The sequence below is a fragment of the Loxodonta africana genome, chromosome 2 (assembly GCF_030014295.1).
Source record: "Loxodonta africana isolate mLoxAfr1 chromosome 2, mLoxAfr1.hap2, whole genome shotgun sequence".
In the NCBI taxonomy this organism is placed as follows: Eukaryota; Metazoa; Chordata; class Mammalia; order Proboscidea; family Elephantidae; genus Loxodonta; species Loxodonta africana.
The window spans coordinates 93,997,086-94,069,174 of record NC_087343.1 but is presented as its reverse complement, the minus strand read 5'-3'; positions in this window follow the sequence as shown (position 1 = coordinate 94,069,174).

Sequence of the window (72,089 nt, the reverse complement as noted above, 5' to 3'; positions counted from 1 at the left end):
TACTACTTAGAGTCTGCAGTAGTTTAATGAGCATTGTGAATACTCCCATGGAGTGAACGATGTAGTATGTCTCACATATATTTGCCCATGGAACTCTCTTTTTTCTTCACCAAGTAACATTTCACCAGGGTGTTTGTATTTTGAGTTTTACAGCCTAGAGAACGTAGTTCTAACACCTCTTTTTCAGTTCTTCTGAAGCTCAATTTTTTATGTAACTCAAATCTAAATATTTATGCTGATGTTTATGATCTCAATTTAAAATTTTCTAGCATTCTATTTTGCAAAGGATCTTAGGAATATTCTAGTACAAATTCCTCATTTTATGAATGAGAAGAACATAGTCCAGATGGGCTCTGTGACTTGCTAGTTAGCTCCTCGTCCTGTCTACTCCATTACTCTGTCCAAAAAGTCTTCCTGACATCCTGCTTTCCCCAGCCCCTATGGACCAACCGTCTTTCATTTCGCTTACCATTGGGGAATTACCATTGTCTGTATGAGTATAGACCTCCTTCATTGGATTGTGAGCTCTTTGTGATCAGGGATCATGCCATATTCTTTGCATTTTCATTTCTTAGCATAGGACTTGCCTATTGTTTATTAATTTAGCAAATATTTCTTTGGCGCATCAAAAAAGGCACGATCTCAGCCTTTCTAGAGTTTCTGCAGTCTATTGGGGGAGAGAAGGAAGCCATAGCGATAAGATGTGAGACATGCTAAGGTAAAAAGAAATGCAGACCTCTCTTGAGGGCACTCTGGGGAAGGTTTTCTGAGGGAGTGATCCTTATTCTGAGCACTGGAGAACGAGCAGGAGCTAGTGAAAGGGGGCAGGTAGCAGACAGTAGACTTTCACGGAATATGCGTTGGAAGAATAATGTATGCCAGGAAGAAAAAGGACCGCCTTATTTCTAGGCAACTGCTCTTTCTCCTTTTGTTGGGAAACAACTTCATTTTATTTGTCAAAATTACCGAATCCATTTTTTTTTGTGGTTTTATGAAGGTTTTGCAGACATAGTTAAGAGGCTTACTTTCACAAATATTTTATTGCTTTCACATTCTTATTGCTATTATTACTGGGATTGATTTTCAAATTTTATATCAATATGATTTTTTGAGTAAATTCTGTGCAAAATAACTTTTTATAGCATTTAAATTTTAAATTGTAGGCATGGAAATGGTATAAATCAGCAAAATATTTGCACCTGATGCATGTGTCTGCATCAAAGTGATATTTTATAGACAATTTCTTTTGTACTGGTATTAATCATTACTATAATGCTCAAGTTTTCAAAGCCCTTTTGCATATATTATCTCATTTGATATGACAAATTCAAAACATTTCCAAAAAGTGTCAGTCATTAACTTCTCAAACAGCCATGCCAACTAGACAATACTTGCATTGTCTCTTTCTGAGTAGCCCCAAGTCCACAGATGAAGAAGAAAATGAGTCAGAAAGATGACAAATAATTAGCCTTGTCACAAAGTGCTATTATGTAGGGCACTTAGCTGTTTTGGGATTACTAAACATTTATGCGTTTTGTTTCTTAGGTAAATTTGGTAGATTTCTTTATCTACTGTAAAGAGCCTTGTGAATTTCTCAGTCATTTTACATGAGAAATTATTTGTGCTTACAGAAATAATAATTTATGCTTTACATTACTGATCACATAATGCCCAGGAAAGAGGACTACTTGATACCATTTTTAGTTTTGAGTCTCTGGAACTTAGATTTTCAGTTGCAGAGATGGTACAAATGTTTGAGCTACGCGGCTGTTACTATTCTAATGTCACGTGCAGGTGCAGACTCCTTGGAAACACAAAGCTCTGTCATTGGCGGTGTCTTTTACATTAGTTTAGGTACTGATGAATTCTTTATGTCTGTGACCAGCAGGTTAGGACTGATCTCAATCGAAGCTGAATTTTTTTTTTTCCTAATACTGAGATAGTTTCTTTTATTAACCAATGATTGCCTATAAACGTAGCAGGGGGAAAAAAAAGATTAGGATGTGGTTGACTCATTGAGATTAAAAATTATTATGTGGTTAGAATATAGTACATTGGATTTAACTGTCCTTGTTTTCTGTATTACAGGCTCAGTCAGAGGTTTGAATACACTTCTTTTATCTGGAGATCACTCATTCAGCTACTGAAACAAAAAGGGGGAGATGGCTAAGAACAAGAAAGCAAGCAAAGAAACTTCTGAGAAGCAAACACAGATGTCAACATATCTCTGCACTACATTTCACACTTTAAATACGACAGGATGTCTTGGTACCTCACTCAGAGCCTATTTTCTCTCAGTTTTGACATGATTTCGACATCTGAATATCTCATTTTCTAGCCACTTAGAATTTGAATTAGAATATTAGAGAGATTACTATATAGGAATATAAAAAAATAGACAGCAGTAAATAGGGACAGTTGAAAGCCTGAAGAGATATAAATAAATAAGTAAATAAATATCAAATACAAGAAATGAAAAATAGTCATATAAAAGAATTTCTTTTCAGAGCAATAAACTCTCTATAAAGAGCCAACAAGGATCTTACTGCACAATAACTGATGTTTATTATAATGACCCCAAGTCATCAATAAAATGACAAATACATCAGTGTAATCAATTTGAGAGGACAAGGAAGTGTGATGTACATTTCAGAATGAGCTGGGTAAAAAGAGTCGATGCCAATAAAAAGTTTTGGAATTAAGTCTCACTTCTGTGAAGTTTATTCTCTAGCAATGCCAGATAAATGAGGGGCCATTGTGCTTTGAAAAACAAACAAACAAATAAAAAACAACAAACAAACTTGTTACAGTTGAGTCGATTCCAACTGTTCACGAAGGGGGTTGAAATTTCTCCCAGGCATTTAAAGTTTTAAAAATAATACTGGAGAGCCTCAAATCCAGAGGCATTATTTTCTGCGCGATCCTATGAAAGGAAAGCAAGATCATAATAACTATCCCTTTTTAACATTTGCCTTTTAACTTGTTTTGTTTTATTTTTCATGAAAATTTTGGTTTCTCCTGTCTCCTTGCCCTCTTCTTTTCAGAAAGCCATTTAATGTCTGTCAAATGTCATGTTACATGTTATAGTAACACCACGTAGTTATGTATAATGCCATAAAGTATATGTACGTGACAGCTAGTCATAACTATGCCAGTGAAGATGATCAGATTCTATTACACATTTTAAAGTGTCTATATGGCATTTACATCATAGGCTACTTCTATGCTTATCTCTCTGGTACTAATTTTTAAAATCATCTTTTTTTTCAAATTAACCACAGCATGGGAAAAGATAATGCAAAACAAAAATTGTTTGATAAGCCTAAAGACACATTTTTAAAAAATCCGCAATGTTTCCTGTTAAACACTGGTGCTTAATACATAAATCCTAGGCCATCTGAAAGAAACTATCTGTGAGCATAAAGTGATGCTTCCCAATCATGTCATTTTAGCAAAACAGCAAGAAAAAATTTACAAAAGCAGTGCAAATCTCACTCTACTATGGAAATGTAATATCAGAACAAGACTACGTATATTAAAATAGGAAATTTATTGCATAAAAAAAAACTAGAAAGTATGGAATAAAAGAAAAAGTTGTACCTAGAAAAAATGGGAAACTTAGAGTAATTTAAAAAGCTTTCCATTTTAACGACCTGGTGTCAGAGGGGTAGGTGAAGTCAAGTGAGAGGTCCCATGAGGACCACACCCAGTGTCTGAACTGCTGCATCTGGGTTTGTGAGAGACCTTAGGAACAACCTTCTTGTCATGAGTAAATTCTGTGCCACGGCCAGCGTGAGCACTTTCAGATGAAGCCCCTTTCTTTCTTTCTGGATGCTCGCGTCATGTTTTTAGAAACCTTTAAATTTCTTCAGGTGTTCATTTGTAAAAGTCTCCTGGTAAAGATTTCAACAAATTGCAGCAGAAAGCCTCTACACAGAGCTGAAGTACTCCAATCATTTTCTTTTGAAGTCTCTCAGAAATTAGCTAAATTAAAGTCACTTCATAACGTTACACTATCAGAACTTAAAATGAAGGAGACAAAATGTTTAATATTCTAAGCATGACCTAAATATATGATACAAAGAGATCTGAAACAGAAAAAGGCTTTTACCAAATTCCCTATAGAGGGCTATAATGAAAAGAAAAACCCACCAAAAAAAAAATAAATAAATAAAGTAAAATAAAAAACAAACCTCAAACCAAGCCAACTATACAAAAACTCATGCTTCATGCCATTTTGTTTTATACTAACAGAATGACTAGCTAATTAGGATTTTTGAATAAACTGTGTGACTTTTTTTTTTTTTTTACTTTGCATCCTCTTAGGTATCTGCAAATACTATTCGTGCCAATTGTCTCAGAGAAAAATATAGACTAATTAAAATGCTAATCTTTAGTAAACACATAAGTACTTGCATGAAAATTAAACACTTGGGCTGCTAATTTATGAATACGTGCCCAGACATCAGGAACACTGCAACTAGTGTGGACTTCACAATCTTGGGCTTAACAGCCTCGTCTACATGTCAAATCCACTTCAGGGCTGAGAGTATCTACCATTGAAATCACCCAGTGTGCCTTTTCTCAAGTGCGTCTAAGCAGAAAAGAAAAGTGATGTGCACTTTGAGAAGATTATTTAAAGCCTACAGATTCATTAGGGGAGAACTTAATTGTTATCGAATCTATAATCCTTTCAGTTCATCCCATAAATAATAACAGTCTGAACTCTATTGAATCCCATGGCCTCTTCTGCACAAACCTATAGAAGAGAGTCCTTAAAATTGAATAGATGGAATTGAATGGACCTGGGAAGTGGGAACTGGAATTTGATGGACAGCCTTTCACCTCTAGGTTATTGGTTTGTATCTGACCCAGGTGATGAAAAGTCGTTGTTCTACAATGGCTGTTTAGTAGTTTTCTGTGTAATGAGCTGTTGGCTCCAGTCCATTCCTCAGTGGACAGGTGTCTGCTCACATTCCCAAATCACCATTCTACTTGTCAGTCACATTCGAGGTCAAGGGCTAAATAGGAACCGGGGCTGAAATACTTTCTCATTCTGAAGAGTACAGGCCTTCCTTTGTTGGTTGACTTGGTTGAAAAACGAAAACTGCGATAGTCACTGTTCATGCTCTGCTTATTTTCTATGTAAGAAGATCGTATTGTTTAGGACTTCTGTCATCATGAAAAATTATTAGGTCCTCAAATGTGCATGGTTTTATTGTGATGTATTAAGAAAAGAAAAATGCCTAAGTACACTTCCGGTCCCAACAGACATTAAAATTTAAATTTATTTGTCTAACTACAACAGGCATATATCATACTGAGAAAACATTTGCGTCTGGCTTTTCTTCATTGACACAGGAGAATCGTGATATAGATTCCAAATCCTCAGTGATAAAACCGAGAGAAGATATCCGGTGGCTGAACGTTATGTGATTGTGATGTTTTTGAACTGGAAGAACGGTCTTCTTTGAAGTGGGAGATAGAAAAGACATGTAGGGAAGTCTCTAATGCTTCCTGGGGTTTGTAAAGTAGACATAAGCTGTCTTAGTTTAAAAATGGTTTCAACACTCCTGTGTCTCTAATTTCCACCATTCCACAAGTACGGATTTGTATTTGTTTGTATTTTTGAAAAAGTTTGTGTCCTAGAGTGACTGGTCAAGGCCAGAATCCAGGAGCCCCAAATGTTGTAATCCTGAGCTCTGGAGAAGGTTTTCCACATATGTGATGTGGTTTCCTGCATTAATTGGCTGGATATTTCAGCAAAGATGTGTTGCAAGTTAGAATTTTGTAGCTCTTGTTTACTTGCTTCTGTAGATCTGGTATGTATTCACTTAAGAAAGACAGTGTCAAATTAGATTATTTTTCACTCTGATGGAGTTTATTGTGCAATACATTTTTAACTTATTAAAAATGATTGGATTGAATGACAAATTTTAACTCAGCCTTAATCATCTTGGGTCTCCTAGCTCATTTTTAAATCTTCAGTCCCATTTTTTGATTACATATTGTTAGCTAACTCATCACACTGTCTCTTTTACTTATAGATCTGATAGCAAACATTCTATAGCCAAAGCTCTTAGAAATTGAAAAAAAAAAAATCAAGAATCTCAATGTCTGATATGAAGCCAAGAATTCTATCTTTTCTTCAGAGATATATTTTCATACATTTGCCCAGGTTTCTTGTCTTACCTTTACATTTGTTTTTCATAGGCCCATTAAAAAACTGTTGCATTTTTCTAAGTTTTTAGTGGTGAAAATGAATGGCAGAATTCCCAAGAGACCATCTGTAGACAAACATCAATTGGTGTGTTCTCTGTGCGCTCATTATACAAGTGGTTAGTAAATTTTGAAAGATAAAAATTTGACCAGAACACTGATAATACCTGAATAGTTAATTTTCCTTCCTTCAGAAAACAAGCTTTATTAGTTTAGATAACTACTGAGTTTTTTGAAACATCAACAATAATACCACATATATTTATTGAATGATAATTAGGCAAGAACAAGTGAGGACCAAGAGTTTAAAGAAAAAATATGAAAATCTCACTATAACAAGTAGCCAGGATTATTTGTATTATATTCTCCCTCTCTAGTGAGATTTTTTTAGTGAGATTTTAAGAATAGGCTGAGCACCCTTTTGTATGGGGGTGGTTTCTTTTTTTGTTTGTTTTTTAAGTCATTTTTTTTTAATTGTGCTTTACATGAAAGTTTACAGTTAGTTTCTCATACAAAAATTTACACACACACTGTTATGTGACCTAGTTGCTATCCTTACAATGTGACAGCACACTCCCCCTTTCCACTCCAGATTTCCTGTATACATTCAACCAGCTCCTATCCCTTTCTGCCTTCTCATCTTGCCTCTGGACAGGAGCTGTCCATTTAGTCTCATGTATCTGCTTGAACTAAGAGGCATGCTCTTCACGAGTATCGTTTTATGTCTTATAGTCCAGTCTAGTCTTTGCCTGAAGAGTTGGCTTCAGTAATGGTTTTAGTTCTGGATTAACGGAGAGTCTGGGGGCCATGTCTTCACTGTTAGCCCAGTCTCAGTCAGACCATTAAGTCTGGTCTTTTTACTAGAATTTGAGTTCTGCATCCCACCTTTCTTCTGCTCCATCAGGGACTCTCTGTTGTGTTCCTTGTCAGGGCAGTCATTGGTGGTAGCCAGGCAAGGGGGGTGATTTCTTGAAGTAAAGGGTGGACTGGTTTATATTTGATGATTCCTACTGAAATTGAGTGCCTGTGAAAATGCTGCCACACTGACAATCTTACCAAGACCATGCCATCCATGTGTAACCTCTCTGTGTTATTCTTATTTCTCTTGCCTGTATTTAGTCTGATCAATCAACACCCAGCTGGTTTAGAAGTGTTAATTCTTAGTGCTTTTCTGGTACTCGTTTAATGATGCTTGCTGTGATAGACACAGAATTAGGCCCACAATGCAGGATACTGGTGATAGAAGAGTGTGGTAAAGGGGTGGCATTTAACCTTCTGTTGTCACTGTTAGTTGCTGTTGAGTCGATTCCAACTCATGGTGACCCTATATGTGCAGAGTTGAAGTGCTCCATAGGGCTTTCAAGGCAATTCCCTTTTGGAAGCAGATCTCTGGGCTTGTTTTCCGAAGCATCTCTGAGTGGTTTTAAACTGCCTACCTTTTGGCTAGTAGTCGAGTGCTTAATTATTTGCATCACTCAGGGACTCCTTTTAGTGCTCTGTTAATTTTTTGTCTGCACATTCTATACCAGATACCTTACCTGAAGAATTAGTCTATAGAACAATAAGCAAGTTGAGTCCATATTCCTCCAGTTGCACTTAAAAAAATCATGCTGGACCTTTTTACTTTTCGGTATTGTGTAGTTGTATGAAGTGAAAGTTTTGGGCAGGTGGTCGAGGCAGTGTGTAGGCAGCTCCTCCTCAGAGTAAATCATGCTTATTAACAATGGGTGCTGCAGTGGAGGAAGACCTGTACTGGAGCCTACGCCATTGTCAAAGGTGTGGTGCGCCTGCAAGTAAATGCGTGTGTGTGTGTTGTTTTAAACACAAATGTATTCAGCTGATCACGCCTAGTGAGAAACAAGTCTTGTGGTAACATTGTTAGGAGGTTTGTAACAAGTTATTCAATCTGGCAATTATTGCAAATTAGAACTTTATTCAGGAAAGGATAACAATTTAAGAGTAGACGAACACATTTACTATGGTTAATTCAGTCCCTCTTTGAATGGAGTGCATTTTCTTAGAAGCAGCCATAGAGATAAATGTATCACGTGACTGTCGGAACCGAGCTGCTGAATGAAGATATTGGAGGACTGGAGCTATTCATTTCCATTTACAGAGTCCAAATTGCTGAAAAGTCATGGGAAGGCAGGAAAGAGACTTGTTGTTTTTTGAAATGCTCCCTGGCATTTGTCTGCCTGCGTCATCCAGTGCAGTATCTCATTCTGCTGCCACCCGGAGTCCTATTCACTGGTTTGTTTAACCTCAAAGTGGGAAAGTAACTAACACAAATACATTCATTGTCCATGCTGTAATGGAATTAAGATTCCCAATACACTGCCTGCATTTGAATGAGGTTTGTTACACACTAGCTTTTATGGTCACACCCTTTTCCCTTGATGGGTCTTAAGAATGGCAGAAGCGGGAGACCAGAAATTTCGTAAGCTCATAAATATGAAGCACACTGTGTTTAAATAATGCCAGGGTGGTGATACAAATGGACCAATGCCAGGAAGCTCAAAGTTAAAGCTAACAATTCATCCTTACTTCACTGAGAATAAGAAGGGAGGAGAAAGGAGGACTGTGTTAGTTCTAGTTGTGCTGCCAGCAGACTGGGGTAGCTCTGTCTAATGGGCCAGTGTGGCACAAAGCTTTGAATTGCTCAGTGTTTACCCAGAAGACAGGAAGTAGATCTATTATGTTCTAGAAAGGCAAGCTCGATAAATTGGGGGAATTACATAATATTGTATATTTCACACTGGATATTTCCAACTTGAGTGACTGTAACTATTTTTCTTTGAATGAATCTATATCTAGTAAAGACCACTTACAGGGATTTGAAATAGAAGCAGTCCCTCTGTGACTGTATGGGCAAGACCAGTGCAGGCTTTCACCAACTAGTCTTCCTAGCCTGCTGTTTAGCTGGTCTTGCCTTCTATTTCCTCTGCCTGCAATAATAGCAAGAGCCTGAGTGTTGTCTCGGAAATACTACAGTGAAGATGAGGAGAGTGTAAAGTTCCTGTCTTTTAGATGTGAACTCACTGCTCTGAAACAAAGTGCCACATTTCGATGGCATTTGTTTATTTATTTATTTTTGGTGTTAACATCTCGTAGTTTGCCATTTGGTTATTTGGTGACCATATCAGGGATCTGAATTTTATTTTGTCTTTTGTATAAGTGAAACTGGCAGCGTACTTTTAATGATTAATGTGCATTACATTTGTTGTCATGAAGAAGCAAATGTTTGTCTTCTTTTAAAGCTAAGGTGAGGAGACAAACCTCTTTTTTTTTAAAAAAGAAAAGTTATTGAAGGAGTTATTTTCTAAAATACAAACACTTAACAAAAATAAATTGCATGGCATTTTCTGCTTGATATTTGACTTTGTTCTTAATAAATACATTTTACAATCATAATCGTTAACTCCATATTTCACAGAAACTAAATTTCTTGTCACTCCGAATTGCATATGCTCTGCTTTACCTCATTTTTGTTTTTCTTACTATGGATTTTAGTGCTGACCCAGGTTCTCTCAATGCCCGAGGTAAACCAAGGTTGTAGGCAATGCCCCTTTGTCAGCCACACTAATTCTTTCAAGGCACTAGAGTCTCTTCAGAGCCAATTAAGCCTCAGGGATGCATGAATTCCTAAGTATCTTCTACTCTAAATTCATGGCTCTAAAAGCAGCATACATGGAGGTATAGTGTTTTTGCCTATTGTTGTTAGCTGCCATCGAGTTGTCCCATGACTCATGACGACCCCATGGTCAACAGACCTTTGTGATCCACAGGGTTTTCATTGGCTGATTTTTTGGAAGTAGATCTCCAGACTTTTCTTCCTAGTCCATCTTAGTCTGGAAGCTATGCTGAAACCTGTTGAGCAACATATCAACACACACGCCTCCACTGACAGACGGACGGTGGCTGCGCACGGGGTGAATTGCCTGGGAATTGAACCTGGGTATCCTGCATGGAAGGTGAGAATTCAGGTTTAAAAATAAAATGATGATGATACTGTTACTACTACTCTTGCGAGCTAATAATAGTTCACTCACTTATCCCTATGTACTGGGCGCTGTCTAAGTGCTTTATGTGAATTATCTTTATGTGAATTTATTTTACCTTTATGAATAACTCTAGGAGGCAGTACTATTGCTAATCCCATCACAACAGTTAGATATGCTTAAGGTGCAAGTAACTGAGAGCTCAACTCATAATGGTTTAATAATAGGTTTTTATTTTTTTACATAAAAAGAAGTTTGGAGGTAGGCAGTTTTGGATGATAGTTCCATGGCTCAGTGATAACAGGGCCAGTGTCTCTGAAAATTTTAAGGCCTTTCCGTCGAGTTGCAAGGTGGTTGCCACGGTATAAGACATCTCATCTGTGTCTAAGGCAAGACAACCGAAGAAGGGGTGAAGCCAGCTACCATCATCCGTTTTACAGGAAAGCAAATGATTTCCTAGTAATTCTCACTAGACTGTTGCTTATATCTCACTAGCCAGAATGGCACCAAATGACCAGTGTAAGCTTCAAGGTAGGCTGGTAAAGCGAACTCTTAGCTCTTTCACTTTCTATGTACAGAAGAAGGGTGGTTAGAATAGCATTGGTTTAGCCAGACGGGGTGTCTACTACTCCCACCCAGAGATCAGAAAAGCAAGGCTCAGAGGTGTTAAGCAGCTTTTTCAAGGAGCTGGTAAGCGGCAGAGCTAGAGTTTGAATTTGGGCAGTCTGATTCCAGAGCCCCCATTATTCATTTATTTATTTTTAAAATTTATTTATTGTGCTTTAGGTGAAAGTTTACAAAACAAGTCAGTCTCTCGTACAAAAAGTTATACACACCTTGCTAAGCACTCCCAGCTGCTCTCCTCTTAATGAGACAGCACATTCCTCCTCCTCACCCTGTATTCCCCGTGTCCATTCAACCAGCTCCTGGCCCCCTCTTCCTTCTCGTCTCGCCACCAGACAGGAGTTGCCCACATAGACTCAAGTGTCCACTTGAGCCAAGAAGCTCACTCATCACTAGTATCATTGCCTATCTTACAGTCCAGTCCAATCCTGGTCTGTAGAGTTGGCTTCTGGTATGGTTCCAATCTTGACCTAACAAAGCATCTGGGGACCATGACGGTTAGGGTCCCTCCAGTCTCAGTCAGACCATTGAGCCTGGTCTTTTTATGAAAATTTGAGATCTGCATCCCACTGTTCTCCTGTTCCCTCAGGGATTCTCTGTTGTGTTCTCTGTCAGGGCAGTGATCAGTGGTATCTAGGCACCATCTAGTTCTTCTGGTCTTAGGCTGATGGAATCTCTGGTTTATGTGGCCCTTTCTGTCTCTTGGGCTCATCTTTACCATATGTCTTTGGTGTTCTTCATTCTCCTTTGCTCTAGTTAGGTTGAGACCAACTGATGCATCTTAGATGGCCACTTGCTAGTGTTTAAGACCCCAGACACCTCTCACCAAAGGGGGATGCAGAACTTTTTCTTAATATATTTTGTGCCAATTGACCTAGATGTCCCCTGAAACCATGGTTCCCACACCCCTGTTCCTGCTGTTCTGGCCTTTGAAGCATTTGGCTATATTCAGGAAATTTCTTTGCTTTTGGTTTAGTCCAGTTGTACTGACTTCCCCTGTGTGGTGTGTTGCCCTTCCCTTCACCTAAAATAAGTTTGGGTCTACTATTTAGTTAGTGAATATCCGTCTCCCTCCCTCCCCACCCTTGTAACCATCAAAGAATATTTTCTTCTGTGTTTAGACTTTATCTAGAGTTTGTATAATAGTGGTCTCATACAATATTTGTCCTTTTGCAACCGACTAATTTCACTCAGCATAATGTCTTCCAGATTCCCGCATGTTACAAAATGTTTCATTGTTCTTAATCATTGCACTGTATTCCATTGTGTGAATATACCATAATTTATTTACCCATTCTTCTGTTGATGGGCACCTTGGTTGCGTCCACTTTTTGCTATTGTAAACGGTGCTGCAATGAACATGGGTGTGTATATATCTGTTCGTATGAAGTCTCTTGTTTCTTTAGGGTATATTCCAAGGAGTGGAATTGCTGGATCGTATGGTAGTTCTATTTCTAGCTTTTAAAGGAAATTACAAATTGATTTCCAAAGTGGTTGTACCATTTTACATTCCCACGAGCAGTATATAAGTGTTCCAGTCCCAGAGCCCTCATTGTTAATCATGATACCGTTTTGCTTCTATAGGTCTTTAGTTCACTTTATTCCCTTGTAGTGGCTTGGTGAGCAGGAGAGATGCTTAAACTAAATTGTTCTTATCAGATTTGAATTTAGTACTGCAGGATTCTTCCAATGTTAGTTTAATTCGTACAGACTTCTTTTGCCACCATGTTGGTAAAGATGGAAATCTCTGAAGCATATTATCTAACTGTATTTAAACAGGCTATCATCTTGTCAATTTCATGTGTTGTTTAAGGATCACACCATTCATGGAAAAATACTGTTATTTTAAAAGCTTTAGTTTCTTTCTTTTTTTTTTTTTCCCTGCAAAGAGAGCATGCCCAAGTATTCATTGTAGCCTGTAATTAAGATACAGGCTGTCTTATTGCCAAGCAATTTTTCCTTCTTCTCACCACAAACCCAGTAATAGTTTTCCATTGCTACTAATTGTCAGAGATATTCATACATTTTCTCCTAATTAAAAAAAGGAAAAAAAAAAAAAAACAGCATCAGGTATTCCTCTCACTTTTAAGTCCCCTAAATTATAAATTTGTTGGCTTAGGTATTTGACCAGAAAGATGGCATTTTGCCAGTCAGAAGTCAGTTGTAATCATAGACATTTTGGGGATATCTGTGTATGTTGCCAGAATACAAGGGAACAAGAAGATATACAGAGGTTCATTTACTAAAAGTTAAAGCTACAGGGAATGCCTTTCCCCAGTTCTCACTGCCACTCTTTTCCCTTGTAGTTGCTAGTGAATAGAGCAGGTGTAATACCTAGCAATACCACATGTATTATAAAAAAATACGCTGGTTTTATTTGGTTCATAATGAAGGCGATGCATTCCAATTCCAAAATGGATGAGACTTACATAAAGCTTAAAAAAAACCCAACAACTTTACATTGTGAAGGTCCTAGAATACGTAGACATAAAATATATAATCTATCTTTGATTTGTGCCATAATGCTCCCTTGCTTTGAAATCATGGCTGTATTACCAAACTGACAGTTTTAATGGAAAAAGTGGCTTTCAAAAGCTGCTGTTGAAAACACACTGCATAATTCTCCAAGTCGTGAATATTTTACTACCAACATATGCAGGGAGGCAGTGAAAACACACTGGTATTTTATTTTCCTGCAAGCTGGGATGGAGGGAATTCACTGGTGTTAAAACTGCGTGTTTGTAATATGATGCAAATTTATAAATACCTGTGAATGCACACTGTTGTTATCGGCAGGTAGCAACACTTCATAGAGTCATTTGGAAGATGATAAATGTGTGTACTTTCATTTGTAATCTGCTTATTCAACAAATATCTATCAAATGCCCACTATATTTCAGGCACTGCGCTAGGGTCAACACAAAGACGAACAGGAAAAAGGACCTACCATTGCTATAAATTAGTCTAGCGGGGCTGTGTAACCCAGAAGGCTCTGGGTGAATGCTGCAGAGTCACTTGGGGCAGAGTCCACATGTGGGCAGTGAGTCATCAAGTACATAGTCCTTGAGCCTCCTGCACCCTGTGGAGATGTGTTTGGGCTAGGGTACAACTGATATTCCTGTTGGCTGTGCACCAGGAGGCAGATCCTGCCCTTATGAGGTTATCACTTTTTTGAGGGGTGAACATGCAAGTAGCCCAGTCAGTCATGGTTGGGTAATGGGAGGTAAGTATTTTTGGCTAAGGTGCCAAAGATACTGAGCATTAGTGCTAGCTGTTTAGGGGAGTGGTGAGAAATGCCACCTGTCAGCACTTGGAGACTTTGAACCTCTGGTTCTATGGGAAGTTGGGTTGGAATACAGCTCCTCTTTCTGAAAGAAGAGATTGGCCCTGCTTCCTGCTAGTTCACTGACAGTCCACCTAGTATGAAATTTGAATAGCTGCTGGATTAAAAAAAAAAAAGAGAGAGAGAGAGAGATAAGAAGAAAAAGAAGCTATAAATGACATTTTGAGGATAATTGGGATATTTGAATATGAGCTTTATATTAGATGACATTGTTGATTTAATTTTAAATTTCTTGGGTACAATCATTGTTTTGGGGCTCTAAAGGAAAGTGTTAAAGTAGCTAGTGGTATAATGATACAGGCAATAGCTCAGGAGAAAATGTGTAAATGCATGTGTGTGTAGAGGAGGGGAGTACAAGTGTGGCAAAATGATAACAATTGGTAAATTTAGGTGAAAGAAACGTGAATGCTTATTTCACTTTTCTCCCCAAATTCCTGTAGCTTTGAGTATTTTCAAAATAAAAAATCGGGAAACAAAAAAATACAGAAATCATAGCAGATTGTGACTTGCCATAAACTGTATGCCACCTCATTCCATTTCCTTCACCTGGCTAAACACCGCTCCATCAGGAATCCTACCCTGACAATGCAAATCTGAGTTAGGCACCCCTGCACAACTGATGAAGGAACCTGATGGCACAGTGATTAAGGGTTCTGTTGCTAACCAAGATGTCCATGGTTTGAACCCACCAGCAGCTCCACAAGAGAAAGATATGGCAGTCTGCTTCCATAAAGATTAAAAACGAACAAACAAGAAACCCAAATCTGTTGCCTTTGAGTTGACTCCAGTTCATAGTGGCCCTATAGGACAAAGTAGAAATGCCCCATAGGGTTTTCGAGGAGCAGCTGGTAGATTCGAGCTGCCAACCTGGTTAGCAGCTGAGCTCGTAAACACAGTGCCACCAGGGCTGTACTCCGTAAAAGTTACAGCTTTGGAAACCCTATCGGGGCAGTTCTACCTTGTCCTGTAGGGTTGCTATGAGTTGGATTCAACTCCTCGGCAATGGGATGGACACTCCTGATGAGAAGACTTACCACCCAGTGTAATTGCTTGTCTACTTGTCTGCACATATCTCCACATTATGAATTTTTATCTACAGTGTCCAGCCATTCAATAAATATTTGTTAAATGAAAGAATCCATAAATAATGACAGTATATAAGACTGATTAGGAAAGTTCACACAGAAACGGAGTGACTAAGCTTAGCTCACTGTTGCAAAGAACAGGGTTATGAAATTCAAATATGTTTATGAAATTAAAAACCCCTCATGTATGAGTATTATAATTATATTACAGTCTCTTAACTAAATATTTAGTTATCGAACAAAGTAGGTACTCCTACTGTGAAGGTAATTAATGCATTTTCTAATTATTCTCCTAAGCTAGACCTAAAAGTCAATTTCTTATTTTCTATCTTTAGAAAGAGAGGCAAAAATAGATATATACTCAGAGAAAAATATTACAGAATTGGTTTTGGAAAAATTGTCTTCCACTGTCTCTGCAATTCATATCACTGCTTTTTTGAAATTTCTTTTGCTTTGTTACACAACCTGTGTCAATACAGTTAAACTTTGATTAACCAGTAAGATGATCAAAGCTTTTAGCTTTTCCATCTTATTTCAGGAGGAGTACCTAGGTGGTCCAAATGGTTAAAAACTCAACTACTAGCCAGAAGGTTGGCAGTTTGAACCCACCCAGAGGTATCTCAGAAGATAAGCCTGGCAAGCTGCCTCTGGAAGGTTGTTGTTGTTAGGTGCCGTCAAGTCGGTTCTGACTCATAGCGACCCTACGTACAACAAAACGAAACACTGCCCAGTCCTGCACCATCCTCACAATTGTTTTTATGCTCGAACCCATTGCTGCAGCCACTGTGTCAATCCACCTCTTGAGCATCTTCCTCTTTTTCACTGACCCTCTACTTTATCAAGCATGATGTCCTTCTCTAGGAATTTATCCCTCCTGATAACACGTCCAAAGTATGTGAGACACAGTCTCGCCATTCTTGCCTCCAAGGAACATTCTGGGTGTACCTCTTCCAAGACATATTTGTTCATTCTTTTGGCAGTCCATGGTATATTCAACATTCTTTGCCAACATCATAATTCAAAGGCATCAGTTCTTCCCTCCTCCTTATTCATTGTCCAGCTTTCACACCCATATGAGGTGATTGAAAACACCATGGCTTGAGTCAGGTGCACCTTAATCTTTGAGGTGACATCTTTGCTTTTTAACATTTTAAAGAGTTTTTTTGCAGCAGATTTGCCCAGTGTAATGCATCCTTTGATTTCTTGACTGCTGCTTCCATGGGTGTTGTTTGTGGATCCAAGTAAAATGAAATCCTTGACAATGCCAATCTTTTCTCCATTTATCATGATGTTGCTTATTGGTCCAGTTGTGAGGATTCTTGATTTCTTTATGTTAAGGTATAATCCACACCAAAGGCTGTAGTCTTTGATGTCCATCAGTAAGTTCTTCAAGTCCTCTTCATTTTCAGCAAGCAAGGTTGTGTCATCTGCATGTCATAGGCTGCTACTGAGTCTTCTTCAAATTCTCCAAACCGATGCCACTTTCTTCTTCATATAGTTCAGCTTCTCGAATTATTTGCTCAGCACACGGATTGAATAAGTATGGTGAAAGGATACAGCCTTGATGCACACATGTCCTAATTTAAACCACACAGTATCCCCTTGTTCTGTTTGAATGACTGCCTTTTGATCTATCTACAGATTCCTCATGAGCACAATTAAGTGTTCTGAAATTTCCATTCTTTGCAATGTTATCCATAATTTGTTATGATCCACACAGTCAAATGCCTTAGTATAGTCAATAAAACACAGGTAAATATCTTTCTAGTATTCTCTGCTTTTAGCTGGCATCTATCTGACATCAGCAATGATATTCCTTGTTCCAGGTTCTCTTCCGAATCTGGCTTGAATTTCTGGCAGTTTCCTTTTGATACACTGCTGCAACCGCTTTTGAATGATCTTCAGCAAAATTTTACTTGTGTGTGATATTAATGATATTTTTATATAATTTCCGTATTCAGTTGAATCACCTTTCTTGGGAATAGGCATAAATATGAATCTCTTCCAGTCGGTTGACCAGGTAACGGTCTTCCAAATTTCTTGGCATAGATGAGTGAGCACTTCCAGTGTTGCATCCATTTGTTGAAACATCTCAATTGATATTTCATCAATTGTTTTTTGCCAATGCCTTCAGTGTGCTTGAACCTCTTTCGTCAGTACCATCGGTTCATGATCAGATGCAACCTCCTGAAATTGTTGAACTTTGACAAATTCTTTTTGGTATAGTGACTCTGTGTATTCCTTCCACCTGTTTTTGATGCTTCCTGTGTCGTGTAATATTTTCCCTGTAGAATCCACCAATATTGCAACCGAGGCTTGAATTTTTTCTTCAGTTCTTTCAGCTTGAGAAATGCGGAGTGTGTTCTTCCCTTTTGGTTTTCTAACTCCAGATCTTTGCATATGTCATTATAATACTTTGTCTTCTTTAGCCACCCTTTGAAATCTTCTGTTCAGTTCTTTTACTTCGTTTCTTTCATTCACTTTAGCTACTCAACTTGGAGGAGAAAGTTTCAGAGTCTCTTCTGACATCCATTTTGTTCTTTTCTTTCTTTCCTGTCTTGCTTTCTTCAGGTATGATGTGTTTGATGTCATTCCACAACTTGCCTGGTCTTTGGTCATTAGTGTCGAACGTGTCAAGTCTATTCTTGAGATGGTCTCTAAACTCAGGTGGACTCTTGTGGACTTGTTCTAATTTTCTTTAGCTTGAACTTGAACTTCCATATGAGCAACTGATGGTCTCTTCCACAGTTGGCCCCTGGCATTGTTCTAATGATATTGAGCTTTTCCATTGTCTGTTTCTACAGAGGTAGTTGATTTGATTCCTGTCTATCCCATCTGGTGAGGTCCACGTGTATAGTCACTGTTTATGTTGTTGAAAAAAGGTATTTGCAATGAAGAAGACTTTGGTCTTGCAAAATTCTATCATGAGAGCTCTGGCATCATTTCTATCACCAAGATCATATTTTCCAACTACTGATCCTTCTTTGTTTCCAACTTTTGCATTCCAATCACCAGTGATTATCAATGGGTCCTGATTGCATGTTTGATCAATTTCAGACTGCAGAAGTTGGTAAAAATCTTCAATTTCTCCATCTTTGACCTTAGTGGTTGGTGAATGATTTTGAATAATAGCTGTATTAACAGGTCTTCTTTGTAGGTGCATGGATATTATCCTTTTAGTGACAGTGTTGTACTTCAGGATAGATCTTGAAATGTTCTTTTTGATGATGAATGTAACCCCATTCCTCTTCAAATTATCATTCCCAGCATAGTAGATTGTCCAATTCAAAATGTCCAGTACCGGTCCACTTCAGCTCACTAATGCCTAGGATACTGATGTTTATGTGCCCTATTTCATTTTTGATGATTTCTAATTTTCCTAGATTCATACTTCATACTTTTCATGCTCCGATTATTAATAGATGTTTGCAGCTATTTCTTCTCATTTTGAGTTGTGCCACATCAGCAAATGAAGATCCCAAAAGCTTGACATCATCCATGTCATTAAAGTCGACTCTACTTTTAGGAGGCTGCTGTTTTCTAGTTGTCTCTTGAGTGCCTTTCAATCTGAGGGGCTCATTTTCCAGCACTATATCAGACAATGTTCCACTGTTATTCATACGTTTTTCACTGGCTAACTCTTTTCAGAAGTAGACCAACAGTTCCTTCTTCCTAGTCTGTTTTAGTCTGGAAGCTCAGCTGAAACCTGTCCATCATGGGTTACCCTGCCAGTATTTGAATACTGGTTGCATAGCTTCCAGCATCACAGCAACTCTCAAACCCCCAACAGTACAACAAATGGACAGATGCATGGAGTTCTGGAAGGTTACAGCCTTGAAAAGCCTATGGAGCACAGTTCTCCTCTACACATTGGGTCTCCGTGAGTTGGAATTGACTTAAAGTCAGCTAACAGCAACAATGGCATTTCAGTGCCCATTGAGTTTAATTTTTTTTTTTTTACAACAGAGCAAGAGAGAGAAGAATGAGGAGGGAAAGACTAAAATGAGTTAACATACTCATTAATAAACAAATTTTTAAAAAATCTAGACTGAGAAATGAATGCAAGTATTTGTAGTTTTGTCTTATCCATAGTTTAATATTGTGTGGTTTAGTAGAACCTTGGAAGTGATCTAACCAAGCCTGTTAAAATGCTTAGATTTTAGTTTAGCATTCTTGGCAAATGGCCATCTAGTTTTTGCTGAGAATAGCCCTAGTGATGGAGAACGTTTAACTTCCCTAGAAACCTTAGCACTTACCCATTAGAAAGTATTTCCTTATATTGATTTAGCATCCAAGTGGTAGAAATTCTAATTATTCCTAACACGTGTTCTCTTTTTTCTTTTCAAGTAGTTGTTGTTAGCTGCCATCAAGTTGGCCTCTGACTCATATTGACCCCATATACAATGAAATGAAAGGCTACTCTGTTCTGCTCCCATGTTCAGCTAAAGATCTGATCATTGTGATCCACAGGGTTTTCATTGGCTGATTTTTGGAAGTAGACTGCCAGTCCCTTCTTCCTAGTCCATCTTAGAATGGAAGCTCTGTTGAAACCTATTCAGCATCATAGCAAACACCAAGCCTCCACTGACAGACAGCTAGTGGCTGTGCATAAGATACATTGGCTGGGAATCAAACCCAGGTCTTACATGCAGAAGGTGAGAATTCTACCATTGGACCGCTATTACCCTCCTTTTTAAGTGGGAGAACGCTGCTTATTAGCTAGATGCATGGCAGCCTGGAATAAAGATACCATTTCCCAGTCTCTGTTGCAACTGGGTTTAGATATATTACTAAGTTCTGGCTAATGGAATATAAACAGAATTTGCATATACATACCAGGAAATGCTCTTAAATAGAAAGAGTGCAATATTTCCTCCTCTTTTTCCTTTTCTACTGACTGGATTGGAGACATGATGGCTAGAACCTGAGGAGCCATCTTAGACTATAAGGCGGAAGCCACATGCTGAGGATGTCAAGAACCTCTGCTTGTAGAGTCTTCCAAAGAGCCCGGACTGCCTGTTTCCAGACTTTGTTTATTTGAAAGAGAAACAAAATTCTCCCTTGTCTAAGTAGGTTTATTTATAGCTAAATTTACTTCTAATTGTTTCAATCTCTTCCAATGTAACTTCCACTCATACGCCCTTGATCTCTTCCAAAATACACAGCATGGAACGAAATCTAATTCTTTTTCCATATAACAAACATAATACTTGAGGACACATCCTACATAGGTTTGTAGACTAAGCAAAACTGATTCCCTCAATTATCCCTCATAAGACAAGGTTTCAAGATCTTGGACTATCTGAATCACTCTGGGGTCCTGATTTACTTTATTGTTATTGTTAGCTGCCATAGAGTCATGCCCCCACTCATGGTGATTCCACCCACAATGGAATGAAACCTACCCAGCTCTATGCCAGTCCCATGATCAGTTAAGGATCTGACTGTTGTGATCCATAGGGTTTTAACTGGCTGATTTTTTGATGTAGTTTGCCAGGCCTTTCTTCCTAGTCTGCTGAAACCTGAATCATGCAAGCCTCCACTAACAAGAGGGTGGTGATTGCACAAGAGGTGCATTGACCAGGAATCAGGCCTGGGTCTCTGGCATGAAAAGTGAGAATTCTATCACTTATTTACCTAGATTATTATATTTATCTATTTCCATAAATTAAGAGTTACTGCATTTTACATATTTCATAGAACTAGGAATAATACAAGTCAGAAAATAATATTAGTCTTGGATATAGTAAAAGGAAATATTTGGGAAGGAATGACCTGAACTACCTTAGAAATAATTTCTATAATAGTACAGATTTTTCAATTTACTCTCATTCTTTATATCAAAGAACTCTGCTGTACTTATAAATGAGTTGGTTTTTGCAGTTTCTTACCTAATAATGTTTATCAATAGCTTACAATTGGAATCACCAAACAGGAGACAGAATTTTCTATTACTGCTGTGTGGAAGTAGTAATGTTAATAGATAATTTGTTTCTGACAATTCTGCAGCTGTTCTTCTAGTTAACATGGTGAAAGGTGAACTGGAATGACCAACTCATTAATTTGCTACAATCTGCAATGTGGAGAACGTATTTCAAAAGCTGTCTTTTATCTTTGCAAGCCTGAGTACTCAAAGGCTTGAACAAAAGCACCTTTGCAATGTGTGTGTCCTGAATCTGGGTTGGCCAAGCAAAAACATTTATTGAAGACTTAGGTTGTGTATGTAACATATTCACTAGGTTAAAAAAAAATCAACTGACACATTGCATTGGGCAAAACTGCTGCAAAAGGCCTCTTTAAAGTGTCAAAAAGCAAAGATGTCACTCTGAGGACTAAGATGGCCCTGACCCAAGCCATGGTGTTTTTAGTTGCCTCATATGCTTGAGAAAGCTGGGCAATGAATAAGGAAGACCTAAGAAGAGTTGATACCTTTGCTTTGTGGTACTGGTGAAGAATATTGTGTATACCCTGGCCTGTTAAAAGAATGAACAAAACTGTCTTGGAAGAAGTGCAGCCAGAATGCTTCTTAGAATTGAGGATGACAAGACTTCATCTCACATACTTTGTCCATGTTATCAGGCGGGACCAGTCCCTGAAGAAAGAACACCATGTTTGGTAAAGTCTAGGGTCAGCAAAAAAGAGGAAGACCCTCAAGGAGATGGATTGACACAGTGGCTGCAACAATGGGCTCAAAGATAGGAATGATTGTTCTGTTGTACATCGGGTCATTGAGTTGAAACCGACTAGACAGCAGCTAACAACAACAGGTTTAAAAGAAGCCGAAGATAGAGTTCCTGCCCTTAGAAGTTTGAATGTGACTTTTTAATAATTGCCTGAAAGGATATCAAAGAGACCCAAAGAAGTGAATAATTTCCTTGGTAGAATATAAAGTATAAGTGAACAGGGACCAGGTACTTTATCGGAGTACTGAGCACAGTGTCTGCAACATTTTGTGTGCTCGTGGCTTATTTAATTAAATAATATATTTATTTATTTATTGTTTGAATGGAATAGGGATTGTATAGTCTTCTAATTCAATACACTGGTTAATCCAATACCTATATTGGTCAGTATCTATATAATGTAATGTAGAAATGGGGATTTAGCATTATCCTGTTGACTCAACTAACCTGGTAATGTAGTCCAAATATCTATCCACATATTTGACAGTCTTGTTGTAGTTAGGTGCCGTCAAGTTTATTCTGACACATAGTGAACCGATGTACAATAGAACAAAACAGTGCCCGGTCCTGCGCCATCCTCACAATCATTGCTGTGCTTGAGTCCATTGTTGTAGCCACTGTGTCAATCCATCTTGTCAAGGGTCTTCCTCTTTTTCACTGACCCCCTACCTTATCAAGCATGATGTGCTTCTCCAGGGACTGGTCCCTCCTGATAACATGTCTAAAGTATGTGAGAGGAAGTCTCTCCATCTTCCCTTCCAAGGAGCATTCTGGCTGTACTTCTTCCAAGACAGATATGTTTGTTCTTCTGGCAGCCCATGGTATATTTGATATTCTTCACCAACAGCATAATTCAGAGCCGTCAATTCTTCTTCAGTTTTCCATATTCATCGTCCAGTTTTGCATGCATATGAGGCAATTGAAAACACCATGGCTTGGGTCAGGAGTACCTTAGTCCTCAAAGTGACATCTTTGCTTTTCAACACTTGAAAGAAGACTTTTGCAGCAGATTTGCCCAATGCAATAATAGATCAGTTGATTTCTTGACTGCTTCTTCCATGGGCTTTGATTATGAATCCAAGTAAAACGAAATCCTTGACAACTTCGATCTTTCTCTATTTATCGTGATGTTGCTTATTGGTCCAGTTATGTGGATTTTTGTTTTCTTTATGTTGAGGTGTAATACATACTGAAGGCTGTAGTTTTTGATCTTCATCAGTAAGTGCTTAAGTCTCTTCACTTTCAGCAAGCAAGGTTGTGTCGTCTGCATATTGCAGGATGTTTATGAGTCTTCCTTCAATCCTGATGCCCTGTTCTTCATATAGTCCAGTTTCTTGGCTTGTTTGTCCCAGCATACAGATTAAATAAATATGGTGAAAGGGTACAACCCTGACACACATATTTCCTGACTTTAAGACATGCAGTGTCCCCTCGTTCTGTTCGAACGACTGCTTCTTGGTCTATATTCAGGTTCTGCACGAGCACAATAAAGTGTTCTGGAATTTTCTTTCTTCATAAGTTTATCCGTAATTTGTTATGATCCACGCAGTCAAGTGCCTTTGCATAGTCAATAATACACAGGGAAATATCTTTCTGTTATTCTCTGCTTTCAGCCAAAATCCATCTGACACCAGCAATGATATTCCTCGTTCCACATCCTCTACCTTTTTTTATTTTTAACAATAAGGTAGGTATAAGGATATATATATATATTTATTGCGCTTTAGGTGAAAGTTTACAGAGCAGACTAGTTTCTCATTAAACAACTAATATGCAAACTGTTTTGTGACATTGGTTGACAACCTGCAATGTATCAACACTCTCCGCTTCTCAAACTCAGGTTCCCTATTTCCATTTGTCCAGTTTTTCTTTCCCTTGCTGCCTTCTTGTCTTTGCATTTGGGCTGGTGTGCCCATTTTATCTTATATACATGGTTGAACTATGTGTGTTATTGTTTGTTTTATAGGCCTGTTTAATCTTTGGCTGAAGGGTAAACTTCAGGAGTGACTTCAGTACTGAGTTAAAAGGGTATTTGGAGATCCATGTCCTCTTCTGAATACAGCTTGTATTTCTGGCAGTTTCCTGTCGATGCACTGCTGCAACTGTTTTTGAATTACCTTTAGCAAAATTTTACTTTCATGTGATAGTAATGATATTGTGTGATAATTTTTGCATTCTGTTCGACTACCTGTCTTTGAAATGGGCACAAATATGGATCTCTTCCAGTCAGTTGGCCAGGTAGCTGTCTTCTAAATTTCTTACATAGATGAGTGAGCACTTCCAGCATTCCATCTATTTGTTGAAAATTCTCAATTGGTATTCTGTCAATTCTTGGAGCCTTATTTTTTTGCCAATGACTTCAGTGCAACTTGGACTTCTTCCTTCAATACCATTGGTTCTTGATCATATGCTACCTCCGGAAATGGTTGAATGTCATTCAGTATTTTGCTTATAGAATTCTTCAATATTGCAACTCCGAAGCTTGAACTTTTTCTTCAGTTCTTTCGGCTTTAGAAATGCTGATTGTGTTCTTCTCTTTTGGTTTTCTAATTCCAGGTCTTTGTATATTTCGTTATAATACTTTACTTTGTCCTCTTGAGCTGCCCTTTGAAATCTTCATAGAAGTTACTTATGGGTGGATATTTTTAAACTTTTTATTTTGAGATCATTTTAGACTTACAGAAAAGTTGCAAATATTGTACATACTCTTTGCCTAGCTTTCCTTAATTTTAACCAGAATAAATAGCAAAATGAAAACAAAAATCACACCTGTACAATACTATTCACCAAACAAGATACCTTGCTTGGACTTTACCAGTTTTCCACTAACATCCCTTATCTTCCAGGATCTAATTCAGGATCCCAAATTGTATTTAGTTGCCATGTCTCCTTAGTCTTCTCTAACCTGTGACAGTTTCTCAGTCTTTTCTTGTTTTTTATATTCTTTATGAGACTTTTGAAGAGTCTCAAAAATTATGATCTGGTATTTTGTAGAATGCCCTCCAATTTGAGTTTGATGTTTTCTTACGATTAGAGTGAATTTATGTATTATAAGGAAAAATACCACAGAGGTGACATGTCCTTTTCAGTGCATGATGTGGGAATACATTATATAGTTATGTTTTATTACTGGTGATATTAACTTTGATCACTTCACTGAGGCACTGTCTGCTAGGTTTCTCCACTGTGAAGTTTCTGTTTTTCAATTTTTTTTTTAATTTTTATTGAACTTCAAGTGAACATTTACAAATCAAGTCAGTCTGTCACATATAAGTTTACATACACCTTACTCCATACTCCCACTTTCTCTCCCCCTAATGAGTCAGCCCTTCCAGTCTCTCCTTTCGTGACAATTTTGCCAGCTTCCAACCCTCTCTACCCTCCCATCCCCCCTCCAAACAGGAGATGCCAACACAGTCTCAAGTGTCCGCCTGATACAAATAGCTCACTCTTCATCAGCATCTCTCTCCTACCCACTGTCTAGTCCCTTCCATGTCTGATGAGTTGTCTTCGGGAATGGTTCCTGTCCTGGGCCAACAGAAGGTTTGGGGACCATGACCACTGGGATTCCTCTAGTCTCAGTCAGACCATTAAGTATGGTCGTTTTATGAGAATCTGGGGTTTGCATCCCACTGATCTCCTGCTCCCTCAGGGGTTCTCTGTTGTGCTCCCTGTCAGGGCAGTCATCGGTTGTGGCCGGGCACCAACTAGTTCTTCTGGTCTCAGGATGATGTAAGTCTCTGGTTCATGTGGCCCTTTCTGTCTCTTGGGCTCTTAGTTATCGTGTGACCTTGGTGTTCTTCATTCTCCTTTGTTCCAGGTGGGTTGAGACCAATTGATGCATCTTAGATGGCCGCTTGTTAGCATTTAAGACCCCAGATGCCACATTTCACAGTGGGATGCAGAATGTTTTCATAATAGAATTATTTTGCCAATTGACTTAGAAGTCCCCTTAAACCATGGTCCCCAAACCCCCGCCCTTGCTCTACTGACCTTTGAAGCATTCATTTTATCCCGGAAACTTCTTTGCTTTTGGTCTAGTCCAGTTGAGCTGACCTTCCATGTATTGAGTATTGTCCTTCCCTTCACCTAAAGTAGTTCTTATCTACTAACTGATCCCGTTTTTCAATTTTTAATTAATAGATATTTATTTGTGGGGAGGAACTTTGAAACTGTGCAAATATTCTGTTTCTTCTTCACTTTCACCCACTAATTTTAGCATCCATCTGTGGATCTTGCTTGCAGCAATTATTAGTATAATTCTAATGATGGTTTTCTATTTCCCTCATTCCTTCTGCACTTATTAATTGGAAAGAAGAAAGGAAGTAAAAAAAAAAAGTAGAAAATAGTTGTGTCCAACTGTTTTCCAATAGTTTGGCAATAGTTCTGCCCCAACATTTTTAAGTCAATAAATATGCTGAATCATGGGAATTAATTTTGTTCTTTGAATGATAAGCCACTATTATTTTTATTTACTTGGTTGCCCAAATTGTTGATGATTTGGCCATTTGGGATACTTTCAGGTGGGTTCGTGTGCCCTTTCCACATGCCCCATGCTTTTATATATTTATTTATTTTTGAATATTTTCTTAGCTTCTGGTAACACAAAATGCTGCAAACTCATATTGTATTTTACCTGCCTCGGCCCTAAAATCAACCAGTCTTTAAAGGAGCCCTTGTTTTTACTGGAGAATGGCTTTTAGAAACCAAAATCTGGATGCTAAGTCTGCTTATCGCTACTGAGGTGTCACTGCTTTGAAGTCCTCTAAGTGGAAAGAGCTAGGAAACATACGTCTGCATGGTTTTGCATGCATACTGATATCTATATTTATTTTTGTATCTCTCTATCTGTATATACATTTTAAAAAGAAAGAAATGACGTCATACTGATTGAAACCTGGTACTCAATACAATACCACAGGGTTCGTTCTAGGCTCTCCCCTTTTCTTTGCTTATAACCTCTTTCTCGGACAGTGAGAAACATAGCTCTCAATACCTACAATATATTTACTCATTTTTCAACCCTATTTTATATCTGTATAAAGTAGTTTCGTTATTATTAACACACATCCTTGAGAAAAAAAATTTTCAACGACAGCATAGGAGTACAGTTATGTAGGAGCACAGTTTTGTAGTAGTACAGTTAACACACAGTTATTTTTGTCTCTAACGTTATTGTATCAGATCAAATCCTTTCAGTATGGTTATGTGATTTATTTGTTATACTATTAGATTAAGAGATACCATTAGAATAATTTGACACAGTCTGCATTCATTTTTGGGTTTCTTCCACATCCTAGTTGGTTAAAAAAAAACTTACCTATAGTAAGATTCACTTTGAGTTGTACAATTCCACAGGTTTTGACAAATGCATAGAGTTGTGTGTATACCACCGTGGTTTTTTTTTTTTTTTTTTTACAGAATTCCTGTTCTGTTCCTTTGTAGTGAGCCTCCAAATGTCTTATTTTTACTCCTAGAAAGCAAATGTTTTGAGAGTATACCTTCCTGTCTCTATTTTTGTATTCTAAGTGCTTATAGCACTAAGTTGATGCCCAATAAATGTGCTGAATAGTCTCTGTCCTAACAGCTAGCATACAACTGGCACTGAAAAAAACTAAGCGAATGAGTAATTGACTGAGTCATTGAACATACATATGACAAAAGTAACATGAACTGGCATTTTTGTTTGGAGACTAAGCCACTTAGCTGTTATTGCTAACAAATCCTATCAAAACTCAGTAGCTTAAAACAATAGCATTTACTAGTTTTTGTGTCAGTGGGTTTGGACCAGGCTTGACTGATCTTATTTGGGCTTACTCATATATTGGTGGTCAGCTGGTGGGTCTGCTGGGGGATAGTTGTTCTAGGATTACTTCACTCACCTATCTGGTCAAGATAGGCCGAGCTTGTTTCATATGGCGATGGCCAGGTTCCAAGACAGTGAGTGAGTGGGAGCTGCAAGGCTTCTTGAGCCCTAGGTTCAGAATTGGGCAGTGTTACTACTATAGCATCCTAATGGCCAAAGCAAATCACAAGGCAAGCCCAGATTCAAGAGGTGGGAAATAATCTCTACTTCTAGATGGGAGGAGCTTCAAAGTCAAATTGCAGAGAGCTTGCATACAAGGAGGGGTGAAGAATTGCAGCCTTTTTTTGCAATCAATCTGACAGAGTCTTCATAAACGGTCTGAATGTAAATATTAAAAACTATATTGCCCACTATCAGTCACCATCTTGCGTGCTAATTTTTCTTCCCCTTCTTCCTTCCCCATCCCCAACACTCCCAAACCAAAAAACCCATTGCTATTGAGTCGATTTTGACTCATAGCAACCGTATAGGACAGAGCAGGACTGCCCCATAGTTTCCAAGGAGGCCCTGGTGGATTTGAACTGCCAACCTTTTGGTTAGCAGCCACAGCACTTAACCAGTATGCCAGCAGGGTTTCCACACTCAAACATCCTTTTTTTTTTTTTTTAATTTTAAATCTGACTTAGAAAATCCAAACTTTGGCTCTCATAAGGAGTTCATCATGATGAAGAACAGGAATTTCAATTTCTTGATCACACTTTTTTCCCCTTTACTTACCCCATTATTTCTATCACTTTAGGTTGTACTCAAGTTTTGCAAATATAAATTCATAAACTCACTGAAGAGAGCTGGTGAAATGATCCTTGCACATTCACATGTGACAAAAGGAAACTTTCAGAAAATTGGAATGCTAGAACTGAATTATATGTTGAGAATTTAAAGGCTTGATCTTACACCCTTTCCTAGTCGATGGGTGCTTCTAGGCTAGTAGGCTTAATTGCTTGCACACAATTACTTATAAAGATTAGATTATGTTGTGTGATTTTTTTTTTCTGGTATTTTCCTTTTACTTGTTTTCCTCATAGTCACTCCATTCCACTCAGAGTTTTTTGTAATGTTCTCTGAATTGCTTTCCCTTCACAAACCTCACACCACTCGTGGTGACAGCTTTCATTAGAGTGCAGTCAGTTTTGCTTAAATGGTTATCCTAAGCATTGAGCAACGATGGTGGATGTATCAAGGCTGACATGTTCCATCAATCTAGAATACTTGAAAAGGAATGGTTAAACTGATGCCCCAAAGTTTGATTTTTGCTTCAACACTTTTTGTTGGTTTAAGCAAACTGCTGGGAACAGATGTCTCCAAGTCCCCAGACAGCCTCTCTGAAATTTTGCACATCTTGAATAAAAATATGTTGGAGAAAAGAAAATAATATCCAGAGTCCAAGCAGGTGCATCAGGCTAGGCATTTAATGAAGTTGCTAAATTCTGATTGTGCAAAGCAAGGCTTCAGTTGGGAAAAAAAAAAAAAAGGAAAGATGATAACTATATGATTTGCAACAATTGCAATATGTGTGTATTGCTGTCTTTAGGGAACAATGAATTATTCTAATAAATCTCACATCTATCATGGAGAAAGAAATCCTCTTTAACTATATTTAATAGCGTTAGTTTAGAGGCAAATGATATTAAAATGACTGAACATTTGGGAATAAAAACAAAAATACCCTACATTTAAAATCTTTGAGTCATTTGCTAAAGAGGTAATTCTTTCTTATGATAAAACCACTCAGGAATTAAAACCGCCCAGGAATTGTACCTTTAGGAAATGAGAAGGAAGAAAAAGCAAATGAGGCAGCATGGTAGTCAACTGCATGAGGGCAATGAATTTTCAAACTGAACCCTAGGAATCTCTAGGGTGTCATGTCTCCAGGGGCTATCTGGTGGCTCAAGCTGGTGGGAAGCTACCATATTCTTTCCAGTTGCTATCCACTGCCTACTATCCTCAGCCTAGGGGAAAGCTCTAGTTACATTAATTTTGTATATTATATTTGTTTGAAAAATGTTCTGAGGAAAAAAAAAAAAAAACTATGATCCTGGAATATAAAAAATGGGGTAGAAATCACAGTAGGCCCTTCATCTACTGGGTCTAATTATTCCATTGTTACCAAAGTAGGGCTAGAAACATGGGACAATGTCTGGCAAAGGTAAACCAGAACGTGGCAGGCATGTGCATACGTTTATAACACCTTTTACTCACATGGTTGGATCTTCCCACCACTCAAAATAAGGCTGGCCATAAATCATTGCTTATATTTTTCATTTCTACATGATTTATTTGTTTCTTTTACAAATATACTTGATTTTTACTTTGGTACTATTTTGTTCCCTGTTGTATTTTTGATTTCACATTTCTTTTTCTTCAATTTTAAGTTTTTTTTTTCTTATATTCTATGTAAGTTCTACATCCAATCATAATAATTATCTAAGAGTCACAGTGGTCTAATTGTAATGTTTGGTGTTTTTTAAGATTTTCTCTTATGGTAACTTATTTCCATGTGTTTAATTTAGGGTTGTGAGATTATATTTGGCTGGGCTTTATCTGTGGGAATCCTGTATGGCCTGGGGGGAGGTAGCACTTGTTTCTGTCATGTGTCCCAGTGTGCCAAGACGACTATAATTTAATTTTCAGTCTAGGGTTTTCTGGACCACATAGGTAGCATACATTTGAACCTCAAATCTGTATGAGGGAAGACCTGTAGGTACAAATTCTCAGGAAAGATTTCTTTTTTTTTTCCACATGTAGCCTAGGCTGAGACAGATAAACTTCCTCTTTCTTTGTTGGTGGAAAGGCTTTTTTTTTTTCATATTCCACCTTTTCACTAAGGGTGCAGCCTTTCAGATGTCTCAACTTTATGTTGGGATTCTCAATTCTAACGTCCCACTTTTGTAGGTCCAAGATGGGTCTCCTATACCTTATGCAGCTGTTAAAACTCAAGTCTGTTGATTTTCAGGAGCAGCAAAGACTCTTGGAACAGTTGTAACTTCTGGTTTTCAACTTTTTTGTTTTGAACTTTTGGATATATGTATATATATGTATATATATATATTTTTTGGTGAGTTTAGCTGAGCATTTATATATACTTTGTATTGGGAAATTTTTCAGGATGTCTGATCCCTCACTTTTCTATCAAATGGGAGTTAATCAAAATCCAATAAAACTATTTGGATGATGTTTAGAGAAAGCAGGCCATGGTGCATATAAACTATGTATCTTAGAATCAGGCAAAATGTTGCACCACCAAAAAGAAATCTGCTTGAGTCAGTCTTTCTTCCACACAGAGGCAATTTGAGTTGTCTGTTTTTATACAGTCATTAGATGATAGTCCTCAGGGTGTTGAAATTTACGGACAGTAAACTTTAAAAAAAATTATGGGGAACAACATAACAAAGAATAGCTAACTTTATGATTTTTGAGGACCTTAAAAAACGAAAAAAAGCACATAATTATATTTACTGTTAATATCATTTAAAAAAGAAAAGCTATTTTAACAACAAAACTTTAGGAAGGATGAAATTTCAGATAAAATAATACATGCTAGGTATGTCATCTGCCTCTCTGTATATCTCTCTCACTATCTCTTATCTTCCTTTGTCTCTCTCTCTCTTCCTTATCTTTTTCTCCCTTGTCTGTCCCTTAGACAGACTCGTCCAAACAGTGGTGGTGGTGGTGATCTAAATTCTTTGTAGTCTTTTCTACTGAAGAGGCACTAGAACCTTTCCCAAAACATTCTAACAACATAGTTAACTCAGGCAGACAGTGTATTATGGTTGCCTGTAGGACGTCCTGGGAATCCGGATCACATTAATTAGTTTCGTTTTGTACCAGAGAAGGTGTTGACTGAAAGAGGGCCCTAGAATTTATCCTCCTCTCCCTAGATATATCCAGGTTTTTTGTGACTTGACCCTATATTTAATGGCTAGATGAGTTCATCAAAACATAAAACGACCTTGTTACAAACCAAATCTCAGATTTCCCAACACTGTAGAGGTTCTGTGAGGTAGGGAAACACAATAGTTAATGTTTACTGATTACCTCATTTGTTTCAGGAAGGATAGTGAGATTTTTACATATGTATGCTATTTAATCATCAAACACTCATTATTTGGTAGTTATTATCTCCCCTGTCCTAAAGGGTCACTATGAGTCGGAATCGGCTTGATGGCACTGGGTTTGTTTTTTTTTTTTTTGTTTGGATTATCTCCCTTTTTCTGGCAGTGACTAAGTCTAAGATAATGCAATAATTTAAATAACTTGCACTAGAACATGAGAGAGCGAGAAGCTTGCCAGCAGCTTGTGATGACAGTGTGAACAGGTGGGAGGAAACCTTTTAAAACTCTGCACTTGCTACTGCTCTATAGGGCAGTCACTGCTTCCTCTTTTCCTTCTCATGGCATAAATCAGTGGCAATAGCTCTTTTTCCAGTGCAAGAGTTGCCGGTTTAAGCCTTGCTACAGAGGGCAGTGGATGAAGGCAGGTGCTGACTCTCAGCTACTCACAAGCATTAAGTCTTCTGTCTTTCCCCTCCCTAGTGTTCAGCTCTTCCTCTGTAGACATTGTCAGACAGAGGAACTGGTATACTCAGGGAACATGAGCTCACGGGGAAAATGCCTGAGGGGTACAACTACATTAAAAAAAGAAAAGGGGGGTCAATATTCTTGAAGCTACGTGAAGTTAATCTTATCCTAATTAATGTAAAACAAATTGGACAACATAGGTATATTATGGAGCTCTGGTGGCACAGTGGTTAAGAACTTAGTTGCTAACAAAAAGGTTAGGAGTTCAAATTCACCAGCTGCTCCTTGGATACCCTGTGGGGCAATTCTACGCTGTCCTGTAGGGTTGCTTTAAGTTGGAATGGATTCGATGGCAACGGGTTTTTTTTTTTTTTAGTTTAAGTATAATACATTATTTAAAGCCGCTTACTGAAGCAGAATAACCAATAATTTAAAAGAAGCATGATATATACTTATAGAGATTAGGGAAGAGAGTAACAAAAAGAAACAGCAAGAAGAAACCATATGAAAATAAAACCCATGGCCGTCGATTTTGACTCATGGTGACCCCGCTTGTTACTAGAGACTAATTGCTCCATAAGGCTTTCTTGGCTGTTATCTTTACAGAAGCAGATCGTCAGGCCTTTTTTCTGCAGTGCTGCTGAGTGGGCTAAGACTGCAAACTTTTAGGTTAGTAGGCGAGGACAAACCACTTGTGCTACCCAGGGAAATGTTAGGTATCAAGTAAGGAGTACCTGGGCAGCATTAATTTGGCTTGCTTTTCAGTCTTCCCATTTAGCTTTCTCTGTTCTGCAAAGTCTTCCTTAATTCTTTGGCTCCTCTTGTTTGCTGTCATTTCCCCACTCTGTTTATCCTTGTGGGTTTATATCTTTTATATTGCTGTCCTGTCATTTTAGGGGTTTTCAGGAGAAAATAGAGATAAGGTAAATGTGTACATATTCTATGTTTAACAGGAAGGCTCAGGATCTTCTTATAAATCTTATATTTTGGATCTTTGATGCTTCTTGTGTGTTTGCATTTTCCATAGTGTAAATTGTTTTTTTAAAAATGGAAAATTTACAAATGTGTTTGGAAATTAGGGGAAGGCTAAGTAAATTATGGTATCTATGTATTAGAATGTTTTGTGCTCATTAGAAATGATGCTTGTAGTTTTTAAAGTCAAGAAAATATTCATGCTATAGTGGTAATTTTAAAATCCATACAAAATTGTACATATGTTATGTATATCAAGTATGTGTAAAGCAAAACATGCATAAGATAAAGATCAGTAGAAAATCTGGCAAAGTATTTTGTTATATCTAGGAGCTAGAACTAACTTTCTTTGGCGTTTTCCAATTTTTCTTCAAGTATTTATTACTCTTCTAAACAAATAAAAATCAATTGTGTGTTCAATGTATTAAGTCACAGCTTCTTAAAGACCTCCTTAGGTGATTCAATTCTATTAAAAGTTCATGGCTAATCACATATTATTCTTTGACCCTGTACAATGTCTGTAGTTCTATGATATAAAGTAGGGATCGGCAAAACATGGCCTGGAGGTCAAATCTGACTCACTCTCATTTGTGTAAAAAAAGTTTAATTGGAACATGGCTATGCTCATTCATTTTACATGTTGTTCATGGCCACTTTCATGCCACAATGACAGAGTTGAGTAGCTGTGATAGAGACCACATGGCTTCCAAGCTTCCAAATGTTTATTATCTGTCCCTTTACAGAAAAAGTTTGCTGGGGAATGATTGCCTTGCCATGTTTTAAACATAATGTGCACACACGTCTCTTCCAAAGTATCTTGCTAGAGGTCATCTAAGGCATGCTGTGCTTTTTCTTACAATGCTATGACTTAATCTTTTTAATTTTTACTAATTAGAAAGCATTTAAACTTTAGTTTACCTTGGGTTGACTGTGTTGTGATGATTTTTCACATTGTAGCTTGCCTTGTGCAGCTGGCCGACTTCATCTGTCACTTTGATATTCCTGGATGAGCCCAATCTGTAACACACATTAAAAAAAAAAAAAAGAAGGAAGAATGAAATTACAAAGTCAGTGAACAGAAGTTTCTATTAGAATTGAAAGAGATCTGTAAAATTAGCTCATTCAAGTCCTTAGCAGCAAACCCATGATAGGGAATCACCCAAGTTGGATATGATTCAAGTTTACAAACATTTCAGAACCTACTGTATACCAGATGTTTTTATGCACATTATTCCTTTTTTAAAACCAGTGATAAAAAAACTCCTTACTTCTTATGAGATTCTGTTCCATTCTCTGACAGTTCTAATTGTTAGAAAATTATTCTGTATGTTTTATTAATGTATGCCTTCCTGCAAATTTCATTCACTGATCTTAGTTTCGAGAAACTGAATTCTTCTGCTAAACAGTAGCCATTTATATAGTTGAAGACAGCTATCATGTCCTTTTTGAATCTTGAATAATCCCAACCTCTAGGACTCCCTAGAACAATTTGAGAGCCAGTATAGAATGTATATATTGAACTACACGTTTCCATTTTTTCCTTTTCTTTTTTAAAGGAATGCGTTTTTATCAAAAGAATTGAAGATTTAAAATGAAAAGACATTGCTAATATTCTGAAAACAATAATGCTATTATCAAATGTTGAGCCATTTTAAGCATCAATAAGCAGGTTTAGTAGCATATAAACCAGAGATTATATCATTTCTGTCAAATTCTACCTTATGGCCCTCTTTTGTGATTATTCCTCTGGGAAATCTAAGAAATGCCTTGAATTGTTATTGACCCAAATGCTGTTCATTCTCTTTATATATATATATTTGTGTGTATATATATTTTTATATATATATATATATATTTAATACGTCGGAAACCAGTGAGACCAAGTTTCTCCACCATCGTGGATACAAAGAATGATGAAATATGATCACATTTAACCCAGGGGAAGGAAGGAGGGAGAATTTAAACAGGACAGATGATTCTGGTTACTCTTCCAGTCAGTGAGCGTTAGATGTGAGTTTGCTATTTTTTCTGTGGGCCACAGTCGCCCCATCACTCTCATGGCAGGAGCACTTATGCTCTGGGCATAACTTTAGTATTTTCAAATACAATGACTCCTGAACACAAGCCAACTCCATCATCTGACCCCTAACTGAGGAAATGATCATCGGAGTCAGTGTAAGAAGGAAAAATGCCATGTTGGACTTACTGAGAGACATCACTAGAGTCTAATTTGCAGTTAATTTGTTTTTTTTGGCGGGGAGTAATTGTGACTGTATTTCCTTTTAGTTTTTACTTGAAAACTTATGCACAGATCATGTAAGATTTAACTGAAAGGCCAGCCATTTTTCCTTCCATTCAATGAATAGTTAGGGAAGCATATTCCAAAAAGAATTTTATTAGGTGAAAAAAACCAAACCAAACAAAACCAACTTTTGATAGAGATCCTAGGGAAGGATGTGACAATCACTGCATCCAGATTTTGAGAAACTGTTAGCTGGACCAAGAAGTGGAAATGATGTAAGTATCCAGAATCCATTCAAACCAAAGGAAGAATTGTTGACTTTAACATGTTTATTAGAATAACCTGGAAATTTGGCTCTTTCCACAAAGATGCAGGCATATATGGAATGTTGGAAATCTCAGAGTGGTCCTCAGGAAGTTACTCTCAACCAGACCAGTGCTGGTTGACAGAGACTTCAAGAAGCAATATGCCAAGTGGTTGCTCCAGGGAAATTAAAAAAAAAACAGCTGCCATTGAATTGATTTCTACTCCTGGTTACCCTACGCGTGTCAGAGTAAAACCGTGCTCTGTAGGGTTTTTGATGGCTGATTTTTCAGAAGAAGATCACCAGGACATTCTTCCAAGGCACCTCTGGGTAGACTCGAATGTCTAACTTTTTGGTTAGTGATTAGCAAGTTAACTGTTTGCACTACGCAGGGACTGCCCAGGGAAGTTAGAAGGAAGATAATAAAAAGTGAACTCCTTTAGTCCTTTAATGCCACTTTCTTTCGGAAATTGTGTGTTTTCTAGAAACTCTGAGTGCTTCTCTGACCAAGAAATGGAGAGATAGGGTAGTCACTTAACTTGCCATTTATAATTTTTTGCTTACAGGAATTTGAGACACGTGAGTGACAATGTGAATATATAGGATAGAGAAAAGAAATGTTGTTGAGTAAGGAGAACTGAATTAAGTGAATGTTACTGTTCAACTTTAGGTGTGTTAACCTTGTGATATTAAATAAAATACTTTTGAGTAATCTTCCGTTTACACACAGGCACCAGACTTTGAAGCAAAATGGAATTTATTTGTTCTAAGCATACATATTCACCCATGTGTATGTCACTTCGTTGCATGACTCAAAATGGGAAGAAACAGCTGCAAATACCCATTAATAATAGGAATGTGGAATGTATGTGGCATGAATCTAGGAAAATTGAAAGTGTTAAAAATGAAATGGAATGCATAAACATCAATATTCTAGGCCTTAGTGAACTGAAATGGACTGGCATTGGCCATTTTGAATTGGACAATCGTACGGTCTGCTATGCCGGAAACAAAAATTTGGAGAGGAATGGGGTTGGATTCATAGTCAAAAAGAACATTTCGAGATCTATCCTGAAGTACAACACTGTCAGTGATAGGATAATATCCATACACCTACAAGGAAGATCAGTTAATATGACTATTATTTGAATTTATGCACCAATCATTAAGGCCAAAAATGAAGAAATTGAAGATTTTCACCAACTTCTGCAGCCTGAAATTAATCCAACATGTAATCAATCAGGATGATTACTGGTGATTGGAATATGAAAGTTGGAAACAAAGACAAAGGGTCAGTAGTTGGAAAATATGGCCTTGGTGATAGAAACAATAGCAGAGATTACACGATAGAATTTTGCAAGACCAAAGGCTTCTTCATTGCAAATACCTTTTTTCACCAACGTAAATGACAACTATCCACGGACCTCACCAGATGGAATACACAGGTATCAAATCGACTACATCTGTGAAAAAACTCAATATCGTCAGTCAGAACAAGGCCAGGGGCCAACTGCGGAACAGACCATCAATTGCTCATATGCAAATTCAAGTTGAAACTGAAGAAAATTAGAACAAGTCCACGAGAGATGAAGTATGACCTTGAATATAACTCACCTGAATTTAGAGATCATCTCAAGAATAGACTTGATGCATTGAACACTAATGGCTGAAGACCAGAAGAGTTGTGGAATGACATCAAGGACATCATACATGAAGAAAGCAGGAGGTCATTAAAAAGACAGAAAAGAAAAAGAAGATCAAAATGGATGTAGGAAAAGACACTGAAACTTGCTCTTGAACATCGAGTAGCTAAAGCAAAATGAAGAAATGATGAAGTAAAACAGTTGAAGAAGAAGATTTCAAAGGGTGGCTCAAGAAGACACAAAAAAAATATTATCACGACATGTGCAAAGAACTGGAGATAGAAAACCAAAAGGGAAGAATGCACTCTGCATTTCTGAAGCTGAAAAAACAAGAAAAATTCAAGCCTCAAGTTGCAATAGTGAAGGATTCTATGGGGAAAATAGTATATGACAAAGGAAGCATCAAAGGAAGATGGAAGGAATACTCAGAGTCATTATACCAAAAAGAACTGTTTGATGTTCAGCCATTTCAGGAGATAGCAAATGATCAGGAACTGATGGTACTGAAGGAAGAAGTCCAAGCTGCACTGAACGCATTGGCAAAAATCAAAGCTCCAGGAACTGACGGAATATCAATTGAGATATTTCAACGAACAGATGCAGCGCTGGAAGTGCTCACTTGTTTATGCCAAGAAATTCGAAAGACAGCTGCTTGGCCAAAGAGATCCGTATTTATGCCTATTCCAAAGAAAGGTGATCCAACTGAATGTGGAAATCATCTAACAGCATCATTAATATCACATGAAAGTGAAATTTTGCTGAAGATCATTCAAAAGTGGCTGCAGCAGTATATTGACAGGGAACTGCCAGAAATTCAAGCTGGATGCAGGAACCAGGGATATTCTTGTTGATGTCAGATGGATCCTGGCTCAAAGCTGAGAATACCAGAAAGATGTTCACCTGTGTTTTATTGACTATGCAAAGGCATTTGACTGTGTGGATCATAACAAATTATGGATAACATTGTGAAGAATGGGAATTCCAGAACACTTAGTTGTGCTCATGAGGAACCTGTACACAGGTCAAGAGGATGTTTGAACAGAACAAGCGGATACCGTGTGATTTAAAGTCAGGAAAGGTGTGCGTCAAGGTTGTATCCTTTTACCATACCTATTCGATTTGTATGCTGAGTAAATAATCCGGGGAGCTGGACTTTGTGAAGAAGAACAAGGTATCAAGGCAGGAGGAAAACTCATTAACAACCTGCATTATGCAGATGACACAACCTTGCTTGCTGAAAGTGAAGAGGACTTGAAGCACTTACTGATGAATATCAAAGACTACAGCCTTCGGTATGGATTACACCTCAACATAAAGAAACAAAAATCTTCACAACTGGTCCAATAAGCAACATCGTGATAAACAGAAAAGATTGAAGTTATCAAGGATTTCATTTTAGTTGGATCCACAATCAGTACCTGTGGAAGCAGCAGTCAAGAAATCAAAAGATGCATTGCACTGGGCAAATCTGCTGCAAAAGACCTTTTTAAAGTATTAAAAATCAAAGATGTCACTTTCAAGACTAAGGTGCATCTGATCCAAGCCGTGGTGTTTTCAATTGCTTCATATGCATGCGAAAGCTGAACACTGAATAAGAAAGACTGAAGAAGAATTGATACCTTTGAATTGTGGTGTTGGAAAAGAATATTGAGTATACCATTGATTGCCAAAGGAAGGAACAAATCTGTCTTGGAAGAAATACAAATACAACCAGAATGCTCCTTAGAAGCAAGGATGGTGAGACTACATCTCACATACTTTGGACATGTTATCAGGAGGGATCAGTCCCTGGAGAAGAACATCACGCTTGGTAAAGTACAGGGTCAGCAAAAAAGAGGAAGGCCCTTGACAAGGTGGATTGACACACTGGCTGCGAAATGGGTTCAATCAAGCATAGCAATGACTTCGAGGATGGCACAGGACCGGGCAGTGTTTAGTTCTGTGCTATAGTAGGGTTGCTATGAATGGGAATAGACTGTACGGTGCCTAACAACAACAACGAACATACATATTAATGTAATAGATGTACTATTGAAGTGTTCATTATATCAAAAACACTTAAACAGTGTTTACTAAGTGTCAAGCACTGTTCTAAACTCTTGCCAGTTATTAACTTTTTTAATTCTCATAACAACCTTATAAGGCAAGTACTTATTATGCTTGTTTAACAGACAGGGAAACTGAGGTATGAAGAGGTTAAGTAACTAGCCCAAGGTTCATGGCTGGTAAGCAGTAAAGTAAAGCTTAGCCTCTTATATTTAATCCCAGTGTGCCCAATAAATATTATTTTTAAATGTGTGCTCTAATGAAAAAACAGTTGGGAAGTACTGTTCTAGACAGTAAAAACCAAACCAAAGCAAAACACACATACACATAAAACCCACAACAGAAATCCTACATACACATACACCTGAAAAATACCTAACATCCTTTCAAATGTTTAGTTGAGATCATAGGAAAGTAATCGCTAAGTTCTAGACAGGAACTAAGGTGGTAAACCCGATCATTGATGCTGTGGCTGCTGGGAATGGGAGAGGCTAGGTTAAACGGTAGCAATTACGAGTCATGGTAATCTAAGGGATTCATTTTTAATGCTCACACAAAGACACGGATCTATCCAAAGTGGAGTGTTGGAATTGAAATCTTTATTTAATGTCAGGATTCTCAAAAGGCAACTTGTTTTCATATGTACAAATTCTAATGCACAGCTTGCCATATCTCAGAACCCACCCAGTGCCCTCGAGTCGATTCCAACTCATAGCGACCCCATAGGACGGAGTAGAACAGCCCCATAGAGTTTCCAAGGAGTGCCTGGCGGATTCGAACTGCTGACCCTTTGGTTAGCAGCTGTAGCACTTAACCACTACGCCACCAGGGTTTCCATATAGTAGATCTCAATTAATGATTTTTTAAAATAGAAATGGAGAGTTTTTTTTTCCCTGGATCTTGGAGGAACCAAGTTTCGAGTACTGAAGGCACAAGTCTCTGAAGGGGGGAAACAAAATGTCTGGCTGGAGGGTCGGTTCTATCCAACGCCCAGTGAAATTATCCAAGGGAATGGCTCTGAGGCACCCAGGCAGGCAGCTCATGTGAAGGTGGGGATAGCCTGGGCATTACATTGATGAGTGCCCATGTCATATAAGGCCATATCCATCTACCTTCAGTGAACATAGAAATAGAAAAAGTTTGCCATTTTCTTTTGGCTTGGGGTGGAATAAAACACTCTTTGAGAATATTTAATCATGGCCTGTGCCTCGTGCAGGCTTGAGGCTTAAATTCCCAGGTGAAAAATTAACAAATAATTAGTGATACTTTAGGGAACATAGAAGGAGAAAAATGAAACTTCTTTTGAGGAACATTCCATGAATCAGACCCCATTTTCCACATTTAAAGCCCTACTGAAGGTGAACTTATAATTCAAATTTAAGAATCAGTGAAACAAACTGTAGGATTAAATCCCAATATTATTAGGTAATAGAACAATTTGATGCTAGAAAAAAAATCTTTTAAAAATGATTAAATACATAAAGAAGGAATAAAAACGAGAAGAAAAAAAGACACTATGAAAAAGACCAAGCATATTTGAAAAATAACCAAATAGAATTTCTAAAAATCAGATACAAAGTCACTGCAATTAAAAACTAGATAGAGGGCTTAAGTGGCAAATTATATATATCTAATTTTTTTTTTTTTTAAAGAGAACTAAGGGGCTGTAGGATAGGTCTGAGGAAATTACTTCCATTGCAGCAAAAAGAGTAACAGAGTTGGAAAATATAATAGAGGCATAAAGGATAAAATGAGAAGGTACAAGCTATGCTTAATAGACTTACAGGAGTAAAGAACAGAGATAGCCAGGGAAAATTTTCCACTATCATAGTGAGTACCGAAGGTCATAAACGAAAATGATCTCATACCACTGTGCTACTTTTAAGATTTTACTCTTTTTCTTTGGTGTTTCATTTCTCTAGAGTAAACACCTTAGTGCGGGATTGCTGAGTCATATGGTAAGTATACATTAATTTTATAAGAAACTGTCAAACTGTTTTCCAGAGTGATTGTACTATTTTGCCTCCAACCAGCAATGTATCAGAGTTCCAGTTGCTCTGAATCCTCACTAGCACCTGGTATTACCAGTATCTTTTATTTTAGCTTTTTCATTTCTGAAATTCAAAATATCTCCCTGGTAAAATGCTCAGCAGTGCATTTTCATCATATTAAGATCAGAATTTCTTGATTTTTTTGGGTATCACTGATATTTGAAGCAAAAAATGCTACTATTTTTTAAAAGAAGGCCACAAATTTCAAATCAGTTCTCTGGACCCTTATCGTCACTTAATCTTTTCAATTTTAGCTTCTCTTTAATTTAATTCTCCAAATTAAATGTCCTTCTATACTATTTGCAGATTTATTGTATATTTGTAAAAATCACTTTGAAGCAAATTGCATCCTAGCATTATGTGATTTATACTCTATGTATTTCCTGAGAGTAGATTTAAAGCCAACACATATGGAATTCTCTCATGTAGGCCACCAGTCCTCAGAAAAATAATCTACACGTCCTATAAAATTTAGCTGGGCAATAAGTAAGGAAGACTGAAGAAGAATTGATGCATTTGAATTATGGTGTTGTCGAAGAATGCTGAATATACCAGGCACTTCCAGAAGAACAAACAAGTCTGTCTTGGAAGAAGTACAACCAGAATGCTCCTTGGAAATGTGCATGGTGAAACTTTGTCTCATGTACTTTGGACGTGTTATCAGGAGGGACCAGTCACTGGAGAAGGATGTCATGCTTGGTAAAGTGGAGGGTCAGTGAGAAGGAAGAAGACCATTGATGGGATGGATTGACAGCAATGAGCTCAGATATAGCAATGATTGTAAGGATGGTGCAGGACTGGACAGTATTTTGTTCAGTTGCATATAGAGTTACTATGAGTCAGAACCTACTTGACCTCGGAACAACAATATAAAATTAAATCCAGCTACATTTTCACTAAACCCACTTATTTCTCAAAAAGAAGGTATTTTTAGGCCACATCCACATATTCTGAAATCTGAGTTTTTTTTTGTTTGTTTGTTTTGTTTTTTTACTTCTCTGTCTTTTCTTGCTAGCACCCTTATAACCTCCTCAGTATGAGGCTAAAACTGGCCTCATGCTAACTTTAATCTTTAAATCAACTTCCTAGTTATTTCTCTACTTCATGCACATCTCTTTTTTGTCACCGGGATGTCTTCTTCAGTTGTCGTCTGACTCTCCTTGGTAGATTAGGTGCCTCCTGGTATGCCCCATTGATAGCACTCTCTATTCGTATGTATCATGGAATGCTTAAAATTACTTGGTGGCAGCTGCTCCTCTGCCAAACTGTAAGTCCATTCTGGCAAGTTTAGAGTATGCCTGCTCCTGCGTGATCCTCTGACCTAGCTCAGTGCCTAGTCGCCACACATTTAGTCCTAATGTATAGCAGCAGGCACTCTATAAATATGTCTTTAATGAATGAATAAATGAAAATAGCTAAGTTGAATAATTTTCCCATAAAATTCCAATTTTGTAACATTTAATGTGGACAGTTGTTTTTGACATTAGTTATCTATCTTACTGAAAGGCTAAGAAATCCAGTGTATTCAGCTTTATAGACATAAATAAACTGATTATACTTCACTACAAAATTTGCTTTCAACACTTCATTCCATTCTCATAATACCAGCCTCAGGTAAATGTTGACATCCAATGGTCAAATAAAATGTAAGCAGCCTGAACTTTATTAGCGAATTTAAACTTGAACATGTCAAGAGTTGCAAGGTCAGGGATTCTCCTTTCTATCTTCAGGAAGCCTGCTTTAGCAGTAAATGAGCTGAGGCACAAGAAGGAGATCTATGTTTTCCTGAGCTGATAACTCGATTAAGGTCTCTAGGAGTCAGAATCGACTCTAAGGCAATGGATATATTAGGTTGTAGCCTGGTTTTCACATATTGAGAAGCCTAGCTCTCACACAGGAGCTATGGTGGCACAAGTGTTTGGCTGCTAATCAAAAGGTCAGTGGTTCTAACCCACTAGCAGCTCCAAGGAAGAAAAGTCTTGGTGTTCTCCATCCACAAAGATTACCAGCCTAGGAAACCCTATGGGGGCAGTTCTACTTTGTCCTATAGGGTTGCTATGAGTTGGAATGAACTCAACAGCACACAACAGCTCTCACACAGTGAGAGCCAAGAAAGTAGACGTACGTTAGCTAATAGATAAATGTAACAATGATTATAACGTACACATGCAATGCAAAGCATTCCTGTTAGCTGCTGTGTTGTCATTGTTGTTAGCTGCAGTGGAGTTGGCCCGGACTCATGAAGACCCCATGTACAATGGGACAAAATACTGTTGTGTCCTGAGCCATCCCCATCCCCATAATCAGTTGGGAATTAGACTGTTGTGATCCATAGGCTTTTCATTGGCTGATTTTAGGAGGTACATCTCCAGGCTTTCCTCCTAGTCCATCTTAGTCTGGAAGCTCTTCTGAAGCCTGTTCCAACATCATAGAGACACACAATCTATCACTGACAGACAGGTGGTGGCTTCTCACGAGGTGCATTGGCTAGGAATAGAACAGGGTCTCCCTCATGGAAGGAGAGAATTTCATCACTGAAAGTTTTGGTATAAAAGACAGCCTAGCATAGTGAATAAAGTGCTGCCCTAAGGGTCCAGCAAGTGGTTTCTTCTTCTAGTTTTTTTTTTTTTTTTTTTTTCACTTAGAGGAATCATGCTAACATCTCTCTTTGCTTTCATTTTTCCCTCTTTATAAAAGGATCTAATGGTATCCATCTCACAGGGATCAGTGGGAATTAACTGCAGAGAGTACCAGGAAATTCCTAGAAGAGGAAAATACATTCATCCAGAAAATGGTTTTTGTACTGAAAATGAATTAAATGGAGTCCAGGTCAAATTTATTTAGTGTTTATCTCCAAGGACAGTAGCAGCTAGAAGGTTAGGGCTATAATTTGGTTAAGTACTAAGCATACTGGGCTTGTATCCACTCAACTGTGGCACCACAACTAAAGTTTTCTGTTTTTTCTGGATATTTGGTGTTGTTTAAACACAGTCTGTGAGTGCTAAGGAAGTGCTGACTTAAAACATTTCACGAGTGAGTCATTCATCATCATATGTTCCTTCGAGGTAGATATTTTCACCCTCACCTGCCCATTCTTATTTGATAAATGCTAATTGATACTATCTGACTTTCAAATGAATTATAAGAAGGTGGATTGTTACATCCCTGTTTATTAATTTCAGTTGAATAGTTTTAACTTTTACCTAACCCTGATGAATAACTAGCATCTGATTGTCTTGTGTTCACTTCACACCTCAACACCATTGGGAACAATAGAAAGGAAAGCTGCTTTCCCTAAATGGGAAGAGCAAAGAAAACGTGAGGAAGTCAGCATAAAAAAAGGTAAAAGAAGATTGAATGTTATAACAGAGAGACCCACAGATATTTGGATGTAAAAATATTCCCCTGTGAATACAAGCCTTCCCTAAAAAGGAGTCTGAGGTCCTATATAGTTTCTATTAAAAATACATATTAATGACAACTTTGGAGCTTAGTATTTAGTTGTAATTACTGATGTTTTAAAATAAGTATGTAGAAACACATAAGGCAATGAAATCTTTCATTGCCCATATACGGGTTCCCTTAATAATTAATACATTAAAATGTGTTTTAGGAAAACAATTTTCTCCTCTAATTCCTTCCAGTATGTTAATCATTTAACTTAAAACCAGATTTTGGATTTAGGATTCAAACACGTGGTTTGTGGAATAAATAATTGTTGTTTCCATAATGGCAAATACGAGTGTATGTCCTTAGTCTTCCAGAATCTTTTCTCTTAGCAGTGAATCAGTTGAAAATATAGTAAGAGTAGACAATATGGAACCAATTCACCATATATTGTTCGTGATGAAGGAATTGACCTCAAGCCAGGCTACACTCTTATTTGCTTGTGACCTGTGCTCCAGGATACTGATCAAAGAAGGAAATGTAATTATCTTTTGCCTAATGTTTCCTGGTTACACTGTGGTCTTGGCCTGGTTAATGGCTCTGCTACCTAAATTGTTTTAAAAGGAAAAGAACAGGCGTGTGGCCAGTGGAGAAGGTTGCAGAGCACCTAGTGCTCTCTATATAGAATAATTTGGGAATTAGATGGCTGGAAGTCTTGATGTGAAATTTATTTTGGAGGAAAGTCTCAAAAGGCACTGAACTGTCAATCGTACTGTCCCACTGAGTCTGCAGCGATTGTCTTATAGAACCACTGGAGGTATATCTTAAATCTTTTCCAGAAGGTAAGTTAGTGGCTTAAAAAAATTTATAAGAACAGCGTCACTAAAGTAAAATTGTCCTCTGGAGGAGGGTGAAAAAGTGAAAGCTGTGAGGAATGGAAGCAATAGAGAACAGGTCATCGCACTGCCATTTTCTCCTGCATCCTAGGCAGCAATAAGTACCTGATCATAACTGTGTCTCAATTTCTAGCCTCTAAACCAAGTTAGCACCTCCTGGTGTGATCTGAAATGATCCCAAAAGAGCTGGTGATGATTCATGTAAAATTGTGAAAGACATTCTATTTAGCAGATATTCTTCATCTCCAAGTCAAAAAGGTTATTATTTTTCTTCCCAGTTCATTCTACCCCCTTCATTTCTGACATTAACCTAGACCATCTTTGCTTGTCAGAGGATCTGCTTCTGCTTTTTTTCACTTCAGCTCTTGCCTTCAGTTCGGGAGTTAACAATCAAGCTTTTTCTCTGCAAAGAAGATTAGACCAATATACTAAAGACTATTCAGTTCATTACTTTCTCAGGTTGGAGGGGTATTGCAGAAACACTGCTACCGAAGTTCTGTTTCTAAGACTTTAATTTGATGCCTGCCCATACGTTTCATTTTCAGTTCTGACCTTGGATTTTTCAGTGGGCAAATGAGGGGAAGTAAAGAGCAGGCAGGAACAGATTATTGATAGAAATTTATATCAGTGCTATTTCCTAAATACTGTTTATCCAGGGGTAATGTAACTTGCAGAGACAGTAAAGCCCCAGAGCACCATTTTACCCAATGGGTCAGTCTTGCTGATGAGTATGTACTGCTTGCTGGTAGTATTGAAAAATGCCCTCACTTATCCTTGCCCAGTTCTTATACAAGTCAATGGAGGTAGGTTGATACTAGAAAACCCGAGCCAAAAATTTAAAGAAACATCAAGAGAATTGGTTTGGCAAACTCAGTTGCTTTGTCTCTGGACCCAACTGACCGGCATCAGGAGTGCATAGTAGTTCTACCAAAAACCAAATGAAATCACTTGCCATTGAGTTGATTTTGACTTGTGGCAACCTCATGCATTGCAGAAGTAGAACTGTGCCCAAAAGAGATTTCAAGACTGTGGCCTTTTGGGAGCAGATTGCCAGGTCTTTCTTCCAAGGCACCTCTGGGTGGGTTCTAACTGTAAACCTTTTGGTTAGTAGTTGAGTGCTTAACCATTTGTATGCCCAAATGGTTATGATAATCTGCTCTGGAGCCCAGTGTGAGCTCTGATGCCCCCTACAGGGACCAAAATAAGCCCCAATTAAACTAAGACCCACTGAACACCCCCTAAGAAGATATAATAATCTGGTTTATCCATGGCGCCCTTGAGATTGGGAGTTTACACAGGTGTTTTGGGGGACATTGAGACTCATTTATGTCCACTTCAGTCTGGTTCCAAGTTGGTGGTAATTTCTGATGATGCCTCCCTATTCTTTTAGAGGACTTTTGGTTAAAGAGAAAGAAACATCTGCAAACTCCTTTTCTGCTTACCTGTAGAGGGGTGGATTAAGACTCTTCCATGTTTTTTACCTGAAGCTACTGTGAGGCTAAGGGACGTAGTTGGGTACCACCTGGGATTGCCTAGGCCACTCCAGGATGTAATAGATATGGGAATAAAGAGGAAAGAAAGAGTGACCAGAAAGTAAGATATGTTGACTTCTTGTTCCAAATCTATTGTTCATAAAATAATCTAACCTGTTTCCCCAGGTCAATTAGCCCATCTCTCTCTTTTTTTTTTTTTATAGAGAGACGTCATTTCCTATTCATGATTCTTTATGAGAATAGTGTGAGGTTTAATCAATTGCTTATGAGGAAACATAGTGAGTAATGTTATATAAAATAATGCTATTATTTTCTTTATATATCTTTAAGTGGTGAGTGGTTTTATGTCATGCAAAAGGTGGCATTATAAAACATGTTGGCCACATAAATAAAAGGAAAGAAAAGAATCACATGATCATCTCAACTGATGCAGAAACGGCATTTGACAAAGTCCAACATCCATTCCTGATAAGAAATCTCAATAAAATAGGTATAGAAGGAAAATTTCTCAACATAATAAAAGGTATCTATGCAAAACCAATGGCCAACAGCATTCTTAAGGAAGAGAGGCTGAAAACATTCCCAATGAGAACAAGAACAAGACAAGGATGCCCTTTATCAGCACTCCTATTTAACAGTGTGCTGGAAGTCCTTGCTAGAGCAATAAGGCAAGAAAAAAAAAAAAGGACATCCAAATTGGTAATGAAGAAGTTAAACTGTCCCTATTTGCAGATGATATGATACTATACTTAGAAATCCCAAAAGAGTCCACAAGACAATTACTGGAACTAATAGAAAGATTCAGCCCAGTAGCAGGATACAAGATAAACATACAAAAATCAGTTGGATTACTATATACCAGTAAAGAGAATGATGCAAATGAAACCAGGAAAACGATACCATTTACGATAGCCCCTAAAAAAAAAAAAAACTTAGGAATAAATCTAACCAGGGATGTAAAAGACCTACACAAAGAAAACTACAAAACACTACTGCAAGCAACCAAAAGAGATCTACAGAAACGGAACAACATACTCGTGGATAGGTAGACTCAACTTCATAAAAACGACAATTCTACCCAAAGCAATTTACAAATACAATGCAATTTCAATCCAAATACCAATAACATTCTTTAAAGAGATGGAAAAACTAATGATTAACTTTACATGGAAAGGGAAGAAGCCCCAGATAAGTATAGCATTATTGAAGAAGAAGAATAAAGTAGGAAGACTCACACTACCTGATCTCCATACCTACTCTACAGCTATGGTAGTCAAAACAGCCTGGTACTGGTACAACGACAGATACATTGACCAATGGAATAGAATCGAGAACCCAGATGTAAATCCATCCACCTATGGTCACCTGATCTTCAACAAGGGCCCAAAGTCTATCAAATGGGGAAGAGAGCCTTTTTAATAAGTGGTACTGGAAAAACTGGATGTCCATCTGTAAAAAAAGGAAACAGGACTCATACCTCACACCATACACAAAAACTAATTCAAAATGGATCAAAGACCTAAATATAAAGTCCCAAAACTATAAAGTTCATAGAAGAAAAAATAGGATCAATGCTAGAGGCCCTAATACACAGCATTAACAGGATACAAACTGCAACCAACAACACACAAACTCCAGAAGATAAGCTAGATAACTGGGACCTTCTAAAAATTAAACACTTATGCTCATCAAAACCCTTTACCAAAAGAATGACTAGAGAACCTACAGACTGGGAAAAAAATTTTGGCTATTACAATTCAGACAAAGACCTAATCTCTAAAATCTACAAGAAAATCCAATATCTTCACAGCAAAAAGACAAATAATCCAATTAAAAATGGGCAAATGAAATGAACAGACACTTCACCAAAGAAGGCCTTCAAGCGACCAACAGATACTTGAGGAAACGCTCAGGATTGCTAGCTATTAGAGAAATGCAAATTAAAACCACAATGAGATCCCATCTCACCCTGGCGTTACTAGCACAAACCAAAAAACAGGAAGGCTAGAAGTAGAAAACGCCATATGACCCAGCAATCCCAATCCTAGGAATATATCCTAGAGAACCGAGTCATCACATGAATAGACATATGCACACCCATGTTCACTGCAGCATTGTTCACAATAGCAAACCGATGGAAACAGCCTAGATAACTATCAACAGATGAATTGATAAGCAAACTATGGTACATATACACAATGGAGTATTAGGCAACAATAAAGAACAATGATGAATCAATCTGTGAAGCATCTCATAACACAGATGAATCTGGAGGCCATTATGCTGAGTGAAATAAGTCAACCACAAAAGGACAAATACTGTATGAGACCACTACTGTAAAAATTCATGAAAAGGTTTACACACAAAAAGAAAGAATCTTTGTTGGTTACGAGGGACAGGAGAGGTTGGGATGGAAAAACACTAAATATACAATAGATAGGTGGTAACTTTGGTGATGGATAAGACAGTATACAATACTGGGGAAGCCAGTACAACTCTTACAAGGAAAGGTCATGGAAGCTCTGTAGACACATCCAAACTCCCTGAGGGACCAAATTGCTGGGCTGAGGGCTGTGGGGACCATGGTCTTGGGGAACATGTAGCTCGATTGTCATAACATGGTTTATGAAGAAAATGTTCTGCATTCTACTTTGGTGAGCAGTGTTTGGAGTCTTAAAAGCTTGTGAGCAGCCATCTAGGATACTCCACTGGTCTCATCCCTTCGGGAACAAAGGAGACTGAAGAGACATAAAGATACAAGGGAAAAATTAGTCCAAAGAACTAATGGACTGTATCTACCATGGCCTCCACCAGACTGAGTCCAGTAAAACTAGATGCTGTCCGTCTACCACCACTGACTGCTCTGACAGGGATCACAATAGATGGTCCTGGACAGAGATGGAGAAAAATGCAGAACAAAATTCTAATTCGCACGAAAAAGACGAGACTTACTGGCCTGGCAGAGACTGGAGAAACCCAGAGAGTATGGGCCCTGGGCACCCTTTAAACTCAGTAATGAAGTCACTCCTGAGGTTCACCCTTCAGCCAAAGATTAGACAGGCCCATAAAACAAAACAAGACTCAAGGGGTGCACCAGCTGAGGGGAAAGGACTAGAAGGCAGGAGGGGACAGGAAAGCTGGTAATAGGGAACCCAGTGTTGAGAATGGAGTGTTGACGTGTCATGGATTTGTTAACCAGTTTCATAAAACAATATGTGTACTAACTGTTTAATGAGAAATAAATTTGCTCTGTAAATCTTCATCTAAAGTACAATTAAAAAAGAAAAAGAAAAAGGCAAAAAAACACACACGTTAAGTCCAGCCCAGATGCCAGATTAAGCTAAACTGAAATAATTTATCTCAGAACGTTCTTCCTCTTTGTACTGGCACATTAATGGAAAAAAGTTCTCTAGGGTTTGAGGAACCCTTTTAATAATAATTAGTTTAGGGGGACTCTCCTGGACAGGTTGGAGTCTTGTAAAGTTGAAATTTAATGGTTTCAGCATGATTGTCTTTAATGCCAACATACCCCAGAGATTAATTATATCTAATCAAGAAAATGGGTTTAATCCATGGCAAAAAGATTGTGGGAACCAATTAATATTTGTAAGCATTCTATGGAAATTCTCAGGTGAAAGGCATTATCTTAGTGCAAGATGTTATTCCTTGCATTATAGTATATTGGATTCAAGTTAAAAAATAATTTTAACTTGTATGGTTCCTGGAGGAAGAGGGAATGAAAAAGAAGAAAGAAGTCTTTAGATGGGGTAATACTTTCTATCCTGAAATATAACTTGAATATAATAAAGAAAAATAAAATACTTAGCAAACAATTGATAAAACTGGTACTGAAAAGACTGACAAAGGGTTTTTATTTTTTTCTCTCCCTCCTCCTAAGGCTAACCTCCAAACAAAATCTTTTAGCCTTAAGTTTTAAGTTGCCTGCTGCAGACAATCGCCACTTACCAAATACAGACTGCTAAGTGCACAAAGAGCAAAGTTTAGTCAAAGTTCATTTTCAGGTCATCCACCCTGGAACCATCAATCTGGGCAACCTCTGGGTAACCCCTTCCAAGCTTGCGGACTGCAGCGGGATCCTTTGCAGCCTCATTAGAGCATGCAACAATTAATTTGTCTTAAATAGGAAATTAAACAGTCGTGTACAGTGTAGAGCCGAGGTCAGAAAGTAGATTTTGAGGTGCATTCACAGCCTCTGTTTAGGAGTCCTCACCAGGCCTGCAGGGAGGTGGGGCAGACTCAGACGAGAAGTAATTGTACAGGGAAAACATGACAAAACCTCCATGACAAAAAGCATACATAAATAGAAGAGAAACTTAACCTGGGAACAAATCACCAGTGTTTTTTAATGGTGGTGCTCAGGCATCCCTTTCTTTCAGAAGACTTAGGGTGAGAACTCGGGCAAAGATGACTTCACAAATCTAGTGTGTATTAACCCAGAAAACTCAACACAGTTGTCCTTGAACTTCTGATTGTGTCCTAGTCTTGTATTCATGAGCTAGAGATTGTCATGAGAAAATGGGAGAAAAGATCTGATGTGGAGTTTTACTGAGTCAATGTTGTCTGTGAATTCATACTGAATTGATCCATTGTCTTCTGAGATACCATTTTGACATAATTAGAGAAGTTTTATGGTTAGCATTACCGATGCACACAGGAATTTTTGAAAAATAGATAAATGCTATTTATTTCCTAGCAGTAGAAGAATATAAATTTCTCAACTACTGTCTGTGTAGTTATCTACCTACACAAAACTAATAATTTTTATTGGTTGAGTTAATTTTTGCATAGTAAAATATGAATTAAAAATCTGTGCCATTATACGTGACATTCAGATGATGTGATCAAATTTACAAAGGTTTTTTGTCACTTAATGTTTTTCATGAACTTACTATAAGTCTGTAGTGATAAAATTATAGTGTTAGTAAGTAAAATAATATGACGTGTGTAATAAGGAGTAGAATTTAAATAATGAAATAAAAGGTAAAGTCGGATAGTTGGATGAGGGGTTGTTCAAAATAACAGGAGTTGGAAAGCAAAAGATTCTGAGAAATTAAAGCACATTACACAAGGAAATGTACTTATTATTATACAGTCAAGAGAAAAATGAAATATCCACAAGTCCATTGAATAGTTGTCACAGATCTACAAAAACACGTCTTTTAACATTAAAAATTCTGACCATTAAATTAGTATTTGGTATTAATCAATCTCTAGTTTTTCTTCCACATTTTGCCCATCTCTAATGCTAATGCTAGCACTTTAATCCTGTAAGACTATAATTTTAATTTTTCCCCAAAATAAGTACTGGTTTTGTAATTTGTCTTGTTTTTTATATCAGGTTCATTGGAGTATAATTTACATTAAGTAAAATTCACCCATTTAGGTGCACAGTTTAATGAGTTTTGATAAATATATGTAGATCTGTAACCACCACCATAACCAGGATATTTATAATTTCCATCATCTTATAAAACTCCTTTGTGCCTCTTTGTAATCAACCCCCCTCTCTCACCCTCTGGCACCACTGATATGATTTCGGTGTCTCCAGTTTTACCTTTCTAGATGACCAAGTAAATGGGATCATTCGTATAATTGTTTTTGTTTTCTTTCACTCAGTATGATGAATGCACTTTGATGTGTGTCTTAGTAGTTTGTTCCTTTTTATTGCTGTTTTCCACTGCATGGATGTACAATTTGTTATTAGTTCATGGTTGATGGATATGTGGGTCGTTTCCAGCTTTTGGTGATTATGAATAAAGTTAATATAAAATTTCACATACTAGTCTTTTGTGAACACGTGTTTTTATTTTTCTTGGGTAAATACCTTGGAGTGGGATTTCTGAGTTGTTTGGCAAGTGTACGTTTTATTTATAAGAAACTTCCAAACTCTTTCCCAAAGTGTTTGGAAGAGAATTTGGCAGTTTAGCCTTCCCATTTAGCATGCCCACTAGCAATACACGAAAATTTTAATTGTTCTATATCATTGCCAGCCCCTGGTCTTGTCAAAGTTTTAATTTCAGTAATTCTAATATGTACATAGTAGTACCTCTTTACGGTATCAACTTTCATTTTCCTAATGGTTAATGCTATGGAACACTTTTCGTGTATTTATTTGCTGTCCTTACCTACTTTCCAGAAATGTCTGTTCAAATTTTGTGACTAAAAAAATTTGTTCGTTTTGTTAATACTGACTTTGAGAGTATTTTATATACTCTATTAAAAGTTCTTCATCAGGTATTGTTTTGCAAATATATTCTCCCAGGCTATGGTTTAAATTTTCATTAATAGTATGTCTTAAAGAGAAGTTTTTAATTGAAAGTTTGATTTATCAGTTTTTCCTTTTATGTTCATATATTTTATATAATAAATCTTTGTATGGCATTTGTGGTCCAGATGTAGGTTAGTGTCTTTCATACAAGGCTTTACATGGCCATTTAGCTATGCAAACCACTGAGAAGACAAATCAAATACATAAATTAACTTTATCTGGTTTACCAGTAACACCAAGACGTGGAAACTGGAGCTGCAAATATTAGAGATGAACAAGAAGTTCAATAGACCAATACACATAATTCACAGCTCTTGTCTGAATTATTGTGATAGCTCTTTCACTGGTCTCCATGCCATCAGTTTTTCCTCCATATTGATATTAGAGTTCCCATTTTAAAATGCAAATGATATACTGAAGTTCTTCTACTTAAAATCTTTAATGGTTTACCATTGCTTATAGGAAAAGATCCGAAAGTCAGCATAGCATACGCAGCCTTTCACAACCTTTTGTCCATTAACCCTCTTAGCTCCATTGTTTGTCTCTGCTCTTTCCTTCCCTCACTCATTAACATCATTTGCTCCAGTGGAACAAGAACCGTTTATCCTTCTCTTTCACAACTCAAGGTCCTTGAGATGTTGTTTGCTCTATCTGGAAAGACCTTTCTTCTTTCTCTCATCTGGACAACCCCTATTCATCTTTCAAGGCAAATGTTATATGTCAGTTCTGCTTTGAAATACTCCCCAATTTTCTAAAGAGTTAACATTTATCCTTTGTGCTTCCATAGAGCGTTTTTCTTTCCTTTATTCTTGTACTTTCTTGTTTATGTGACAGATTTCTTCCACTGTATTTTTGAAGTAGGTGGTGAGTACTTATGATATTTTGGTATCTCTGAAAGACTTTAACATGTTATGAAAAATCTGTGTGATTTTTTTAATTGCTACAGACTCACAGTTACTGTAATACACAGTTTATTATACACACTGATAACTAGAGAGAATACTGAAGTTGAATTAGAGGTTAGTAGAAATAAAGATTTAATTTTTTTACCCAATTTCACACCTGCTCTTAAGAATCCCTATTGTAGAGTATATAAAAAAGGGAAGAAGGCAAGGATAGAATGCTTGGGTGTTCAAACATTTAAGGGTTGAGAAGAAGTGAGATGAAAGAGACTGAGAAGAAATGGTCAGACAGGTAGAAACAGAGTCAGGAAAGTGATCGGTGTTGATTAAGCCAAGGAGCAGGAGCACACTAAACTTAAGGGAAGAGGCCAAGAAAAATTAGTATTAAAAAGAGTTTATGGGATTTGATCAACAGACACCTTTGCCTGAATGATTTCCTACTTTTATGACAGCCATTAGCCTTCTATAGATTTGGGAGGAGTAAGTAATTTTTTTCTTCTGGCTCATGAGACCATCAAACTTTGGATTCGTAGAGCTTAGAGATCAAATCCTTAATACAAAAGACAACCTTGAGGTCCTTTCTGGCCTTAAAAATACCAGTCTCATAAAATGATTAAAAGTGATAATGCTCAGTCTATAAATTAATCAGCGGGAATGGGGACATAAATTTTAGCAACTTTGCATCATTATGAGTTTGTGTAAAGGATTTTCTTAGAATAAAGACTTAAGACCACATGATATGTGAACTACGTTTTCAGATAAGGAGATGGTTGGGCAAATGACTCAGTGTTTAATCACCTGTTCTATTTTTTATGATTTAATATATGAATCTCTTTTACATGATTGCATTTTAGATTTGATTGATTTTGGTTTTTAATTGTTAAATATGAAATTGATTAGACTTAGTTTTATGGGGATTTAATTGCATGTAAATTATACTGTGGTCAAATTTAAATTATACTGTGGTCAAATTTAAATTGAAAATATATTAGGCAAATGCCTTAGCCTTTAAAAATTTTTTTTGCCTCAGTTTCTTCATTTGTAAAATTAAAGAGTTGTGCTAGATGACCCTGAAGGTCTTTATGAAGTCTAATGACTAAAGACTCAACAGTTTTATGTGGAAGAAATAACTCTTTAGTTAATCAAATTCTTCAGTTTTCAAATGTTTATTTTGGGTTCTGAAGTCAGATGTAGAATCCCTTCATTTACAGCTATTTTCATCCATTATCTAGACATTGTCTTTGTATAGATGAGGTGCTAGCGACCACATCAGTCCTAATGGGGGAAAAGGACATGTTTCTTTTTACCGGCTATATTTGCAACATGAAGCATGGGAGGCTCTAAGCAGCAAGTGCTGCCTGTCTGACTTGCCTATATTGAATTACTATAAAACCCCACCAATTTTTAAAAATACTTCAACTCTTGAGAAAATTTAATACTATAGGGCCTGCTGCATTATACAGCCCAAGAGGCTGAGCTGCTTGCTCTACAATCTGGATGTGCTGCAGACCCTTTTCTGTTCTCAGCCACAGTCAAAGCTTTTCATGTCATTTGGTAAGTTGGTTAGGAGAGTGTTTTAGTGTACTAGTGCTGCTGTAACACAAATACCACAAGTGGGTGGATTTAAAGAACACACTTTTCTTGTTGTTTAGGTGGGAAGAAGTCTGAATTCAGGATACCAGTTACAGTGGAAAGCTCTCTCTTTTGGCTCTGGGAGAAAATTCTTGTCTCAACTTCTGTAGTCCTGGCCTTCCTCCATTTCTTGGTGATCTTCACGTGGCAACTATCTTACTTTTGTGTCTATCTTACTTCTATGTTTAATCTGCTCTTTTTATAACTCAGATGTGATTAGGTTTAGGACACACCCTACACTGATATGGCCTCATTAACACAGCAAAAGAAGTCCTATTTCCAAATAGAATTACATCCACAGGTATAAGAGCTAGGATTCCAATACATATTTTGGGTGGACACAATTCAAACCATAACAAGCAGCATTCCCAGGTATGGAATATGCTACCTCCAGAACCTGAAGGGACATACCAAGTGGCATTCTTCTTTCTTAGAGATGGGGATTCCAAGACATAATAATTTATCTTTACATTTGAAGGAATGTTCTGGCACTTGACCCCTTAAAACTTCACTGTTATATTAGGTCCCTGATCTTTGCAGGTTTTATGCTCTACTCTCTGGATCATGTGTCTTACTGAGGCCTCCATCATATTACCAGTTGTTCATCCAGTCTGATTAACATTATGTCATCAATGTGGTGGACCAATGTAATCTTTTGTGGGAAATCCAAATGATCCAGGTTTATTTGAACTGCATTACAACAGAGGATGGTAGAGTTAATATAGTCTTTGAGCAAGACTAAATTTGTGTGGTTGTCCAACCCATGTGACTACAAATTGTATTTAATTATCTTTTCTAATAAGTATGGAAAAGATCATATTTGTGAGATTAATGGTTGCACAGTTTGTATCCAAGGCTGTAATAATCTGCTGTAGTAAATATACCACATCTGACACAGCAACTGTAACTGGTTAAATCTGGGAGTCTAATGCCATCTTCTAGGATTCATCTGGCTTTGTAGAATTCATTAGGACTATGACGGATTTAAGGAGCCCTGGTGGTACAGTGGTCAAGCACTCCGCGGCTAACTGAAAGGTTGGTGGTTCAAACCCATCAGCTGCTCCATGGAAGAAAAATGTGACAGTCAGCTTCTGTAAAAATTTACAGCCTTGGGAGCTCTATGGGGGAACTTCTACTCTGTCCTATAGGGTCGATACGAGTCAGGAGAGACTCCATGGCAATGAGTTATGATGAATTTAAAAAGGGATAGGATGGTGACCCCTACCCATGTATTCTTTAGGTCTATAAGGGGGGAACTAACCTCTTTTCAAAAATGAAATGGACTGGTATTGGCCATTTTGAATCAGACAATCATATAGTCTGTTATGCCAGGAATGACAACTTGAAGAGGAATGGCATTGCATTCATTGCCAAAAAGAACATTTCAAGATCTATCCTGAAGTCCAGTGCTGTCAGTGATAGGATAATATCCATATGCCTACAAGGAAGACAATGTTCTGTTGCTGTTCATAGGCTTTCACTGGTTAATTTTTTTTCAGAAGTAGAATGCCAGGTCTTTCTTCCTTGTCTGTCTTAGTCTGGAAGCTCAGCTGAAACCTCTCCTCCATGAGTGACCCTGCTGGTGTCTGAATACTTGTGGCATAACTTACAGCATCACAGCAACACGAAAGCCCCCACAGTACTACAAACTGACAGATATGTAGAAGAACTGACAGAAGAGGACGTGGAACCAGGGATATCAGTGCTGATGTCAAGTGGATCCTGGCTGAAAGCAGAGAATACCAGAAGAATGTTTACCTGTGTTTCGTTGACTATACAAAGGCATTTGACAGTGTGGAGCATAACAAATTATGGATAATACTGGGAAGAATAGGGATTCCAGAACACTTAATTGTGCTCATGAGGAACTTGTACGTAGATCAAGAGGCAGTTGTTCAGACAGAACAAGGGGATACTGAGTGGTTTAAAGTCAGGAAAGGTGTGCATCAGGGTTTTACCCTTTCACCATACCTATTCAGTCTGTATGCTGAGCAAATAATCTGAGAAGTTGGACTATATGAAGAAGAATGGGACATCAGGATTGGAGAAAGACTCATTAACAACTTGCATTATGCAGATGACACAATCTTGCTTGCTGATAGTGAATAGGACTTGAAGCATTTACTAATGAAAATCAAAGACCACAGCCTTCAGTATTGATTACACCTCAGCATAGAGAAAACAAAAATTCTCGTAACTAGAGCAGTAAGCAACATCATGATAAATGCAGAAAAGATTGAAGTTGTCAAGGATTTCATTTTACTTGGATACACAATCAACACCCATGGGAGAAGCAGTCAAGAAATCAAAAGACACTTGCATTGGGAAAATCTACTGCAAAGGACCCCTGAAAGTGTTGAAAAGCAAAGATGTCACCTTGAAGACTAACATGTGGCTGACCCAAGCCATGGTATTTTCAATTGCATCATATGCATGTTTTCACTGGACAATGAATAAGATAGATGGGAGAAGAATTGACACCTTTGAAGTATGGTGTTGGTGAAGAATATTGAGCATAGCATGGACTGCCAAAAGAAAGAACAAGTCTGTCTCAGAAGGAGTGCAACCAGAATACTCCTTAGAAGCAAGGATGGTGAGACTTTGTCTTGCATACTTTGGACATATTTTTGGGAGGGATCAGTCCCTGGACAAGGACATCATGCTTAGTAAAGTGCAGAGTCAGCAGAAAAGAGGAAAGTCAGTGGAAAAGAGGAAGACCCTCAACCAGGTGGATTGACACAGTGGCTGCAACAATGGGCTCAAGCATAACAATGACTGTAAGGATGGCACAGGGCCAGGCAGTGTTTCATTCTGTTGTGCATAGGGCCATGATAAGTTGGAACTGACTCGATGGCACCTAACAACAACATGAAGGAAGACCAGTTAATATGACTATTATTCAAATTTATGCACCAACCACTAAGGCGAAAGATAAAAAAATTGAAGATTTTTACCAATTTCTGCAGTTTGAAATTGATTGAACATGCAGTCGGGATGCATTGATAAGTACTGGCAATTGGCATACAAAGGCTGGAAACAAAGAAGAAGGACTAGTAGTTGGAAAAATGGCTTTGGTGATAGAAACGATGCCGGAGATCTCATGACAGCATTTTACAAGACTGGTGGCTTCTTCATTGCAAATACCTTTTTCAACAACATAAATGGTCATTATACATGTGAACCTTGCCAGATGGAATACACAAAAATCAAATCCACTACATCTCTGGGAAGAGACAATAGGAAAACTCAATATCATCAGTCACAACAAGGCCAGGGGCCAACTGCGGAACAGACCATCAATTGCTCATATGCAAGTTCAAATTGAAACAGAAGAAAATTAGAACACGTCCATGAGAGCCAAAGTATGACCTTGAGTATAACCCACTTGAAGTTAGAAACCACCTCAACAATAGACTTGACACATTAAACACTAATGACCAAAGACCAGATGAGTAGTGGAATGACATCAAGGACATCATACACGAAGAAAGCAAGAGGTCAGACAGAAAGGCAGTAAGGACCAAAATGGATGTCAGAAGAGACCCTGAAACTAGCTCTTGAACTTCAAGTAGCTAAAGCAAAAGGAAAACAGTATGAAATAAAAGAGTTGAACAGAAGATTTCAAAGGGCATCTCCAGGAGACAAAGTAAAGTAATGTAATGACATGGTCAAAGCGCTGGATAGAGAAAACCAAAAGGGAAGAACACCCTCAGTATTTTTCAAGCTGAAAGAAATGAAGAAAAAAATCAAGGCTCGAGTTGTAATATTAAAGGATTCTAGAGGGAAAATATTAAATGATACAGTAAACATCAAAAAAGATGGAAGGAATACACACAGTCACTCTACCAAAAAGAATTGGTTGATGTTTAACCATTTCGGGAGGTAGCATATGATCAGGAACTAAAGGTACTGAAGGAAGAGGTCCAAGCTGCACTGAAGGCACTAGTGAAAAACAAAGCTCCAGTGATTGAAGGAATACCAGCTGAGACATTTCAACAAACAGATGCATCATTCTAAGTGCTCACTCATCTATGCCAAGAGATTTGGAAGACAGCAACTTGGCCAACCAACGGGAAGAGATCCATATTTATGCCCATTCCAAAGAAAGGTGATCCAGCCAAATGTGGAAATTATCAAACAATATCATTAATATCACATGCAAGCAAAATTTTACTGAAGATCATTCAAAATTGGCTGCAGCAGTATATTGACAGGGAACTGCCAGAAGCTCAAGCTGGATTCAGAAGAGGATGTGCAATCAGGGATGTCAAAGCTGATATCAGGTGGATCCTGGCTGAAAGTAGAGAATACCATACGGATGTTTACCTGTGTTTTATTGACGATGCAGAGGCATTTGACTGTGTGGATCATAACCAATTATGGATAATATTGGGAAGAATGGAAATTCCAGAACACTTAATTGTGCTCATGAGGAACCTGTTCATAGATCAAGAGGCAGTTGTTCTGACAGAACAAGGAGCTACTGAATGGTTTAAAGTCAGAAATGGTGTGTGTAAGGGTTGTATCCTTTCACCATACCTATTTAATCTGTATGCTTAGCAAATAATCAGAGAAGCTGGACTATATGAAGAAAAATAGGCCATCAGGATTGGAGGAAGACTCATTAACAACTTGCGTTATGCAGATGACACAACCTTGCTTGCTGAAAGTGAAGAGAACTTGAAGCACTTACTAATGAAAATCAAAGACCACAGCCTTCAGTATGGTCTACACTTCTAAACAAAGAAAACAAAAATCCTCACAACTGGACCAATGAGCAAGTTCATGATAAATGGAAAAAAGATTGAAGTTGTCAAGGATTTCATTTTACTTGTATCCACAATCAACACCCATGGAAGCAGCAGTCAAGAAATCAAAAGATGCATTGCGTTGGGCAAATCTGCTGCAAGGGACCTCTTTAAAGTGTTGAAAAGCAAAGATGTCACCTTGAAGACTAAAGTGTGCCTGACCAAGCCAAGGTATTTTCAATCGCCTCATAGGCATGTAAGACCTGGACAATGCATAAAGAAGACCGAAGAAGAATTGACGCCTTTGAATTGTGGTGTTGGCAAAGAATATTGAATATACCATGGACTGCCAAAAGAACGAACAAATCTGTCTTGGAAGAAGTACAACCAGAATGCTCCTTAGAAGCAAGGATGTAAGACTGCATTTTTCATTGGACATGTGTCAGGAGGGATCAGTCTCTGGAGTAGGACATCATGCTTGGTAAAGTACAGGGTCAGCAGAAAAGAGGAAGACCCTCAATGAGGTCGAATGACAACAGTGGCTGCAACTGTGGGCTCAAACATGGCAACAATTGACAGCACCTAACAACAACAACAATACCCATTTCAAACTTTTTTTTTTAACACAACAACAATATCCATTTCAAACATTAAAACAAAAACAAAAAAAATCAAACCCATTGCCAACCAGTTGATTCCGACTCAGTGACCCCATAGGGCAGAGTAGAGCTGCTCCATAGGATTTCCATGGAGCAGCTAGTGGGTTCAAACTGCTGACCTTTTGGTTAGAAGCCAAGCTGTTAACCACTGTGCCACCAGGGCTCCAAAATATAAAAAGCTGGATAAAATATAAAAAGCATGTTTCTAAACACATAGCTAAAAACACATAGCTAGTTACTGGAAATTCAAGGAAAATCTTTAGACACCAAATAAGAAAGCATGTATCTAGAGATGTAAGCAAGCACTGCATTTGGGATTTCTCTGGGGGTATCTGCATAGCCCTGTTGTCCTACTTGGATTTGTTTGTTGCATGCATGTAGAAAAGGCAACAAAGCCTGAGGCCTGCATAAGAGGCAAGATCAGATTAGAGAGTCCTGCACAAAGTCTACTCTCCTGTCACAGTCTTTGGAATAGTCTCTCCTCCTCAGATTGTTTAGGCATGACTCTACTATCAGTCCACTGTGCTTCCCACACTTAGGAGACATGTGTTAGTATTGCTGACTGGTCACTAAGTGAGGAGCTTCCCAAGCTTCCCCTTTGGATCTCTTCCTAACGACATATGCAAAAATCAATTCAAGATAAATAAAGGATTTCAGTGTGAAAGGAAAAACTTTACAACTTTTAGAAGTAAAAATGTAATCACCACATGGTAATGGATTCTTAGCCAATACATCAAAATCATAAAACATTAAGAAAAAGTGATAAGTATGACCGCGTTAACAGTAAGAACTTCTGTTTATCAAAAGACTCCCAAAACAGAGGAGGAGTCAGCTCACAAACTGGGAGAAGATATTTGCACTTCACAGAGTCCAAAAAGGACAGTTTCCAGACTATAAAAAGAAACTCTAACCAATGAGAATAGACCATCAATGGAGAAGAAGGCAAAAGACATTAGCAGACATTTCATAGAAGAGAAAATATAAATAGCCAATAAACTTATGAAAAGATGTTCAAACTTCATTAGTAATTAGGGAGATGCCAACTTAAACCACAATGAGATATATTTTATACTCATCATATTAGTAAAACTAAAAAGTATCAGAATACGAAGATTTGTTGAAGAGGTGGAGCAACAGAAATTCTCATAAACTACAAAATCCCTTTAGAAAGTACTTTAATATCTATTGACATTGATGATGCATGTGCTCCTATGAACCATCAATTTCATATATATTTTATATAATACATAAAATATAATATATATAATTATAGTGTCCTATATTTTTTATAACTATATATATATATTTTTATAACAATAAGTCCTGAAGTGCTTGAGACAGTCCTGGTTTATATCACTTTTCCTAGGATAAATTTAAATAGTATCTCTTTGCTTTCTCAGAACTCTTAGACTTGTGATAAATTTTCTGCTTATTTACCATGAGCTTTAAAAAGAAATCAGCGAGGATTAGGATTTTACAATTTATAATTTCTTACTCTATACTTCATATAATCAATTTTTTTTTAAATAAAAATAAATCACCTCAAAACAACTATACTGAACTTCTACTTGACAGGGTACACAGTCAATAGGGTGCACATGGCCCTGCCACATGGCTCTGCTTTGGTCAAGTTTATAATCAAGAAACACCTGAAGGCTGTCATAGGGGATCATCTGACTCAACAATTCTTTTCTACTTCTTTATTCATCTCTTGGTGATCATACAAATATTTTTTCTGTTTCTCTCCACATCCTCAAATAATTTTTGTCCTCGAGTGACAAAGAATTTTTCCAGATTTCCTTTAAAAATATTTTAAAAGAGAAGTACTCGAGAAACTACTAAGTCAACCTCTAAATCACTAAAAAATCCTTCATTTTCTCCTGAAAATTCCCACTTACCTCTTCCCAAAAACAATTATGTTTTTCACCAAAGCATTCTTGAAACAAAAAATTATTGTAATCTTGTTACTTTTCTTATGTTTATATATTTGTTAGTGTTGCAATTATTGTTCTCATATTTTTCACCATAAATACATGATTTTCTCAATCATATTATCATTGATATAGTTTTTTGTGTCTTCTGTTTAAATATAACCTAGTTTACGTGAAGAAATACATCCTTGGTTTGTAAATTGGGGATTGACAATAATTCTAAATAATGCTATCTTGTAATATTTTAGGGAGATGGCAACCACTCTGTCTTAATAATTCATAATGTGTTCAGCTCATCCAAGTAAACCCTGTTCATGCATGATAAGATGTTCTCATTAGTAAGCTCTCCATCGTTGTCCCTTCCATTCTTCTATCCTCAAATATTTATCAAGCCCACAATTTGTTAATGATAGAATGGTACGATATATGTTAATGATATAAAATTGCAATGGTTCCCAGTCTTCCACATACCCTACTGTCTTTTAGAAGGCACATTATTTCCCAATGTCCTAGGAAATTTTAGAACGTAGAAAGAGTGGCATTGGATATATGACAGTGGTAAAATTTTATATACGCAAACTATGTCAGTACAAATTTTCCCAGCAGTTGTTAAGCTAATTCTAAGAGTGGTAGAACCATTATGTCATGGACTGAATTATGTCCTCCCAAAAACGTGTGTATCAACTTGATTAGGCCATGTGTGTTTGTCCTTCATTTTGTGATTGTAATTTTATGTTGAGAGGGTTAGGGTGGGATTGTAACACCTCCCTGATCCAAGAGATAAAAGGAAAGGGAAGCAAGCAGAGAGTTGGGGACCTCATACTACCAAGAAAGAAGCACCACGAACAGAGCGTGTCCTTTCCAGTTGGGGTCTGTGCATGAAGAAGCTCCTCATCTGGGGAAGCATTGATGAGAAGGCCAACAGCGAGAGAAAGCCTTCCCCTGGAGCCGATGCCCTGAATTTAAACTTGTAACCTACTAGACTGTGAGAAAATAAATTTCCCTTTGTTAAAGCCATCCATTTGTGGTATTTCTTTTATGGCAGCACTAGATAATTAAGACAGAATTTGGTACCAAGAGTGGGTTTCTGTAGTAACAGATACCTAAAATGTGGAGTAAGTTTTGAAACTAAATGAATAGAGTTGTGACAGTGACAGAGAACCGGTGCAGCAGAGAACCTGCAGTGGCAGAGAAGTGGCAACAGCAGAGAACCAACAGCAGCAGAACCAGGAGACCAGCACGACATGGCACTGGAGCTGACCCATGGAGTGAGAGAGCTGAGTGCCTGTGAGCAGGAGGTTTCCTGATGGAGTGGATTGCCTCTGGGCACTTATCGGTGGAGCTAGGCTTGCCGACCCATGGAGCCAGAAAGCTGAGTGCCTATGTGCAGGAACCTTCCTGGTGGAGTGGGGTGCCTTTAGACACTTATCGGTGGAGTTACAGAGCTTCAGAGCACTTGACCCAGCAAGGTAGATATGGGCATGAGGCCCTAGGAGCTGAGAGGCCAAGAAACCATGAAGAAGAAGCTGAAGAGACAAGGAACACAAGAATCTTAGCTGCCTCAGTCTCAGAAGGTATGGCCATGACCTGAGGGGTTTCAAAGGGTGGAACCATGGCCTCTGGTGTTTCTAAGGGTGGAGTTGCCACTCAGATGGACTAGGAGAATGGTGCGCCTAAAGCCGAAGGAGCAGAGTTGCTATCCCAGCGGGTCTGGTAGGTGGCGTTGAAGCTCAGGGCCGAGGGGCCTCCACTCAATCAGGAGAGTGCAGCTAATACCTAGAGGCTGGAGGGCAGTGCTATTCTGTAAATGGTCCCAGAGAACAGAAGATTGTTTTCAAAGCTTTGAGGGCTAATGTCACGTGTTACACTGACTTGCTTGGTGCCTGTTATGCCTTCTTTCCCTTCAGTTTCTCTCATTTGTAATGGAAATGTCTAGTTTGTGCCTGTTCTGCCATTGTACCATTGAAAGCGGATAACTTGTATTCTAGATTTCACAGGTGAGGAGGAATTTTTGAATTTTGGACCTGGACTTGATTTAAGATTTTTGCTATGAGGTGATGGGGTGAATATGTTTTGTATGTTGCAAGAATGTGATTTGTGGGGTGCCAATGGGGGGAAAGTCATGGATTAAATTATGTCCCCCCAAAAATGTGTGTATCAACTTGGTTAGGCCATGCATAGTTGTCCTCCATTCTGTGATTATAATTCTATGTTGAGAGGATTAGGGTGGGATTGTAACACCTCCCTGATCCAAGGTAAAGGGAGTTTCCCTGGGATGTGGCCTGCATCACTTTTTATCTCTCAAGCAAGCAAGCAGAGAGTTGGAGACCTCATACCACCAAGAAAGAAGCACCAGAACCAGAGTGCATCCTTTAGACCCACGGTCCCTGGGTGAAGAAGCTCCTCGTCCGGGGGAACATTGATGAGAAGACCGATAGAGAGAAAAGCCTTACCCTGGAGCTGATGCCCTGAATTTGGACTTGTAACCTACTAGACTGTGAGAAAATAAATTTCTCTCTGTTAAAGCCATCCACTTGTGGTATTTCTGTTATGGTAGCACTAAATGACTAAGACACATTATATTACTGTACCCTTTATTATTATGCTATGAAGGTGAGCAGAACTAAATCTAACTGCCCAAATCTCTTAGTTACATCCAATTCTCCCTCAAAATAATGAAAATTCTACATGTGGACTGCATAGCGTACTAACAGATTGAAAGAATACTTGCAGCTTAGAAAGGTTTTTAACCCAAGGGCAAAGCTATGTTTGTGGAGGGTCAGAATAATTCAGACTAGGAGGTCTTAAAGACCTATATAAATGCTATAATTTTATTGATACTTTTGCCCATGTCCTAAGCCAAGAGGGTTAACAAAAATTTTTTTTTTTTAATAAATATAAGCATATCCTTCATGTCTTCATTGGAAATGTGATTTGTTTGACAACAATATGCATGACTTACTCGAGAAACTCTGATTTTATTCCAAAGGGATTTCATAGCACCAGCTTGGGAGGGTTTATTTTTTTCTCCCTTTTTATATGAAGAAAGAAAACAATCATTCTCAATGTCACTTCAAATATAAGTTACTCAGTTTAAAAATGATCAAGGAAAGAGGAAAACATGTTTGAAGAGCATTGTGATGGTCTCAAATCACATTTCTAAGGGTGTGACACCAATGACATGATTGCTTGCCTTTCGTGTTATTAGACTACGATGGGAAATAACCACTGAATTCTGACTGAGGTAAACCATCAAAAGATTAAGTGCTTTCCATATCAAACTGTCAACTCAAGCATCTTATTTATCTCTTAGTTCTTCCTTTGGGAGGCCAAATGTGGTTGAATGCAAGTGTGACATCGGAAAAAATTTGTCCTGTTCTCACCTTTCAAGACAGCAGTTATGCTTTTCCTGCTAATTACAAGTCACCTTCAAATAATTTGTGGTTCTATGACTCATTTTTTTTTTCTAATAAATACACGAAACTGTGGGAATAGCTTTACTGATGTTAATATTTTCCTTACATTCTTTTCCCGTTCGCTCAATCAGTTATGCTGAATACTGATGGATGATTAAAAGGGAACACTAGAAAAAAAATACCTGACGTGCAGTTGTTTACAATTAAGACAAGGGAAGTAGACAATCATACCAGAAAAGTTTAATTCTTACTACTATCAAGGAAAAAATAACACATTTCTCCCTGCCATCGGTCAGGCTATCAGAAACGATATATTGAGTATCCAAAGCATAAGTGGAGCCTTGGTGGCACAGTAATTAAGAGTTACGGCTGCCAAGCAAAAGATCAACAGTTTGAATCCACCAGCCGCTCCTTGGAAATCCTATGGGGCGCTTCTCTGTCCTGTAGGGTCACTACGAGTTGGAATTGATTTGATAGCAATGGGTTTGGTTTAATGCATAAGAAAGACTGAGTTTGGTCTTGAGGTTATTAGCATATTTATATGACCAGGTCATTGTTATGGGTTGAATTGTGTCTCCCCAAAAGATATGTTGAAGTCCTAATCTCTGTACCTGTAAATGTGACTTTGTTCACATATAGGTTTTTTTCTTTGCAGCTGTTATCAGTTAAATTACTGAAGGAGAAGGGTGGGTCCTAATTCCTTCTTAGTGGTGTCTTATTAAAGGGGAGAACAGACGCAGAGACAGAGTCACACCCAGGGGGAAGACGTAGGGGAAAGTAGCTACAAGCCAGGAAACGCCAAGAAACACCCAGGGCTACCAGAAGCTAAAAGAAACAAGGAAGGATGTTCCCTCTAGAGCCCCCAGAGAGAACATGGTGCTGTAGACAAACCGAATTTCCACTTCTAGACTACAGAACAGTGAGAAAATAAATGTCTGTTCTTTAAAGCTACTCACCTTGTGGTATTTTGTTATGGCAGCTTAAGGAAACTAAGATAGGCATCTTCATTTCTTACATAAGTGTCTTCCAATAAAAGAGGAGATGGATTATAGACCTGCTGCCAACTCTTTCTTTCCATTTCCATTGTATAACTTTTAAGTAAATTGAGTCACTATCCCTTCCAAAAAGAAAACTTCAGATTCAGATGATTTCATTGGGAAATTCTATAAAGTATCTAAAGAAAAAATAATGTCAATCACAAAGTTTCCCAGAGAATTAAAAAAAAAAAACCAAAATATCAAAGCCCCAAACAAAACATTAACAAACTGAATCTGATAATATATGAAAAAGACATTATATCATGATAAAATGGAATTTAGTCCAGGAATGCAATATTGATTTAACACTTGCAACTCAATGTGATTGCCACATTAACAGAATAAAAGAAAAAATAGATGCAGATAAGTAATTTTGATAAAATTCAATATCCACTTACAAGAACTAGTAATAGAAGGGAAGTTCCTTAATCTGATTATGAACATCTATTTTTTATGACAAGCCTATGGCAAGTATCATATTTAAAGAAGTGATGAAAGCTTTCCTTTGAACTAGGAATGAGACAAGAAGACCTTATTTCTATTCAACATTGTTTTGTAGGTAAGAAAAATAAAAAAGCTACAAGAATTTGAAAGGAAGAAATAAAAATGTTGTACATAGACAATACGGTTGTGTGTACTGAAAATCGACAACAGCTTGCAGATAAATTATTGTAATTAATAAGTACATTTAGCATTTTTTTTTTAGCAAGTTATCTGAGTATAAGGTCAACACGTATATTTTTATATTTCTTTCTTACAGGACAAAATTAAGAAATGAAATGTAGAAAAGGATATTTACAATAAGCCAAAAAAAAAAAAAAAAAACAAAAAACCCAAACCCACTGCCATTGAGTCAATTCCAACGACCCCATGGGGTTTCTAAGGCTGTAAATCTCTACGGAAGCTGACTGCCACATTTCTCTCTTGCTAATGTTAAAGCAAGTAAAATGAAAACAAAACAAAACAAAAAAAAACAAAATCAAACTCATTGCTATTGAGTTGATTCTGACTCATAGTGACCCTGTAAGACAGAAGAGAACTGCCCATAAGGTTTACAAGGAGCAGCTGGTGGATTCAAACTGCTGACCTTTATAGCTAACAGCCAGATGCTTAACTACTGCACCACCAGAGACAAGGCTCCAGGAATTGAAGGAATTCCAGCTGAGATGCTTCAACAAACGGTTGCAACACTGGAAGCCAAGACATCTGAAGACAGCTACTTGGCCAACCTACTGGAAGAGGTTCATATTCACGCCCATTCCAAAGAAAGGTGATCCATACGTATGCAGAAATTATTGAAAGATGTCATTAATATACATGCAACAAAAATTATGTTGAAGATAATTAAAAAAGGAACTGCTAGAAATTCAAGCTAGATTCAGAAGAGGATGAGGGATGAGTGATATCATTGCTGATGTCAGGTGAATCTTATCTGAAAGCAGAGAATGCAGAAAAGATGTTTACCTGTGTTTTACTGACTATGCAAAGGCATTTAACTATGTGGTTCATAACAAATTGTAGATAATATTGCAAAGAATGGGAATTCTAGAATATTTAACTGTGCTCGTATGAAACCTGTACATAGACCAGAAGGCAGTTGTTCAAAAAGAATGAGGGAATATTGTGTGGTTTAAAACTAGGAAACAGTGTGCCTCAGGGTTGTATCTTTTCACCATATTTATTCAAACTGTATGATGAGCAAACAATTCAAGAAGCTGGACTATATGAAGAAGAAAGCAGCATCAGGATTGGAGGAAGACTCACTGACAACCTGTGATATGCAGATGACACAACCTTGCTTGCTGAAAGTAAAGAGAACTTGAAGCACACTCACTGATGAAAACCGAAGACTACAGCCTTCAGTACGGATTACACTTCAGTTTAAGACAACAAAAATACTCACAACTGGACCAATAAGTAATATGATAAACGGAGACAAGATTGAGGTTGTCAAAGATTTCATTTTACTTGGATCCACAATCAGCACCCACGGAAGCAGTAGTCAAGAAATCAAACGATGTATTGCATTTGGCAAATTTGCTGCAAAAGAACTCTTTAACGTGTTAAAATGCAAAGATGTCACTTTAAGGCCTAAGATGGACCTGACCCAAGCCACAGTATTTTCAATCGTCTCATATGTACATGAAAGCTGGGTAATGAATAAAGAAGATCAAAGAAAAATGGACACATTTGAATATGGAATATACTACGGGCTGCCAGAAGAACAGACAAACCTGTCTTGGAAGAAGTACAGTGAGAATGTTTCTTAGAAGCGAGGATGGCGAGACTTAATGTCATGCACTTTTGACATGGTATCAGGAGGGGTCAGTCCCTGGAGAATGACATCATGCTTGGTAAAGTAAAGGGTCAGAGAAAAGGAGGAAAATCTTCAATGAGATGGATTGGCACAGTGCATGCAACAATGGGGTGAAACAGAGCAATGATTGTGAGGATGGTGCAAGACTGAACAATGTTTCGTTCTGTTGTACTTGGGGTGTGTATGTGCCAGAACTGGCTCAAAGGAACCTAACAACAACGAATAGCACAACTGCAATAATATAAATGTTTTAGGTATAAATCTAATGATTTATACCTTGCAAGATTTCTACCTACAAATCTTTAAAGAAATATTGACAGAAATCAAAGACCTAATGGGATATATATATGTATATATGTATATATGTATATATGTATATATGTATATATGTATATATGTATATATGTATATATGTATATATGTATATATGTATATATGTATATATGTATATATGTATATATGTATATATGTATATATGTATATATGTATATATGTATATATGTATATATGTATATATGTATATATGTATATATGTATATATGTATATATGTATATATGTATATATGTATATATGTATATATGTATATATGTATATATGTATATATGTATATAATCATCAGTTGGGGTATGCAATATTACAGACGTAAATTATTTCCTAATTCATTTATAGATTTAAATCACAATCAAAATCTTAACAGTCTTTTTCTTTGTGAAAATTGACAAGATAATTGCAAAATTTATACGGAAATGCCAAGGGTCAAGGATACTGAAAATACCCTTAAAGCTGAAGAAAAAACATGGATGACTTGCACTGCTGAATACCTGGGATAAAAGACACAATAATTAACGATAGATGAAAAGAGAAGAATAGAAGGTCTGGAAGCAAGTGTATATATACATGCATACTTAATTTATAATAAAGTTTACAGTAGAGAAGAGAGGTGAAAAGATCTTTTCAATAAATGGTGCTGGGTCCATTGGGTATTGATATGGGAAAGACTGAAAATTGAATGCTACTTTACTTCATAATTAATAATTAAGCCCAGATGGACAGTAGATCTAAATATGAACAATAAACTAGTAACATTTCTAAAAGGTAACAATGACCTGGGCATGAGGAAAGATTTCTCAAACAAAAGGCAAAAGCATTAACTATGATGAAAATATTAATCAATTGGACTGCATTAAAATTAAGAAATCCTAATCATCAAAAAGAAGCCCTGGTGGCACAATGGTTAAGTGCTCAGCTGTAACCAAGAGTTTGGCAGTTTGAATCCACCCACGAGAGAATGCCTTGGCAATCTGCTCCCATAAAGATTAAACCAAAAATCAAACCATGCCATCAAGTCAACTGCAACTCACAGTGACCGCATAGGACAGAGTAGAACTGCCCCAAAGGGTTTCCAAGGCTGTAATCTTTATGAAAGCAAACTACCATATCTTTCTCCTGCAGAGTGGCTGGTGGGTTCAAGCCACAGGCCTTTTGGTTAACAGCGAAGTACTTAACCACTGCACCACCTTACAACCTAGAAAAACTTATGGGACAATTCTACTCTGTCACTTGGAGTCTTTATAAGTTGGAATTGACTTGATGGTATCTAACAACAACAACAACATTTATCAAAAGACACTACCAAGAGAGTGGAAAAGCAAACCACTTAGTGGGAAAGGATATTTGCAATACTTACAATTGAGAAGGGTCTAATATCTGGAATATAGAAAGCATTTCTACAGATTAGTAAGAAAAACATAGACATGCCAATAGAACGATGATCCTGGAAGAGGCACT